Here is a 72,089-nt window from a genome sequence, read left to right on the forward strand (position 1 = left end):
TGATACAAGGATTGATAAAAAGCCGATATCACAAAAAGTGAATTTGTCTATATGTAATGGACAAGACATTATTGGTTGCTGTGGTTGGGTGTATTTTGAGAATTTGCTGTCTCCATACAGTCAGATGATTGCCTAATTAGAGCAAATATCAAAATCAATTAAATTAGAAGAAAGAATAAAAATGAAAAGATATTATATTACAACAAACTGAACTATTCAAACAAGCTACTAATGCCAAAAATAAGAAAAGAAAGAAATGAAAGGAAAAGCAGAGAAAAAGGAAATATATTAACCTTACCATCATTGTCTTGTAAAGTGTAATGGTATCAAGCAGTTTCTACAATAAGGCAAGAAAAAGGCAGGAATTTCCTTAGCCAGCAAATACTTGATTTCTCCTTGTGAAACAGAAAGATATAATTGCAAATGTCATCTTTGAATAATGTTTCATTAAACATCGTGGAGAAGAGCAGCAGAGTATAAATACTTAAACACTCACAAAAGTGAAAACAAGTGTGTGAAAATTTGGCATGAGAACCAAGGCACTTCATACAAAACAACCATAGATAAAAGACATATTAGCAATACAACAGTTACACATAAAGTGTAATAGATTTGTCAGCATTTCTATAAGAATCAGTTTTCATCATCAATGTCAACAAAACCAGTACATTTGAATGCTAACACTTCAGTCTAGAATATGCTAAACAAGAACATGGAAATTCATTTTTAAAAAATTAAATTGAGAAGACTATATGGATCATAACAAAGAGATAGTTAGAAAATGTGTGATGGAGACAAAATAACCCTGAAAGTATTGAAAAATTATTTCAAAAGTTGCCTCAGGGAGGGCTGGAGACAAAAAGAATCAAAAAACTTACAGGCTATATTAATCGAACAAAAAAGATAATCAAGAAAACGTTAAAATATGAGAAAAGAAGAGGGAGATTTTAATAAATAATTTTCTGCAACAAGCCACATTTTTCAAGCTCTACAGTTGAATGAAAGTTGTAAAAATAAAAGATCCCACTGTCTTTATCTGTGCTGATTAAGTTTAAAGGAAAAAAAAAAACAACAGCGTTTGACTCAGTAAAGGAAAATGTAGGCTTAGAGCCTCTCCTCCGTTAGGAGTTTCTCAGGTGTGTCAAAGATTTTTTATGAAGGGAATCAAAGCTAATGCTCTATTCAACTAATCTCTTATTAAGAACATTAGATGTGTGATAAAATAGAGGCTTAAGCAGGTCAGTATTAATGTTATACAAGATGCTTGCCACAAGATTCACTGGAGGTGGTTAGATTCTCAAGAAGTTCCTTTTTAGTATGTGTTTGTGCTTATTTGATTAATCTCAAAGTAACACTGATTTTACTGATCTTTTCGTATTAATATTTTTTAATTTTAAACTTAAATACAGAATGAGAAAAAGAAAAAAAAAACATTGCTAAGTAAACAGGAGACCATGAGAGGGTTCAGTATAATATGGTAATGATTCATTTCAAGAAAACCTATATATTAAATGCTTCATATTGTTTTCAAATCTACCCAGCTTTTCTTTGCTTCCTTGAGGGTTTTATTTTGTTCTCTGCCATGCACTTTTTTACTTTATTTTTTTCCACCCTCAACAAGGCTAAAATTAAACATATCTATCTATCTATCTATCTATCTATCTATCTATCTATCTATCATCTGTCTATCATTTTATCATTCTATCATTCTATTTATCCATCTTTCTATACATATATGTATACATATACATAGATATCTATAAACATACACATACGTACACATATACGCTCATACACTTATACGTAAGACTGTACTATGCTCATTTCCACCTGTCATAAGTTTCTCTGAAGGTTGATAGCATCTTCCTTCAGAGGTCAGAGCCTTTCCAAGGTTTCAAAATCAACCAGCTCATCATTTCCTACACAACAGCAGTACTCCAACCCAATCACATCTCATCCTACAGACTGTCAAGGAAATATTTTTCCCAATTTTCTGCATTCCTTTTAATCTTGGCTATGTAGTCTTTATTTATACAAGAAGAATTTAATTTAAAATCATCAAAATTTTCTTTTTTACACTTCAGTAATGTTCTCCCTTATCACATACTTTAAGGTCTGATACCAATGAATCTACTTCATTTAATTCTTTCTTCCTGGTTTCTTTGAAGTTCCTAATCTTTTCCTCTTCAAATGAGGTTTGCAATTATTGTTTTCCAACTCTGTAATATATGAGTCTATGTGTGTGTTTGTGTGTGTGTGTGTGTGTGTGTGTGTGTGTGTGTGTAATTTAGTTAGTATAACATTGAATAAGGAGGTTAGTTAGGTAAAACCATCTTTTTAAAAAAAATTATATTGGCTTTACTTACCCCTGAATAATAAATATTACTTCAGTTATTTAGACCTGAGTTTATTTGAACTGAAAAGTATATTATGTTTTCTTGAATTTTCTTAAACAAAGCATTCCATCTCTCAACTCCCGTACATTTCACTTCCTGTCCTCCACACCTGGAATGCTCTTTCTCCTTATTTCTTCTGCTTTGCTTCTCTGGCTTCCTTCAAGCCCCAGGTAAAATCCTACCTTTGAAAAGAAGTTATTTTTTCCAGTTATTCATTATGCTAATACTTCCTTTCTCTTGATTATTTCTAACTTATCATACATACAGTTATATAATGTTATATAATTACTTGTTTTCCCCCCATTAGACTTGAGCCCCTTGAATGTGAGAACTGTCTTTTGCTTTCCTTTGAATCTTCAGCTCTCAACACAGTGCCTGACTTTTAGTAGCTATTTGAGAAATGTTTAATCACTGACTGACACTGTTAAAACTATCATACCATGACATTCATATTTATTGAAAAGGGACAGAAAAAAATGGTCTACACATGAAGAACCAAATGAATGGGAAAAAAAAAAAGTATTTTGTCCAGATAGTGACTTTTCAGTTATAAGGTCAATCCATTATATTTCTTGTAGAGGTGCTATAGAAAGACATGGAATTAGGGTCAGTATTGAATCGAGGGAAGAGAATTGTCTGAGTTGAATCTGAGAAATTATGTAGAACTTTTAACGATCCCAAGAATCTCTCTGAAACAAGACCAGTTCTTCTAAGAAAACTGTTCTTTGAGTGACAAAGCATGTTTGAAAGTCTTTATACACCACAAACTCTAGAGAATTAAAATTCAGGCTAGCCAAAGGAAATTAGATAAACAAGGTTGGCACATATAGGACATCAACAATGAACTATATTTAAGGGGTTGAATAAAGAATATATTTTCAAAGCAATGTGTGACTGGAAAAAGAAATGGGCCAGTATAGTAAGAGCAATAAACACTGGATGACAAGATGGCCTGAGTGCTGTACTGATATCCATGGAAAGTAACATTTAAAAAAGACCACACACATACAGAATATTCATTGTGAAATACTTATGGGTGAACGTGATCAAGAATCACAGGTAGAGAGCACATGAATTTGTCACAATATTTACTAATGGATAGAATGCAATTAAACTACGTAAATGTGGGTGAATAAATAGATTGATTTGATCCTTTAACGATAAACTTCATTGGATGCAGGAACCTGTTCACCTTGTACTCAGGTACACAAGGAGATCTCAGCAACAGCAGAATCTTTTCTTTTGTTTGTTTATTTTTTTTTTGTTATTTTCACATCAGTCATGTTATATAGAAGAATTAGAATGAATGGGAGGAACCAGAAGAAAGAAAAACAAAACAAAACAAAAAAGAGAAAAAATTGTATGCTTTGATTTGCATTCAGACTCGATATTTCTTGCTCTGGATGTGGATAGCATTTTCCATCATGAGTCTTTTAGAGTTGTTTCAGATCTTTGCTTTGATCAGAAGACGTAAGCCTATCAAAGTAAGTCATTGCATAACGTGGCTATTACTTTGTTCTGTGTTCTCCTGGTTCTGCCCACTTCACTCAGCATCAGTTCATATAAGTCTTTTCAGGTTTTTTCTGAACTTCAGTTGTTCATCATTTCTTGTAGCACAATAGTATTCCATTATATTCATATACCACAGCTTGTTCCTCCATTCCCCAACTAATGGGCATGCCCTAAATTTCCAGTTCTTGGTCACCACAAAAAACAGCTGGTATAAGTATTTTGGTACATGTGCGTCTTCTTTGCCATTTTTGTTATTACTTTGGGATACAGCCCTAGAACCAACATTCCTGGGTCAAAAGGTATGCATATTTTTATATCCATTTAATTCCAAATTGCTCTCCAGAATGCTTGGATCAGTTTACAACTCCACCAAAAATGACTTAGGTGTTCCAATTTGCCCACATCATCTTAAGCATTTATAATTTTCCTGGTGTGTCATGTTAGCCAGTCTGATAGGTGTGATGTGGTACCTAAGAAATGTTTTTACTTTAATATAATTTATTTATTTCCAGTTTACAACATTCACTTCCAAAAGATTTTGAATTCCAAATTTTCTCCCCATCTCTCCCCACCCCACCCCAGGACAGTGTGCACTCCATCCACCCCTTCCCACAATCTGCCCTTCCTTCTATCACCCTTTATTCTCCCATCCCCCTCTCCTCCATTTTCCTGTAGAGTAAGATAGATTTCTATGCCCCATGGCCTGTACAACTTGTTTCACAGTTGCATGAAAAACAGTTTTTAACATTCATTTTTTAAACTTTGTGTTCCACATGCTCTCCCTTCCTCCCTTTGCACCCACTATCATTGAAAAAGCAAGCAATCTACATAGGTCATGCATGTGTAGCCATGCAAAGCACTTCCATAACAATTATGCTGCAAAAGACTAACCACAGTTACCTCCATCCTCTCCTGCCCCATATTTATTCCATTCTCTCCTTGATCTGTTCCCCCACAATAGTGTTTCCTTCTGATTACACTTTCACCAAAGCTGCTGCCCCTTCTATTATCCTCCCTCTACCATACTTTTCCCCCCTGCCTTCCTGAAAGGTAAGATAGATTTCTATAGCCAACTGAATATGTGTTGTTTCCCCTTTAAGCCAAATCCCATGAGAGTAAGGCTCACGTATTTCCTCTCACCTCCCCCTCTCTTTCTTTCCATTGTAAAAGCTATTTCTTGCCTCTTTTTCATGAGATGACTCACTACATTCTATATCTCCCTTTCTCTTTCTCCCAGCACATTCCTCTCAACACTTAATTTTATTTTTTAGGTATCCCCCCTTCATATTCAGCTCACTTTATGTCCTCTGTAAAGAGTTCAAATTTAATGAGTCCCTTATGTCATCTCTGTCTTGTTTACCTTTTCACGTTCCTCTTGATTCTTGTATTGGAAAGCCAAATTTTCTATTCAGCTTTTGTCTTTTCAGCAACAATGCTTGGAAGTCCTCTATTTCATTAAAATTCTATGTTTTTCCTTGAAATATTATGCTCGGTTTTGCTGGCTAGGTGATTCTTAGTTTAAATCTTAGCTTGTTAGACCTGTGGAATATCATATTTTGAGCCCTCTGATCCCTTACTGTAGAAGCTGCTATATTATGTGTTTTCTTCATTGTGTTTCCACAATACTTGAATTGTTTGTTTCTGGCTGCTTGTAATATTTTCTCCTTTACCTGGGAACTCTGGAATTTGGCTGCAGTATTTCAAAGAGTTTGTCTTTTGGAATCTCTTTCAGGAGGTGAATGGTGAATTCTTTCTATTTCTGTTTTACCCTCTGATTCGACAATATCGGGACAGTTTTCCTTGATATTTTCTTGAAAGATGATATCTAAGCTCTTTTTTTGATCATGTTCTTCAATAATTTTTAAATTATCTCTCTTAGATCTACTTTCCAGGTTAGTTGTTTTTCCAGTGAGATATTGCACATTGTCTTCTATTTTTCTCATTATTTTGGTTTTGTAATTTCTTGATTTTCATAATGTCATTAGCTTCCAATGTCTTCATTTTAATTTGGAAAGAATTATTATCTTCATTGAGGTTTTGAACTTTCTTTTCTATTTGGTCAATTCTGTTTTTAAGATATTCTTCTCCTCATTGACTTTTTGGACCTCTTTTTCCATTTGGGTTAGTCTGTTTTTAAAGGTGTTACTTTCTCCAGCATTTTTGGGGTCTCAGTTAACAAGCTGTTGACTCGCTTTTCACGATTTTCTTGTATCTCTCTTAGTTCTCTTCCCAATTTTTCCTCCACTTCTCTTACTTGATTTTCAAAATTATTACAAGGTCCTCCATGTCCTACAACCAATTGATACAGCTCTTGGTAGTTTTTGATATAGGAGCCTTGACCTTGCTGTCTTCCTTCAGATCTAGGCTTTGATCTTTCTCATCATAAGAAAATTCCTTTTTGCCAAGTAGGTAACCTTCTTTTTCTCATTTTTGGTCATTTTCCCAGCCATTTCCTTGGCTTTTGAGCTTCTTATTAAGGTGAGGGTGTACTGACCCTAGTTTCAAGGGTCTTGAGCAGCTGTTTTCAGAGATATCTTTAGGGTCCTGTAAATTCTTATTTCCTTCAAAGTAATCTGATCAAAGGAGAGCTGTTTATTCTTCTCCTGGACTGCTCTCTGGTCTGTAAGCAACCACAAGCACTCTTTTGTGCCCTGGAACTGTGAGTCAGATTCTCTCTTCACAGCCACCACCAGTTCTGCCACTCTCACATTCCTCCTCCCCTCAGGAATGTATCCCAGGAATGCAACAAAGATCAGTCACTCGATTCCCCCACCGTCTGTAGGCTGAGAGCTCCAGATGCAGACACTGCTGCACCACCCTGGAGGTTGCGCTAGGACTGGGAGGCACATCTTGCTCCTCCCTCATCCAGGTGAGAAAACTTTCCCACTGACTTTTGGGTTTAGACTCCTGGAAACCACCAGAGCTGCTAGTGATTTAGTGCCCAGAGGCCTGTCTGTGTTGGCATGGCCCATACTGGGCTGAGATCCACTCCAAGTTCAGTACAGTAGACCATTCCTGTCAGTTTTCTAGATTGTTTTGGGCTAGAAATGTGTTTCACTCTCTCATTTTGTGGCTTCTTCTGCTCTAGAATTTGTTTAGAATCATTTTTTACAGGTATTTTGAGGAGTTTGAGGAAAGAACTCAGGCAGGTCCTGCTTCTTATCAGATATCTTGGTTCTGGCCCTCCTAAGAGCTGTTTTGAATTGCATTTCTCTAATCAATAGTGATTCAGAACTGATTTTCATATGATCATAGAGAGTTTTAATTTATTCTCTGAATACTTCCTGTTCTTATCTTTTGATCATAAATCAGTTGGGGAATGACTGGTATTCTTATAAATTTGAGGCCTTTATCAGAGACACTTGTAATTTTTTTCCCCAAATTTTCTGCTTGCCTCCTAATATTGGTTGAATTGAATTTACTTGTGCAAAAATCTTTCCAATTTAATTTAAACAAAATTATCTATTTTGCATTTCACAATGTTCTCTAGTGCTTGTCTGATCATAGATTCCTCCATTCTCCATAAATAACAGCACAGAATTGGTTACTACACAATACAGTTATCAACTTTCCTTCCCAACCTAGTGGCTAAGAGCAAGAGATTAGTAGAGGTGACCATGAATTCTAAAATCTAAAACATTTTGTAACTAGAAATTGTTATAAAAATGCTAGTCATTGTAAATATTATAATTTCTCTATTATTCTGTGAAAATGACCACACCTCAAACTTTTACTGGCACTTAAAATAGTAGAGGTGTCTTGTTGTGCTCTTCCATGCAGTGTTGGTATTGTTCTCTCTCTCAGGTTTCTTGAGTCAATAATGTGTTTCCTAGGTTTTTCTCTCCTGTACTTCGTCCAGGCTTTATTGTTCTCACTCTTCATTTCACCTTTTATGTGTGTCTGAGGTCTTTGTAGGGCACCTCCATGTGAAGTTGGAAGTGGGTGGTATGTAATATTTCCTAAACTTATGAACATTGCTGAAAATAACTTCACAAGATGTACCGGCAAAGCACAATAATCAGAGAACAAACAAACTCTGCTCAATAGAACAAAAATTCTGCTATTACATAAAACATCTAAAAAGGGCACTGAAAAAGCTACAATAGAGCTACTCAGAAAAAAATGAAATGAAATAAAAAAAATATGGAAATGAGTCGCTCTTATAGGGAACTGAAACTAATGTAGAGACTGAAAAAAAAAATTCTTGTGTCTTGTGGTGTTATCTAATGAACAAGGGGATAAAATCACAGCATGTTATTTATGGAAGGAACTATATAAGTCACTTAGTCCCTGCCCCATTTACATCTTTCAGATGAGGAAACTTTGGAAGTCAAATGACTTTCCTGAGGCTACAGGTGTTTTAATAGTGGTCAAATATTTATTTTTGCTTGGTTTTCCTTATGATCAAAGGTGCATGTTTATATATGTCTTTCAGAATTAGAGGTAGGATTTGTGACCACAAATCAGAGATATTTTAACTGAAAACTTGTTTAGCATTTAGTTCAATTAGATTCAATCAAAATATTTATAGAATTATGTTCAAGGCACAGTTCTAAGTTCCCTGAGGGATATTAAGCAAAATAAAGCATAGTCACTTACCTAAAGGATCTTAACAGGGAAGGAAAATATAAATACACAGGTAACGGAGTGTGAGGAAGAATAGGAGAAATATTAAAAGAGAAATGCAAAGAGTTATAGAATTTCAGAGGAGAGAAAAATTCTGCTAATATGGAGGTGGGACTGTGTAGGAAGGCGAGAAGGTAAAGATCAGAATGACTTCATGAAAGGTATAGCATCTGAAAGTGTCCTTGAAATATGAATATAATGTCAATAGAAGGAGAATGTGAGGGGAAAGTGTTCCTGCTAGAGTGAACAAATAATCAGATTTAAGAAGGCACAGGAAATGTCAGAGAAAAAATAGTAGTCTAGTTTGGGTGGACTGATAAAAGAGTTCCCATTGGGGATAAGGCAAGGAGAACAGTTGGGAGTATCATTGCAATTGTCTTAGGAAGTGATCTCCAAAGTTGGGAGTAGGTGGGTGGAAGGCATGACTACAAATAGAATGACTGCATGGGATGTCTGATAAACCAGAGTGTGTAAAAAGGGTCATAGCTCACACTCACAAGTAATATCCAATGGCATGGCTTTTCTCCAAAACATATATCTGCCATTCACCTGTTGACAGCAAGACTTTTCCATTCAAGTACATTCCCACAGTCTCCCCTATTCTTAGACAGACATTGGAACATTAGAACAACTTAAAATTAATTCCAACCAAGGTACTCAAAGAAGTATCTATGCAGGTGTCATTGAAAGAAAAAAAAAACAAAAAAAAATCTGATATTTTTCTCTTTCTTTTCAATCAGCAAAGAAAAAGTACTTGTGAGATGAGTGATCAAAACAAAAAAAAAAAAAAGTTTGGAAACCACTGTTACCAGTGAGAAGAAATATATGTGAACACCTGTTGACACTATCAGCCTTGGGTTTTTGTTGTTTTGTTTGCTTCTTTTTCAGTATAAGATAAATCAATCGTATTGAGTCATTCCTACTCCATTTAGGATGTCATGCTTGTATAAGAATCATAGATATTTGGGTAACAGACGATCAATTTTGAAAACATACTAGGCAGTCAGTAAACATTCTCACATCTCTACATATATTATCTCTATAACTCATTAATAATATTGACCTAACTGAAAAATTTTTTTCCTACTTCAAATTACTTTCTTTCAAAAATCTACCTTTGCTCTATTCTTCGTTGGTTTTTCTGTTAATCTCATAGTCCGTGTTGAAAGTAGGGGATCACAGTGGTGAGTAAATAAGAAAGTGAAATTTCTCTCATTTCATCCCCTCTGGCTTTGTTTGGAAAGTCAGGTGGAAGTAAAATCAAATCAACTCATTAAATTTCTTTCATTATTCCATAGTAGGTTTGAATTTGAGTAAGACTATAACCATTACAAGAATGAAAGTAAATGCCAAGACTGAATCAATGAAGGTCCTTTCTCTCCTTGGAGAATACTATAGAAGAATTCCTACTTCAGGCATGAGCTGAAACTAGAAGACCACCTTGACTCCTTCCATCACAAAGATTCTATGACTATTTTTATTCAATTCAGCAACATTTGTCAAGTATCTATTATCTATGGAGCATAGTGCTAGAAAGAATATGTAAAGTATATGCTAGACAAAGTAATATTATATAATTTTATAGCATGATGAAGTAATTCCTATCCTGTGGTCTAAAGAATTACATGGCCATAGAATTTCAGATTTTTGAGACCCCAGTGGCTAGTCTTACCTGAAAAACTATCCATTCTATTAGATACTACCACCAGCTCATCACCAACAATTGGTTATCCAGCCTCTGTTTGAATACCTCCAAGGGGTGAAATATGCTATATATTAAAGCAGCTCGTTCCAATTTTGGATAACTCTGCTTTAGAAAGATTTGATTGATTTATGTTATTATCATAGTTATAATTTCTCTCTTTATATTTGCCTCTTGTGTATTGTCAGTAACATGAAAAAACACATGGTTTATATGGAGATTTTTTTATCCTGCTACTTTACTGAAGTTATTAATCATCTTATCTATAAATATGGGATCACTATGAATAGAAGGTTAATATTTATCTAATTATAAGATAGGATTTTTTTTTCTTTTCTACCCCACTTCAGAGGATGGAGGTCTTGAGGTTTGAGGAGACTCTACCACTCTGCTACATGGATGAAGGAGGTCTAATACAAAGACATACGTGTAAACATCTAGTCCTACCACCTTGTCCTAGGGTAGATCTTCAGAGACCCCAGGGCTGTGAGATTTCTAATCTAATCACAATATGCCTTTAGTAGATCTATTTCCACCCACTATTGTTATTTATCCAGTCTGGAAGAGGACCATGACATGAGGAAGGTGATGCCATGACATGCAAGTGAATTGGATTTAGGTGAGGGAGGGCTGTGCAAAGTCACCAGCCTCACTTTCACTTCCAGAGCCATCTGATAATGCTAGAGAGAGGACAGGACAAATGCAAATGGTCCAGGAAGCAGTGGAGCTCTTTAGCCTTTTCAAGCTAAGGTCCCTAACACATCTTTGATGGAGACAAAGTCTATTCAGCGATTAAGGCTTAATAAGAAATGAAGCAAAGAATGGTCTCTTTAAAAAAAAAAATAGATCTAGGAGGGGAAGACCCTCAGGGTTTCTGGCCGAAAGACAATGACTATTTATGTTAATCCTTGTAATACTTAATTACCCTTTGCTTAAACTACTCTCACCTCTAACTCTTACCTTTTCTCTCTAGTCCTCATCCTCTTCAAAGTCATCTGCGTCCTACTTTTCAATCTTTCTACCCCTCGAATTATACCCTCTAAATTCCTTTCATTTAAATCTCTTCCTCCAATGTTCTTTTCATCGTCTTGTGCTCATAAAGATCTCTTGTTTTCCCGCAGATGATACTGAATTCCTGACCATCTTTTCCAGGACATTTGTACCTTTTTTTGTATGTACATGATATTGGTCCTTCACAAAGACTCTAAAGGCTACCCATTCTCTTTTTTTGAAGTTGATGATATCAAATGTGTCAACCAATGCTGGTTATAGTTCAACCAAAAGACAATTTTTCTTCTTTCTCAAGGAATAAAACTCCTCTCCTTCCTAATTCCTGTTCATATAACAAGGGGCACCCTAATTTCCCTGGGTCTCAGTCTGCTCAAATCTGATAACCAGTAGTACTACATATATTATTAGTTTTAGACCCTAGATCTCTTCATCACACAAAATAAAGGATCCTTTCTTTATGATAACAACCACTAACAATTATGCCTTATCCTTCCTAATCTTATTATCTGTTCTCATTGCCACCTTTAAAATTTTCACCCATCAATACTTTCTCAGGCTGTTACCCCTGTTGTAAAATACTTTCCTCCTTTACAAAATACCAATGCTATAACAAATAAGTTCAATGTCAAGCTGTCCTTTACTCCCTTGCTTCATTCTTCTGTTATCCTTCATGAATAGGCAAGGCTTTAATTGAATTCCCATTAATTAGGAATCAGTCCTCGCCCTACATCTCCCTGGCTTCTACTCACATACTACAGAATCAACTGCAGGAAGTCATTCCACCATGCCAAACCTGTCCATTACAAATTTATATTTTTCAAACTCAAGTGAACTCTCACTGCAGTAAAATAATCCTTTTACTCCTCCATAATTGATTGCCTTGTCTACTCTCCACTGTGCCTATTCTAAAACCTTTCCATTTCAAATACTCACAGTTCTCCATTCCCCTATCCTCTTAATTGATGATCTTGTATCAATATAAAGGAAAAAAAAACTGTCAAGATTGTGAACTTTTCTAAATCTTCATATCTTGGCCTATGTTCAGAATTTGGTACTGCTGGCATCCCTCTTCCTCTGGATATCTTTTTCCCTGCCATTTCGCAACCCTAACCTCTCCTAGGTCTCTTTCTAGTCATCTGAACACAGCATCTCTGTAACCTCTGCTGGATTATCATCCATATTATACCCTAAATATGGATATATCTCATGGCTTTTCCTAGGCTTTCTCTTCTTTCTCTATAATATCATTAGGTGGCATTATCCGCTCACATGGGTTTATTATTTCAATATATATGTGATTCAGAGATCTGTCAGATCTCTCACATGGTCCAAATATATTTACTCTCCCAGTACTACCATACCAACTGCCTATTAGACAATTCAAATTGCATTTCAAGTGCATTTCAGCACTACATTTCAAACTCCGTGTGTCAAAAACTAAACTTAGCATCTTTCTCCACAAACCCAATCTTCTGCACTTCCCTATTTCTTTAGAAAGCATTACTATACTTACAGTCTTCTAGGTTCACAACTGGAACCATATCCTTCACTACTCATTTTCCCTTATCTTATATATTCACTTGGTTAGAAAATCTCATTTCTATTTCCATGATATCTCTCACATCCATACCCTTTCCATTACTCCCAATGCCTTAGTCTTAGTTCAAGTCCTCAGTACTTCTTCCTTAGAATATTCCAATAGTCTGCTTTTTACCCACTGTACTTTGTCTTAATTTGGGGAGAGAGGATTGAAAAAGGTTTTTTTCTTATTATTAGAAAATAAAAATTCAGAAGAATGAGTTATTTTCTGCCTTTGTTATACTTTCTACTTTTTTTGTTTTCATCACCCATGTTTTGGGGAAGCCTCTCAATGTTTTCTTCCTTCTCTCCTTTCTCATCGCAGTTCACCTCATTTACCTTTCTTTTTTTTTTGTTTCCCTCCTTTTACCTTTCCCTCCCTCCCCCCTGCTCTTCCTCTCACTCCTTTTCACTTTTAGGTAGGAGTTCCCACAGTATTCAAACCCCAGACAAATTCTCAATTCCAGACAGGTTAGTGTTGCTGACCTGGACTTCTTAATTCTTGACGTCAGCCCTGGGATTTTAAGTTTTAGAAATACCTAGTTCCCTCATTGGGGGTATATTATTATTGGTAGCAGGAGAAGTTTTCTACACTGTAGACTTTAACACCAGGAAGAGGAACACAAGCCCTCCTATAATGGGTCAGAATCCTTTGAAATTGCCTGATCCTATGGGAAGTTTTTATCTTATGGGTTATGGTGAACCAAACAGGGGCAGTGACACACTGGTCTGTGGCACTCAGCTCCTGCATAAGAAACCAGAGTGATACTTTTGTACAGAAGTATCCATAGCAGCAGTGACAAACACAGAAAGACAGTGCCAGCATAATAAGCCTGAAGCAATGCTCTGCAAATCAGGAGAGATTCCATCTGGGAAGAGGAAGGTGAAAAGAATGGAAAGCCTGACTTTCTTGTTGTTTTCTCATATTTAGCCATTTCTTTGGGTAGCTGTTAACATTTTTTTCTATTTCTGTTTTTCTCTTCCCCTTTTATTGCTGCCTTTATCAAGTTCCTTGAATGCCAGTAATCAAGGTTAAATAGTGACATTTAAAGTCATTTAAGCCGTAGGAGATTCTCTAGAAGTTCTTAAGGGCCTTTACAAGTGCCACTGTCATTTTTTTTTCCCTTTAAAGTTGTTGAGTATTGGTTGACTCAAGCTTTTGAAATTGCTTTGTGATTTCCTGAATATAAACCAATCATGTAAGAGCTGGTCCAGGTGCTCTTTCTTATGTTTGCCTGACTACAATGGATAGCTCAGGTAAGGGATCTTAGCTGAATGAACACTGTGTATCCTCATTGCCTATCCTTGTTGAATATCCTTCTGCTCATACAGTGGAGGTAATCCTAACTGTTGGATTACCTAAACTTAGTATTCTTGTAGTATTGAACATAAACTACCAGGGGACTCGACAATTGAATATGAACTACCAGGGGACCGACCTTTGTTAGTACCAACTCAGAATATAGAATCATTTAAACAGTTTTCATAAAATGTCTTCTTTTTCTGTTTTTTTTTGAGTATTGTGTTTAGAACTAGTTATTAATTCTTTAAATATTTGATGCATCTTGAAAATCCATCTGGACTCATTTTTCTTTCCTTCTTTTTAATTGCTTTATTTTTTTCATTCTGAGGTGAGATTTTCTATTTTTCACTCTTCTACTCTGACCTTTTTATACTTTTGTAAACATTTATCCATTTCATGTATATTTTCAGTTTTGTTATAATCTAATTGGAAATAGTCTCTGAAACACACACGTAAGCACATGCATACATATACAAATCTCTTCATAAAATTTCCTATTTATGTTCAAATCTGTCTTTACTTTTTTATTTTATGATTGTTTTCTTTTTTGAGATCAATCTACGTAAGAGTTAATTGTGGTGGTGATGGTGCGTGGGGAGAAGTGTCAACCTTGGGTAGGAGTTGGGTAGGATCAGTAACTGACATGTGGGAGATTCTTTTGTTGTTGGAAATGCTCTTTTTAGAAGTCAGAGGAATAATTGGTGAGTAACTTCTCTAAAAGTGGGAAAGAATTTAAAGTGTTAAAGTATTCAAGTTCTAGGAGTACAAAGAGAAGTCAAGGAAGATAGAATTCATCCAGAGCTGACAGATTTACACACCCATTAATAGCTCAGCATGTGACAGAGGAAATGAGGGAAACTGATGCAGAGAGGTCAAAGAGGTAGTATCTCAGGTCTAATTTGAACACAGATTTTTCTGAATTGAGACCTAGTACTTAATCACTCAATCATGTACTTCACATCTTTGCAAAGTTTTATATAATGCTAAGATTCCGAGCATGTTCCCTTTAAAAGTGTAGGTGTTCCATATAACTTTACTATAAGAGTAAAAGCTCTGCCCTCTCTAAATTTTGTGTCACCTTGAAAATTTAACGCAGTAAGCTGCTAATGGCAGATGATTAACTGGATTATTTGGGGCTACATCTATAAAAAAAGAATTTTTTTATTACTTCTTCTGAAATATAGCCAAACCTATTAAGGTCTGGGTAGCATACTTGTCCCAGGTTGAGTAATTCAGAGTTTTAGATTGGAGTAGTTAAGATGGAGAGAAAGATAAGCAGAATCAAGAGAGCATTATACACAGTAACAACAGTATTGTACAGTTATGAATTGGGATTAATTTAGCTATTCTCGGGAATGAAATGATCCAAGACAATTCCAAAGAATTCATGAAGAAAAAACTACTATCTACCTCCAGAAAAAACAAACAAACAAACAAACAACCTCATGGAGTCTGAATGCAGATTGAAACACACTCTTTTAACTTTCTTTTTATTGTGGGGAGGGGATCACAGGAGAGCAATCCATATTTTCTTTCATAACATAAATAATATGGAAATATGTTTTCCATGACTGCGCATGCATAACCTATAACAAATTGCTTTCATTCTCAATGGGGGGGGGGGAGAAGAGTAAAGGCATTTAGAACTCAAGTTTCTTTATAAAAAATGTTTTTAAATTGCATGTTGTTAGAAAAAATTTAAATACTTGAAAAATAAATAAATATTTGCTGAATTAAAAGAAATGGAGGTAATGGAGAGGAAAAATAAAGACCCAGTGTGGTGGAGAAGGCAAATGCCAATACCAGGACACCCTGAATTCTTTAACATAACTAGAAGAATTGGCTAACTCCAGCTCTAAGAACCATCATATACTTCATTGTAGCTCAGGGCAGGTAGGTATCCTCCAGTGGCTGGACCTCCAAGTGCTTCAGTGTTGCCCTGGGCTGGCAGGTGTCCTCCAGTGGCTGGACCTTCATGTACTTCAGCATAGACCCAGGACAGTAGGCATCTTCCAGCATGCAGACCTCCATGGGTTTCAGCGTAGGTCTGGGAAAATGCAGAAAAACCCTACCTGACTTAAGCACATGTCAGACACTGCCACTAGCACCATAGCTCATCACCAGGTAAGCTGTTAGAACTCTACAGCCTCCCACCACACTCCCTCCACACAGAACCAGACACTATGCTCCTGTAGGGGATTTAAGGCAACATCACTGCAGCACCAGATAAACAACCATGGCCTGCAGCCACTGTAAAAAGAAGCTTGAGAGAGAAGTCCTTCAACCCTGAGAGCAGAGACCAAATGTAAAAGTAAGGAAAAGGACAAAAAAAAAATGAGCAAAAAACAATAGGAAAAGAATTTGACCATAGAAAGTTATTATAGTTAAAGGAAACACCAAGACAGAAACTCAGAAGACAATAATGTCAAAACATCTATGGATAAAACTCCAAAGAAAAGTGGGAGGTGGTCTCAAACCCAGAAAGAACTCATGGCAAAGCTAAGAAAGGAGCTTAAAAATCATATAAGAGAAGGAGAAGAAAAATTGGAAAAAGAAATGAGACTGATGCAAGAGAATTATGAAAAAAAGAGTCAACAGTTTAGAAAACTGCTTAAAAAGTAGAATTAGTCAAACGTAATTGAGAATAAAAAAAATCAACTGAAGAAAATAATTCCTTAAAATTGGCTGATTGGAATTGGCCAAATGGAAAAGAACAAAAGGTAATTGTGTTGCCTATATCAAACTGAACTTGACCTCATTTTGTTTTTATTGTTTGTTTTGCTTTTCCTGAGAACATATGACAAAACATCAATGCTGATTTTAAAGTTTTCGTCCTTGGAGCTGAGAGTTTGGGAGATCTGAGTTTCTTAATCAAAGCTGACTTGCATCAGGAAGATTTTTTTTTTACCACTGTATGCCCTTCTCAAAGAAGATGATAACAACAATGACACTGAGTCCATTCCATGTACCAGCTGTACAGATTGTTGGCTACAGACACCAGTAGTGAGGTAAAGGCAAAATATCTAATCATCGTTAAGTATTAAGATTGTATTAGGAGACATGGATTACAGTTGCAGGCTTGTCACTGTTTGTTGTTTTATTTATTTTACCCATAAGCGTAAGTATTTGAATGTACATATACATGTATATGTGTGTATGTTCATACACATACACATATAAATATACATATATGTATGCATGCATAATGCATAGGAAATAAAATAACTGTCTTATACTTGACATGATTTGGATATTGAGTACTTTTTACTCCATTGGAGGAAGACGGAGAAGACTTAGGGAGTCAGATCTAAACTGTAAGTTATTTTCTCTCCACTCTCCCTCCTCTACTCTTTCCCTCTCTGTCTTTTATATTCTTCTCTGTCTCCCCTTCACATTCCAACTAGAGTGCAGAGTAAGATGCCTCTCGTTTTTCTCTTTCTATCCAGCTTTCCAATGATTCTCTCAGCTCTCCTCAGCTCCACATTTTATTCAGTTTCTCAGAAAAGATGAGGATGCATTTTTTAGATCTAATTGCTTGTCTCTTCTTTGTAGAGACGTGAAAAATTGACTGTTTTGACACATGGCCTAGTTGCATGGCATCCCCCACCCTTGACTTTCACATTTTCTTTCTTAATCCTCCCCTCCCCAATTAACTCTCCACTTTCTGCTACAAATGGCTTTAGGTAGATAGAATTCATTCTCATAAACTAAAATGATCAAAGGAAAAGGATCTCAACACTCAACAGAAATGTTTAAAATACCAAGGGAATTGTAAAACAATTTTAATGAAAATTTTAAAAATATAAATTAAATGAAAAACTAAAAATAATCTAAACATACATACTATATGATTAAAAATATAATTATGTGCCTGTATCATAAATTGTTAAACAAACAAAAGAAGATAGAGATAAGTATAAGCTGATCCAAAATGGTTTTAACTTCATTCTGAAGAGCACACAACTCAGCCACAATGCAGAGAGAAGCAAAATCTTGAAAATAATCCAAGAGCATTCAGGTATATCTAAATAACATGCAAAAAAATGCAGTAATTGAGGACTGATTGAAGTGAAAGAGATGTTTTGTTCTAAGCCAGGAACAGGATGAGATAAACAATGTAATCAATATGTCAGGAATGATGTATGAATGCTGGTAACTTGAAGGAACTGGATATATAATTAGAGCTGTGAAGTCTTTTTGGCAAGGATAAGAGAGAATTATGCACTTATATATGTGTCATTTTTTGTTAAGGATAGTGTACCTCTCCCTAGGCCATCAGGATATCCATTGCCAGAGATCAATACAATCACTGAGTGAAATTTGAATTTTCACTACTCACCTTCTGAGTGGTTTGGAGGGTGAGTTTGTGGAAGGGGGAAGAAGAATGATCATGGGAACTTAGCCAGTGCCAGCATTTGGGCCCTGAAGAGAAGTACTACTTAAGTATATTGAACATAATTGAGACATCCACAGACACAATTGTACTTCAATATTTTTCTGATGTCTTACTAATGGGACTACAGAATGTCCTAAATATTCCCATTAGTGACATATCTAACTTTTCCTCCACTGTAAAGCTTTTCATCATAAAAGTTTCCATTTTAGAAAATCATTGGGGTAAGGAGAAAGGAAAGAAGGAAGTGGGAAAGGCCCTGAATTAAGAAAAAAAATTATAGGGGAAAAAATCCATCAATTAAGGAATTAGAAGGAATGTTTTCCTGGCTTTTTATAATTAAAATCAGATTCACATTGCTCCATTCTAAGTGCATTGTATAGGAGGGGAACAGTGTTTGCTGCTTAGAATGTTGTGACTCAGTGATAAAGACCCGGCTTGGAAATGACCATGATAATTGAACCATATCTGTACATATGTCAAGATGTAAAGTGGAGTCTACAGTTGACACATAAAAGACATTTTTATGGTTCCCTAGCATGTCTTGATCTCATTTCAGGGCTGTCAACTGTAGAATTAAGAGATTTTTTTCTAACCATTGAAAAGACAAAGATTCTTTTAATGGAAGAGTTTTTAGAGGCCACTAACCCTACATCTTCACTTATTTCCATATAAAAATGAAGACTATTTTAAGAGTGAATACATTAACATTTACATTAAGATGATTTTTTTCAGAATTCTTTATAGACTCTTTTATTTAAAGAAAGCAGATCTTATGTGCTTTATACCTTTAGTTTTTCTTCTTAGTTTAAGGTATTTAAAGCTATTATGCTTATTCTAAGCAATGAAAGGGGAAAGAAAGAACGGTTATAAAATGAAATGAAACTTAGTCATAGACAGTGAGGATTAGTATACCACAATGAGAGATTTTCTTCTATCCATAAAGTCTATAAGAATGAAAAAAATAAGGAAGGAAGAAAGAAAGGAAGAAAGGAAGAAAGGAAGGAAAGAAGGAAGAAAGGAAGGAAGAAAGGAAGGAAGGAAGGAAGGAAGGAAGGAAGGAAGGAAGGAAGGAAGGAAGGAAGGAAGGAAGGAAGGAAGGAAGGAAGAAAGGACAAAGTATTTATTAAATGAAGATATTTCTCTCTTTGCTAGTCCACACCCCCCATCTTTGTCAGTTATGTCCTTATATTATTAGTATTCTACTGTGTAGAATTGTGTGTCTCTGTGTATGTTTTTATTATTGTCACTGAACCATGTCTCAGTCTTCATGATTCCATTCAGCAAGGGTGACTTAAAGGTTTGTCATTTCCTTCTCTAGCTAATTTTACAGATGAGGAAACTGAGGTAAACAGTATTAAATGACTTATCCAGGGTTACACAGCCAGTCACTGTCTGAAGACAGATTAAACTTCAGAAGGTGAGTCTTTCTCATTCCAGGACTGCCACTCTATCCATTGTGACATTTATCTGCTCTGTGTCTATGTATATACTTTGAATTGAGATATTTATTTCCTTCTTCCTCATACTTTAATATGTTTCTTAGCACTTTCTAAATCAGTCCTACAAGGGGCAACTTTTCTATCAGAGATTGCTGAAAGTTTTCATTAAATTAAGTAATCTCATGCAAGTGAAAAGGAAATAAAGCAGTAAGATACATATTCTTTTGGCTTCTAAATATGTTGTGTGGCATTTTCTTGGGTAATAGATATCCCTTAGTGTAAGAGGTGGGAAAGAACATCAGCATTTGTTGCCTTGAATATGTCAATATTAAATTTGAATCAGGGGTTTGTATAACACTGGAGGTCAGCAGGAGATATTGGTATAAAGTCTCTTGATCAGAGGTTGATAGAGTCAGGGAAAAAGGCATAGTTTATGTAATGAAATGAAGAAATCCCTGGTACAGCATTCTTAGAGCTATGGTACAACAAATTAGTGATGTACCACTTGCCAGAAAAGGAAGACTCCTAAGATTGTTGTCATTCCACTTGTTTCTTGAGACTGTATCAAATAACACAAATTTTGAATTTCTATCCTCCCTTTGGCAGAAAAAGTACCTATTTTTATGACAGACATGAGAAATGGATCTCCAAATGGGGATAACTGAATAATCTTCTGGAATGTGATATTCTCACAGGGAATTTATTACATGGAGGCCAAAAAAGCTGGTGCAGTCTTCAGCTACATCAATTAGCATAGTTTCTCGGCCTGAGGTGATTATATTAATCTACTCCTTCCTGATCAGAATATGGCTGGAGGACTGTGATTCATTCTGGGTGTCCTATGTTAAGAAAGATAATAGAAAGCTAAAACCATCCAGAGTAGGTGACCAGATTGACAAGGGAACATCATAAGCATGCTAAATGAGATTGTCATCTTTATGATTCGTATAGTCATTTTGTTTTTGATCTCATGCTAAAATATACTATTTATATCATGCCTTCTCCATTTTTGTATCACCTAAAAACAAATGAATATGCTCTATGTTCAACTTAGATTATATGCATTGTAAGCTTATCATGAAAAAAAAGAATTATAATCTACTGACCCTAGGAGACAAAACTAAGACTAAAGAACACAAGTGTCATATATACAGATACTATGCCCAATATGTGATTGTACATATGGTGTATATGTGTGTATACATGTGTGTATACAGGCATACACACACACACATACATATATCTCAAAAGTGAGGTTGGTGACCTTGCACAGCCCTCCCTCACTCAGATCAAAGTCAACAACAAGTCATATCATCATCTTGATATTATGGTCCTCTTCTAGAACAAAGGACAAACACAACAACAACAACAACAACAACAACATATATTTCTATCTTTCTATCTCCCTATCTAACATTTCTCTTCATCCTCAATTTTCCAAAAGTACCAATGACATTACAGGGTTAAGTGAATTGGATCTGAAGTGATGCAGAGTCACACAAAGCCATCAGCCTCACTCTGTCTTCCAGTCATCAAAGTCAAGTGGCAGGACAAAAGTCAAGATGCCTGGTAATGACCTGATAATCTTGGTGTCTTTGATATCTGATCAAGCTCTAGGTGCTCCACAGTGCCTGCTTTAGCCACTCATGCTCATTGGAACAATTTCCCCTCATCTGCCCATTCTGCTGAAGGAAGTCTTTACATGATTGACACCTTCCTAACTCACTGATGGGTTTCAGACTTATAGGTTACAATTAACCTGGCTTAGCTTGTCTATAAATATATATGTGTGATCTCTATGTATAAGTATGAGTGTGTGTGTAGAATGTATATGTAAACATATACAAATATGTAAATATATTCAGACATGTTTGAGGTGAGGAAAAGATTCCAAAGAAATAGAGTTATTGAAAAGCAGAGCAAGTCTTCCTCTGAATATTTCAGTTTCCATCTTGCTAAAGGCCTTTACATCATGACTAGATAAACATTTTTTAGGATTATCGTGTACAGGATCCTGGAAACTTGAGATACTTGCCTAAAGAAAAGAAGGTTTAATGGATTGGGAAATGATAGTTGCTCTCAAGTATTGGAAGAGTTTTCAAGTGGGTAAAACGAAATTCATTTTGACTTGAAAACAGAATTAGGAGCAGTCTGTGGAAGTTACAGAGAGGTAGAGTTTGAATTGATTCAAGAAAACACATCCTGAAGTAGAAAAGTCTGAAAGAGGTCCCCATACACTAGAACTCTTTAAGTCAAAGCCATGTAACAAAGTAGGTGCAGGATGTGTATTTGGGGAATTAATATTCCCTGAGATATATTCTAATTTTGAGATGTCTTGGTATATGACTGTAAGTAAAATAAACAAAAAAGAGAAGATTCCTCCTCACCATAGCTACCATAAGTCCTTCATTTGAATGCTCCTTTAATACTATATCATTGCATACAGATAATCCTTAGTTTTTAAGTATGTTCTGTGTCACATGTTACCAAGCATTAAAGATTTTTGTGGAGCTGGTGATGGGATGAACTTCTTCATTTGTGTCTGTTATTTGAAACATGTAGCTAAGTTTATCGAAGGCAGCCATGGGGTGATGAATTCTTTATAATAAATCTGAACACCACATACAAAATTATAATGATTTGCTATATCAGGAGATTATCTTACATAGAAATAACTGACATTCATATCATGATTTGAAGTTTGCAAAAAGTATTATGTAGGTGTGCCAAAAGTCGTATTATCAACAGGTGTTCTTAAAACTGCACCAAAACTTTTGGTATACCCCACACTCCATGTCATCTCATTTGAGCTTTACAACAATCCTGTAATGTAAGAACTATAGATATTGTTGACATCATATGCAGATGGATAAACTGAGACAGAAATAAACTGACATGTTCATCTTCTGCATCTATACTCCAGTATCTTTCCTTAATTTTTTGAATATATATATACATGTGTGTATACATGTATGTATGTATACATGCATATCTGAATACATATATGCGTATGTTTATTCATCCTTAGGAAATATATGCATATGGATGTGTTTTTATGCATTTTTAATATTTCTAATTGGTTTAGAGTTCCTTGTGTACCAATATCAATCTCTTTAATCTGCTTTCCTCCCTATCTCTTTTTTTCCCTTACTAGCATTGTTGGCTTTCATACGATCAAAATTTCATTGAGAACTCAACCTTTTGAGCATATTGTGAGGTTTTAAGTAATATAATCTTACTAATCTTTTATTTGAGTACTTGAAAATCTGAATTTCCTGAATACATAGTACTTGCCAGATTATACAGAATTTTGCCCTCCTAGGATGCAATGATTGCTGACGCTTTAGAATCCTATCATGTCTGCTTCAGTAAATAGTCTCCTTTTTTAATTAGAATCAAGTTCAGAAGTGTTCTTCCCAGAATTTCAGAGCTGGAACTTCTTGAGATTCTATCAAATTCAATCCATGAATGAATAAGAATTTATCCTCTCTAATATGCCTAGCAATAGGTCAACCTGCCTTCCTTGGAAAGTCTGAGTGAGGATGAAGCCACTAAAAGCCTCATCCTTAACCTCCTCACTCCAAGGGATTGCACTTTTAGATGGGTATAGTTACTAGGGAGATATCATGTGGCCTCAAAGCCAGAAAGACAATTTCAAATTCCACCTTTGACATATAATGACAACGGAAACTTAAGAAAATTGCTTTAGCCTCTAAGTGCTAAAAGCTCAGTCAGTCATTCAATAAACATTTCTGAAGTGTCTACTAAGTGTCAGACCAGGTGATAATATGCACTGAATATAAAAAAAGGAAGATAAAAGAGAGTGCCTGCTCTCAAGAAGCTTATACTTTAATGGGAGGGAAAATAATTAAGTCATTTTATAGAAAAACTATGTACAGGATGAATTGGAGGGTAATCACTGAAGGAAAAGCATAAGAATTAAAAGAGAACAGGAAAGGTTTCTTAGCAAATTTACTGATACGCTCCATAGAGAGAATTCCTTATTCAGGAGTTCCATAAACAAGTGAAATTATATCTCTAGTCTCTATTCTTAATTGTTACCTTTCTATCATCCAAAATAACTTTCTTCCTGTCTGTAATTTCCATCTATTACTTCCTTGTCCCATCAGGCGAAACACAACTCAACTAACACCACTTCTAAACAACAGTCCTTCACATATTTCAAAATAACTGCTATTGGTTACATTAATATTATGAACATTAAAGAAAGTTCCATTTTCTTCACATTTTCTAATCTTCTGTGGAAAATAATATTAGATTTTCTCAAAAATTTTTAGCATCTAGTTAGATAATCATAATCAAAAATACCAGATTGATATAATCTATTTATATAATAATATTAATATCAGTAATATTGACATAATTTTTAATGTTACTTATGTTGAAAAAACTCTGCATTACTGGTATAAATCAAACATCATATTGGTATATAGTATATCTAACAACTTACATTACATGTAATATAATATGTTTAAACATATTAAGTAATATTTTGTATTAAGTGTATCAGTGTCCATTAGAGATACAGTTGTCTTAGGGATAGACAGTTAAGTCAAGTATTTTTTTTATCTCTCCCTACTGTAGGTATCAAATTCAATTTTTTGTCATTAAAAATAAGATTGTAAAGTTACATTATTGTTTTAATTTTGCAAATAGTGTGGGTAGCATTAAAATTAATTCTTTAAATTTTTGATCCATTTTTAATCCATCTAAAAATGCAGTTTTGTATTTTTTAGTAATACATCCATTTATGGTTTTAAAATTTTGTTTCTAATATTGGGTTAAATATTCTATTGAAACAATTTTCAAACATTTTAAACTTTATACTCTTAAAAATTACTGATAGTTCCATGAAACTTTTGGTTAAATCTACTATGCTAAAAATAAAATGATGATTCAAAATATCTATTAATTAATTTTAAAATGGCAATACTAATTACATTATTTCTCAATGTAAACAACATATTTCATTAGAAATAACTAAATTTTCCAAAAGAAAAATAGTGAAAAGAATAATGTGTTGGTCTTTGCGTGTGTGTTTATGCTTTTAAATTGCAAATTGCTCTTATAATATCAGTGCAGATATCAATACTATATATGTACATTTATATATATATATATATATATCATCATCATCGTCGTTGGTTACAGCACAAGAGCCTGTTTCTTCCTCAAATAGTCTCATTTTACACATTGCAGGAATCAAGCAATATATGCATATATACAACTTCAAATGCTCTGCATTTTCTCTTCTTTCCTTTTTTATATCATACTGTCCTATAATCCAACCTTCTGACTTAAATGAACATTTTCTTCTGCCTTTTCATATTCTCTTTCTTCTTTGTTTCTCTCTTGGAGTACATTTGTCCACTCTTCCAATGAACTTGCTACCAGATTACATGAAAAGTAGAAATCCAAAAGCCAACTTTTATCTATTCTTTTCTAGCACCAGAAAAATTTGTACTTTGTGTATTCAATGGCACTATTTGTCACTACCAGAAACATACATTTAATAGGTTTTGTTTCTAAATTCTCCTTTTTCTTCATACTTGCTAGAAACCAGAGCACCGGAACTGTATCTTATGATCAACTTGTGTGGTAGACTGACCCAATCAAGTATCTCTTTACTACTTCCAATACTGCACCAGAGATTCAGCTGGTGAGTAAGTACTTCTCAACCATTTCTCACAGTGTAATGATAGTTTGTCCTTGTTTCGTTAGTGAAAGATTACTACCTAAGCTCCACTGCAAACAGAAGTTGTCTTCTAATGCTGTCTTAGAGGTCTTAAGTAGAAATCAATTAATCCCTGAACAATCATCTAAGTCTGTTTTATATTCCAGACCCTGAGCTACATGAAAACTAAGTGAATTGGATATAAAGATTGACTTAGCTTGGATAGTAAACAATTTCATAGCTCCTCAGTTATCTCTCTTCTTATTAGAGGGCTATAGAGTGAAGAGAGAAACTCCTTCCAAATCTTTCCTTTATAGACTGTTCAGAAATTTCCTTGTAACTTCTCCATTTTCCAACAACTGTTCTAATTTCAACTAGTCTAAGGGAAATTGCTCTAATTTCAATTCCACAAACATAACACCTTTATGCTAGATTCTCCTGGTGGCCGCTCCAATTGCCTTTCTCCACTTTCCAGTTTCCTTTTGTTTCCTCTCTTCCCCCAGTTTGTAAGCTCCTTGGGGAAAAGTAAGTTTTTTTTGTTTTTTTTGGTTGTTGTTATTTTTTTTTTTTTTGTATCAGAGCCCTTGCCACAGTGCTTAGCACAAAATAGGCAGTTAATAAATGTTTACCAATAAGTAAATACAATGAAATAATCTCTGATTTCTTTCAACTTACCTTTGGGAAAGAAAATATATAATAATAAATACATGAAACTTTGGGGAGAAAAAGCAGTTGCAGGCATCAGGAAAAACTGCATTTGGAAAATAGTATTTGAGAGGAATTACGAAGGACACATGGTATTGTAGAAATATAATATTCATCAAAATCCTCCTCATTCTTTTTTTGACACTCTGAACTCTGTCTTTCGAGAAATCTGCCAGGAAAGCTCCAAGCAATATACAAGGAGCCTTCCTTGGTTTATTTTATTATTTCTTCAAGAACTTGTCCACAGACTGGCCATCACATATATTTTGCTGTAAGTCTAGACCACCTTCCTTTTTAATCATAAAGGTTTTTGACGGTTTTAGGTAAATGCTTGCTAAGTTATCACCAGAGAGTAAACCTTCTTTGCTTTGTCTCCATTCATAGTGGTCAACAGGCACACAACAAATGTAGAACAGAAATGAAGAACTGACTGGATTTTCTGAGGTATGAATTAGCAAGCCACACTTATCAGTACATATTTTTATTTCATGTAGTGCTTGACAAACTGAAATAAAATCTTTTTCAAGTTTTTATTTTTGTGTTTCATCCATGTCATCAACAAATAAAGCATATATCATTTTAGGTCCACTTTAGTCTATTAAAAAGAATGTTAATCTTATTCTGAAAAAAAATAGATTGAAAGCCTAATAATTCAATGTATTGTGACAATACAAGGCATGGAAGTTAATACAATTAACTAAAATCATTACATAGAATGACTTATTCATCTCTGCATCATTAAAAAAAACAAAGAAATCATATCAACAAAGTTGTATAGATGGTGACTTTTTAATTTGTTTATTTTTGGTATTCAAATTGATTTCAAAAATGAGAAGAAGGGAGTACAAATGCTTTAATAAAATATTGAGGGCCTTTTCCCTTCCACAAGTGGAAAAGATATCCATCAATATGTACTATTTCTCTTTGAAGGTAATGGAGGCTGGATATGTACAAATAGAGAATTCGGCTACTTGTGCTTCTCTCTGCGATTTCGCATGGGTATTTGATAGCTGTGCACTGATTATGAACCAAAAAAGTGCATTCTTTACATTAATGTTTTTTAATTGTGTTCTGAGTTCATATAAACATATATATTATTTCCCAATGATATATAATTTACAGTAACTGAAAATATATAGCAGGTCATATGACTGAAATCATCAGTGGCTAAATATCTAGTTCTGTTTAAACAGATTGGTTATATAGTTGGCTTTGGAGGCCCTTTAAGTATAAAGATGTTCATCATTGTTGTTGTCATTGTGAATATGAACTATAAAAAATCATCAACTGGGAAATGACTGAATGAATTATGGCATATAAATATAAAGGAATATCATTCTATAAGCACTGATGAAGCTTAAAGATTGAGAGAAAACTAAGAAGAAGTGTGTAAATTGATGCAGGACAAGGTAAGCAGAATGAGGAAAAGGACTTACACATAACAATAGCATTATAAAGAAAAATACATTTGAAAGATTTAAAATTTTTGACCAACACAATAACGAACCGTGATTTTAAATGACCCATGAAAAAACATTCTGTCCTACTAAAAAAGAGATGGTGGACTCAGACTCCAGGTTGAGATTGCATTGGGAGGAGAGGGAAGGGAAATATGAACAATAAAAGAATTAGTTTTGCTTGGCCATGCATATTTGTTACTTGTGTTTTTTTTTTGTTTGTTTGTTTTGTTTTCTTTTGTTTTCCTACCTACCCCTATTTCCATGGGGAAATTTTAAAAGAAAAAATAGATTTTTGTTAACTGACCAAAATGTACTAAATAGCATTTGTTTTAGACAAGAAGATATGAGAGTTCCAAGTGGGATTGAAAGATCAATATGATGCAGCTTTCTGATAGGGAAACTAAGAAAGCAAGTGTAAACTTAGGCTGTGCTAAGAGAGTCATAGATAGCATCCTAAGAGAGTCTTCCTGCACTCTACTCCATTCAGATAATATTTGCAGTTAGAAGTCCTACATTTTAGGAAGGATATTTATAACCTGGAGAGTGTCCAGAAAAGGATAGTGAGAATGGTGGATGCCTTTAAATTCATTCTGTAAGTCCATGACACTAATGGTTATTTCCCTAAAGTACATCGAGGAGAAATAGGAACTATCATGATTCATACTGACTTAAAATATGCGTCCATGAGCCATTATTAACTCCTTTCTTCAGTGAACCTTTTTATGTAAATTCTTGCATCTCTGAATTCTAATGCAAACACTTAATAACTACCAGAAACTGTAGCAAAGAAATGTGCAATATACATACTATTCAGCACTTTGTTATATGAATATGCACATGTGTACACATATATAAAAGTGTGTATATATATGTGTGTGTGTATGTATATGTATATACACAGACATAGAAATATGCATATATGCATAAGTAGTTAGAGGTAAACATTGCTTAAAAACACACTTCTTAGAATCCTTCAAATTTAACAACGAGAAATTTAGTCCAAATTTGGGGAAATAAAAGAAAAGCTATAATTGGAACTAGATTCTTGCCTAGTAATATCAGAGATTGAGAATATACACTCTGGGCTACATGCTACTGACTTAAACAGGCAAGCTTGATATAAACTGATATAAATAAATCAGACTCCTGACAGCGGGTCTGATAATTTAGAGTTCTTATAACCATAACAAATAAAGCCATTCAAGGACATCAAACGTGAACTTTCCTAAGTATGAAAACTGATTGTGTTTATTTTTATTGTAGTATATTCCAAAGAAGAGTATGAATAGAGATCCTGAAAGTCAGTGAACATTTAACATATGAAGAGCAATATTAAATTTAATAGTCTCCACTTTTTGATATTGAAATGAGATTTCCTTTGGCATTTCAAATAAATGTAATTGCACTAGACTACCAATTCCAATAGATTGAATTCTACGTTAAATCTTAAATTTTTTTTTTCTCAAAGAAGGACCATAAATTCAGTTATAAACTAAAAATCAAGAGTACAAACAGAAATAAAACTTAAATTGATTTTTAATTCCCTATAAACTCATATCTAAAGGCAGCTCTACTCATCTGAGCAAAATGGGACATAGAATTATCAGATGAATTTTAGCTGGGAAGGCAGCCAATCCAGATATTTCACACCATGTACAATTTGGACTGAATTATGTGCTTTGCTTTGACTGGGAAGGAATGACATTTTTTGGCAATGGAAACTGATTAATCTTTGCCTGTTCAGTCCTTACTCTGACTTCCATAAATACCAAGATGGTATTGGGAGAAAGTATGATGATTCATCAAGGGATTTCAGGATTAAAACCAACTCACTTGAGGGAATTAATCAAAACAGGAGCTAACAGTTTTTAAAGTTGGAACAGATTTGAATGGAGATAGCCTAGCATGATTTCATCAGCAAATCTTTTGGCAAGAGGAATATTTGAGTTAGTTTGAGGTTTTTTTTTAATTTATGAGATAATCATACAGTTTGGACCTGTGGAAGAATCCAAAGGGCTTGCCTTAGTTCTTGCATAATATTCCAACATATTGTCTGCCTCCTCCTTTTCTCTAAATAGAGAGATGGGGTTACTTAACTACTAAATAAAAATAAGACATGAATAACAATTTCACCAGCTGTTATATCTCCTTCAAAATATTTTATTCCAGACATATTCTCTTTCTTTCATTTGAAAGATTAAGTTGGCTTAATATTTTGTTGTATATTATTCATCAATGTTTTGTTTGATATGAGTTTTAATTTTCTACTTCAGGTGCACAAATCCCAAAGTGAATGCAAGCTTATTAGTCAGAGAAGTTCTTTCATCTTCTCCATCAAATCCCTTTTTGAAAGGGCAGACCATGAATCAGACAGGCATGCCTGCATCACAAAGATTTTTTAAAAAATGTTCCCTTGTCAAGAGGATAACTGAAAAGCTGGTCATATTCTGTTGTTGCCTTCATAGAAATCTGGCTTACTGAAAAATGTGGACCTTGACATTTTTGGCATGTATCTGATTAATGATGCGGCTTCATCAGGCTATTTGCCATAAGGCTGCTGCCAGTTTCACAATGTGAGTACAAAGATTGATAGCACTGTCATACCTCATGGCTTTATCAGAATACAAACACATAATGCAATTCTTTTTGCAGAGAACTTTCAGATGACTACAAGGACTGCATTAACTTTTAATTAAAGAATTCCTGTCAAACTCCTATACAAACACAGAAACACACACCAACACACATACAGATAGTTGATAATTGTTATGCTTGAGTTACTTTATGTATTAGGAGAAATTTCCAAAATAAATGCAATGAAAATGTGTTAAAATGCTTTGCTATTAGGTATGGGTTTCTGGAGGGGAGAAAGAGAATGATATAGTTGAAAATCTAGGCTATATAAAAACAAGTGTTCAATAAAATCTATTTTTAAATGAAATCAATGCAATGCAAGTTGCTTTTCAAAACCTTAGAAAAATCAGGAAGGCTTTATTAAAAATTTTAAAATTGAGCTGCATGCCAAATATATGAAATTAATATTTTCTATAAGCTTGATGGATATAAAATAAATCAGACTTTTTAATGGTTGAAGTTATATGATCTAGTTATACCTAATAATTTCTAAGAGGCAAAAAAAAGGGGAGTAAAATGTCTTGTACACCGTCTCCTAGAAGCTTTGTGTCAGGTCGGTTTTATACCTTGATTCTCTCACTTATAGATATTTACTTGACAATAAGCTACTATAAGACTAATTTTTAATCTTTTTCATCAATCAACAAGTATTTATTAGATGCCTACCAGTGTCAAACACTGCCCTTTGTTCTTTATGTAAATTCTCCATATTGCCTCTTATCCTTCAATATTGTCTTCCTTTTTTTTTTTAAATTAATACAAGCCAGTCAATATAATTGTGTGTGTGTCTGTGTATGCATTTCCTTTCAGGATTAAAATTGTGTTGTTAGACACTTCAAGGGTCATTTGAAGTATCTTCCTATGCTAAAAATTATACAGACATGACTGAGGAATTGATATAATTAGAAGAAAATTCTGGTGCCACATGTGAATGAAAAAGAATTAGTTCTTTAACCTAATAAAGCTTTAAATATGACATTTAAAATTTGTAAGGCCAACATAAAAAGGTATCTGAATAGATTTGAAAAGAATGGAAAGACAAAAGGCAATGAAAAATGAGGTCTATGTTTTAATTAGGCTACTTCAAGTGTTTAAAACACTGAAATGTAAAAGGTGATAAGTCTGTAAATATTTTTGTGATACCCTGATTTTTCAATGAATCCATGGTTGTCCTGACAAAACCATTTTTTCTAATTTAATTCGATTCATGGGATCATAGATCTGGACCTCAAAGGACTTTGATATTACAGTTAAGGAAACTGAAGCACAAGTAACTTGACCATAGTCTGATAGTCATGTATAGAGGTAGAATTTGAAGCCAGATCCTTTCATTCCAGAATCATCACACTTTCCATTTTTCACTACCTGAAGTTAAAATTGTGGTTATAGAAAGTTAAAGCTGAACCCTTTTGCTGTTGTTCAGTGTAGTGCCAATATAATATTCACAGCACTATGGTGGTCATGAATATCCCAGCAGAATTCTGCCTAAATAAAAGAGACTCTCCACATGAAAGACAGAACCAAAACATTTATTCAGACACCAGAAAGCCAAATCCATCTCAGCAACAAAATTCTACATGCAATAACAATGCAGAGGACAACACAATCCCCAAACCTTCACCCTTCTAGTCTTCCCACAAACTAGCTCTATTACACAAATTACAAGCAGGATCCCTTAAACAAAATTACGCATGAGCTCTTTCACTCACACTGACCAGCATCCTTCTTGCCTGCATCCTTCTTAGCTGTGACTAGACTCTGACCAATTTTTTCTCAGCTGTGCTCTAACTCTACCTCTTCCTGTTCCACTCTGCCTGTTCTACCCTTTCAGTAAACTCCTCCCAGTATGGGCTCCGTGTGATTCAGACTCATGTGACTCACTTCCATGTGACTCAGGCAGGTCACATGGGCCTATTAATGAATGGAAAAGTTATTCTCATTTAAATTCCCATCACATTCAGTCATGTCTGACTCTTTGAGACCCTATTTTGAGTTTTCTTGACAAAAATACTAGAGTGATTTGCCATATGATTTTCTAACTTATTTTACAGATGAAGAAACTGAGGTAAACAGAGTTAAGTGACTTGTCCAGGGTTACACAGCTAGTAAGTGTTTGAAGTCACTTTACCCAAAAACCTTAGAGATCAACTAAATTCAGGACCCGCCTTTTACAAATAAAGGTGATGAGGACAAGAGACATTAAATAAATCATCCAAGATTTCATACATCCAAAATGAGAAAGGTGATTTCAAACATGGGTCCTCTAAATTCAATCCAAAGCTATAAATATTTATTAACCACCTACAATACGCTAGACACTATACTAAGCACTGAAGATATAATTATTAAAAGAAAGAGGCCTTGCCCTTAGTGTGTTTAAAATCTAAAGTTTGGGACAATGCACAAAAAGAATTAGGTAAAAGGGTGGGGAAGAGGACACCGAGGATACCTTGCACAAGAGTTAAAACCAGGAAAAGCAACAGATGCAAAGTTCAGTCCTCTGAATCCAGCTTCTGTTCTCTTTAAAAGAAAAAAAAAAAAACATTGGGAGGAGTTTGGTACTCTGCCCTCCAAAGAGAAGGGAGGAAGGCATAAATAATTAAGGTATAAATAATTAAGACTTGAGTTAGCAGCAGATTGATAAGTTTAGCTGTGAAGCTTATTCTGGGAGGGACAATTTATTCCATAGAGTTGAAATCACTCAGGGCAGCAGATGCAAAATGGAGTGCAAAATCTGTAACTCTTGCTATGTGCCATAAGAACTTTCAACTCATTTCAACAATCAGTTGGATTAGGCACCCATTTTGTATAAGAAACTAAATTAGGAATCAGAGATACTAAGACAAAATGAATTAGTCCCTGCTCTCAAAGGGCACATCTTCTACTAGGGAGAAAGACACAGCATTTAAAGAGTGAGATGCCAGCCTCCCTAAACCTCCCATAGATTACATGTTCTGACCATTTATTTCCATAAATCTTTCAGAGAATTCCTATTATTATGGACAGATTTTTTTTCCGAATTATTTCTTTACATATTCATGGTTATTGGTGCAGAACCTGGGTTGTGCATCTATTATTGCTAACCCTTACCACACAGTACCATGGTATCATCATTGATTTAGAATTGTAATAGATCTTAGGGGTAGTCAGGTACAGTAAGCCTCATTTTACATCTGAGGAAACTGAGACAATGAGAATTAGTATCCTTGTATAATTATTTTCATGTGCCTGAGGTGGGGTTAGAACTCATGCCTTCCTGACTCCAAGTACATCATTCTATCCATTGCTCCACCTATTAAAAATATCTCTGATTCCATGTCTTTTACTAAATGACGGAAAGAGACACAGAGAGAGATAGAGAGAATGAGAGGTCAGTAGCTGTAAAAGTACTGACAACTGCTACAAATGGGGCTATTATGTCACGTCTGAGATTTGACCAACAATGCACAACATCTTTTGTGGAATGATGAACTTTTAGATCAGGAAGAAAAATGCACTTGAGTTTAGATCAAAATGATAATTTCCAATTGGAGCAGAGCTCAGAGTACTGTACAATAGTCTTTTTCTGATCTGTACTTGACAGCAATTTAAGAGATGATTAAATAGCACCTCACATAGTGAGGCTGAGACTGAGAAAATCAGGATAAGGAATCAGTAATTTAGTGGGCAGACAGCACAAATACCCATCACTGCTCTCACTTTAAAGTGACAAAGCTACTGGGAAAGTCTCTGAATGTATTTCAGTTTAGGGCTCACATTTCTTGGTTGTTTTTCCATAACTGCTGTCTAAACATGAAATATGAAGGTATAGATATGTCACAGTTATCCTTTTCCTCTACAACAGTAGGGTTGTACATAAAAGAGTCTTCCTAGACAACCCAGGGACAGCCAGCCTATTTATTCAAGTTTCAGACTTTAGACATGGCAGTTTTATGGCTAAAAACTCTTCCCTTGTGTAATAATTATAAAAGTTTGAGAGACATAGTTTCTGGGTAATTTAATCATTTTATTGATAAAGCCAGCAGTTTATTAACAAAAGGATGGTCATTTGGTCATCTCTGTTAGACCAAAGACAATCATGGTGGTAGGGCTCACAGTTTATATGCTCTTCAAAGCAATAAGGTGTTGCTGGTGGCATCATGTCACTCTTGGAAAGAGAAAAGATCTCTACTCAGATCACCCTGGCAACATTAAGCTATCTAGATAAAATCATTTCTCACACTTGAATGATTTCTACTTATTTAATTCTGTTTGTACTCTGATCAATGGGCTACTTTCAAGAAACTTAACTTTCAAATTTAAAGTCAGTGAGATAAAAATTACATTTTCAAACAATGTTGTACCTGGTCTCTTGAGTCATTTTACCTGAACCTGTATATTGCCTATGTACTATATTTGAGAAACCTTCCTATCTTTTTAAAAAATATTTTGCTTTTCAGAGTGGTATAGTAAAAGCAGGGACTTCCCTGAGTTTTCCCACAAAGCCCTCCAAATACCTGTAAAAATAACTCTAAACAAATTCTAGAGCTAAAGAACCCACAAAATGACAGAGTGAAACAAATCCCCAGGCCAAAGCAACCTGGAAAGTTGACAGGAAGGGTTCTTTGCATTGAACAGGGAGCAAAAACAGTCTGGCATGTGCCTCAATGGCACAGACATACTGGAGCAGGCCTCTGGGGACTGAATCATTGGCACTTGTGGAGCTTTCCAGACTTCTCAATCCACAAAAAACCAGAAAGGTCAGTGGGAAAACTCTGTGGGACCTGGATGAAAAAGGAGCAGTTGGTCTGGTTGGGTCCTGCCCCATGCCCAGGGCAGTGGTGGTGGAGGCAGTGGCAGCAGCAGTGGCATCAAAAGCAGCAGAGGCAGAGGCTACTTCCAGAGTTCTGGGCCACTGAAGGTCGAGGATAGAGTGACTGATACAAAATCCCTGAAGCCTAGGCCAGTACATCAGTGCCAGTCCCCAGACCAACTAGAAGCATGGTCCTACCTTGACAAAAAGTTAGTAAGTCAAGTCTTTGACTGGGAAAATGAGCAAACATCTTAAAACAAATTGAACCATAAAATCTTACTGCAGTGACAAGGACAGTCAGGCATACACCCAGAGAAGGACAGCAGAGTCAAAATTCATACATCAAAAGCCTCCAAGAAGAATATGAATTGATTTCAGGCCATGGAGGAGGTCAAAAAGGATTTTCAAAGTCGTGTAAGAGAAATAGAGTAAAGATTGGGAAGAAAAATAAGAATGATGCAAGAAAATTATGAAAAACAAGGCAACAGTTGTCTAAGGGAGACCCAAAAAATACTGAAGAAAATAACACCTTAAAAAAAAGACTAACTCAAGTGTCAAAAGAAATCCAAAAAAATCAATGAATAGAGGAATATCTTAAAAAGCAGAATTGACCAAATGAAAAGGAGGTCCAAAAGCTCACTGAAGAAAATAATTATTTCAAAATTAGAATGGAGAAAATGGAAGCTAATGACATAATGAGAAATCAAGAAATTATCAAACACAATAAAAAGAATGAAAAAATGAAGACAATACGAAATATCTTTTTGAAAAAACCACTGACCTTTTAATCAGATTGAGGAGTGACAATTTAAAAATTATATGACTACCTGAAAACCATGATAAAAAAAGTCTATATATCATTTTTCAAGAAATTATGAAAGAAAACTGCCTTGATATTCTAGAACCAGAGGGTAAAATAGAAATTGAAACAATTCCCCAATCACGTCTAGAAAGAGATCCTAAAAAGAAATACCCTAGGAATAATGCTGCCGATTTCCAGAGTTCTCAGGTCAAGGAGAAAATATTGCAAGCAGCCAGAAGGGCACAATTTGAGTATTGTGGAAATACAATCAGAATAAAACAAAATCTTCTACATTAAAGGATAGAAGGACTTGGACTATAATATTTCAGAGATCAGAGGAGCTAGGATTAAAACCTAGAATCACTTACCCAGCAAAACTTAGCATAATCCTTCAGGGAAAAAAATAGATATTCATTGAAATAGAGGACTTTCAAGAATTCTTGATGAAAAGACAAGAGCTAAGTAGAAAATTTGACTTTCAAACACAAGAATCAAAAGAAGTATGAAAAGGTAAATAGGAAAGAGAAGTTATAGGGTCATTAAAATTTATCTGTTTGCATTCCTACATGGAAAGATGATATTTATAATTCATGAGACCTTTCTCAGTGTTAGGGAAGTTGGAAGAGATAGATAGACAGACAGACAGACGGACGGACAGACAGACAGACAGACAGACAGACAGACAAATAGATAGATAAATAGATAGATAGATAGATAGATAGATAGATAGATAGATAGACAGACAGACAGACAGACAGACAGACAGACAGACAGACAGACAGACAGATAGATAGATAGATAGATAGATAGATAGATAGATAGATAGATAGATAGATAGATAGATAGATAGATAGAAGGCATAGGGTGAGTTGAATATGAAGGGATGATAACTAAAAATGAAGGGGTGAGAGAAGAATTTTTTGGGAGGAGAAAGGGAGAGATAGAATGGAGTAAATTATCTCACATAAAAGAGGCAAGAAAAGGCTTTTACAATGGAGGAGAAGAGGCAGGAGATGAGAGTGAATGAGTGAACCTTACTCTCATTGTATTTGGCTTATGCAGAGAATAACATACATAGTCAATTGGGTAACTTACCCTACAGAAAAATAATGGGGGAAGAGGATACAGGGAGAAATGAGGAATGAGAGAAGGGAGGGCAGATGGAGGGAGTAGTCAGAAGCAAACCCTTTAGAAAAAGGACAGGGTCAAGGAGAAAATAGAATAATTGGGGGACAGAATAGGATTGAGGGAAATATAGATAGTCTTTCACAATATGACTATTATGGACGTAATTTGAATAACTACACATGCATTATCTATATTGAGTTGCTTGCCTGCTCAATGGAGGTGGGTGGGGAGGGAAGAAGGGAGAGAATTTAGAACTCAAAATTTTAAAAACAAATGTTAAAAAATTGTTTTTACCCATAACTGAGAAGTAACATGTACGGGCAATGGGGTATATAGCATTTTATCTTGATTTTCAAAAAAATAAAAGGGAAAGGGAAAAGAGAGGAGGTGATAAAAAGGAGGGCAGACTGTGGGAAGTGGTAATCAGATGTATGCTATTTCAGAGTACAGGGGAGAGGAAAGATGGGTAAACAATTTGGAACTAAAAATCTTGTGGTGATTAATGTTGAAAACCGAAAATAAATAAATTTAAATCTTTAAAAAAGTATTTTATTTTTCCCAAATACGTGTAAAAACCATTTTAACTGTAATTAATTTTTAATTTTGACTTCCAAATTCTTTCCCACCATCCCTTCCCCTCTCCCTTCATTGAGACCCCCTATCTTATAAATCACATAGAAACGTGATTCATCCAGTGACACTTTGTAAATTTTTGCCATGATTAGATGAGACAATACATAGAAATTTTAACTGAGTCATTTTCATATGTTTTTTTAATTTTTAATTTATATGTGTATGTTGTGGGAATGAGGGTCTAGATCTGTAATATCTTGCACAGAAGGAACTCTTCTTTCTCTCTCCCAGCTAGACTACAAGTTACTTGGAAGCACAGACTGTTTTTGCTTTTTTCATTATATCTCTAACACCCAGTACAATATCTGGTACGTAGTAAGCATTTAACAAATGATAGCTCACTGATTCAATGCATATCAATAACCCAGATTCTTAGAAAGCCATTTGGGCCCTGGATGTTCAATGGATGATCCATGATCACTCAGTAGCTATGCAATTCAGGCAGAAACTCTATCTCATGTCTTCCTGATGCTAAGGGCAAAATCTTATTCGTTGTAATCCTGATAAATCTCTTGAATAGTAGATTCATTATATTCAGGAGAAAGAACTATTTCCACCAACTGAAGTATCCAGTATCTGTGACTCAGCATATCTAAATTCTGGGAATTTTCCTGAGTCATATACAGGTTAAGTGACTTACTGAGCATTAAGTAGCTAGTGAATGTCAAAACTAGTAAGCATTAGAAGTGGGATTTTAATCTGTTTATAGTCATCATTATTAGCCAGGTAATTGACAGAGTGAAAAAATACAAGAATAGGAGTCACAAAGACTTAAGATTAAGTGCTATCTCAGAACTTACTACTTGTATAACCGTGGTTAAGTCACTTAACCCCTATGTACTTCAGTGTCTTCATCTATAAAAGGCGATGTGGCAGCCTTTAAGGTCCCTTTCAGCTCTCAATCTATGATCCTATATTGTTAGAGTTATTGTTGCTGTTCAGTAGTTTTTTACTCATGTCTGACTTTTCATGACCCCATATGGAGTTTTCATGGTAAAAATAGTGGAGTGGTTTGTCCTTTCCTTCTTCAGTTCATTTTACCGATGAGAAAACTGAGGCAAACAGGGTTAAGTGACTTGCTCAGAGCTCCTATGTGTCTGAGGCTGGATTTGAACGCATAAAGATGAGTCTTCCTGATGCCAAGCCTGGCACTCTATCCTCTGTGCCACCGAGCTTCCCAATGTTCCTATGACTGACTAGAAAACTACCACTTTAATCTCTTTATATGAGATGGTGGTAATAAATATGATGATAGGTTATCATACAGACATGGGTCACAGAATTTTCAACTACAATAATTCTAAAAAATCTAAGAAAGGAAGAAGTGGTAAAAGGACTAACATCTGCATTGGTAGAAGGATCACACACACTGATAAATTATTAATCCTTGAAACTTTAAATGATTATTAAACCCCTTCAGAACACACACATTAGTGGATATGTAGCACTTAAATGTTTGTTGATCAGTTATCCAGAGTCCTTAGCACTACTAGAATCTATTATACCTTAAATAACATTAATTGGACACATCAATTTTCTTTCTTTTTATATTTAAGGAGTCTATAGATAATATATTTTAATGACCAAATATAGAGCATGTTTTTTTAATCATACTTCAATTTTTTCACTCCACTTCAACATCTGTGTACCCACCCATTCCAACTTTTTTTAATATATTTATTCCCCTTCCTTTCCCTTCAATTCTATTCCTTTCCATATTCTTTCCTCCCCTCTTATTTCTTCTCTATTCCTTCCATCTCCCTTCTTCTTTGCCTTCACTTTTTATCCTCAACCTGTGCATTCTAACCTCTCTATTTTTAAGTTCTTTCCCTCTTTTTCTTTTCCTTATTCCATTTAAAATTCAATGTGGATAGAGGTAGTAAGACTAATCTTCCCACTTTCAAATGAGAGCATAAAGAGAAAGGTTCTCAAATTACATGCACTACATACGTTTGAAGACATAAAGCACTAGCCACTCTGAAGAAATGCACGTATATTTTGTGGTCATTCATAAGAAGAGAATATTTGAGCTTTTCTCTAGTCTAGACCACCATCCCACTCTGTCAGTCTACCTCAAAGAGGAAAAACATCAGTTTTAAAAAAAATGGTTTGCCTAGTTTTTGTTTCTTTCATTTCAAATCAATTGTTTTCTTTAAAACTATGGACTGTTGGTGTCAGTGAATAAAAACATCTAGTCAATAAAAATTAAGACATACACGCAGAAATTTTTATCATTTGATAAGTAAAACTACTTGTTTCCCATCAGTCAGATATCATTTATTAGGCACCTACTGTGTGCTTGGCATTGTGCACAGCACAGTATGCTTTTTTTTAATTCTTTCCAACTTCTAACCTGTTTAAAAATTCACCTCTCTAATTTTACATTATCAAGGGTATACATTAATGTGAAAAAGAAAATTTGCAATTCCTTCCAAGTAAGTAACAGCTTTATTAAGTGAGCACACAGAGATGTTCAATGTCATACCCTCAGGCAATACTGGAAAAGAACAGAAATGTTTTTTGTGAAAGAAAACTCTTACACTGCTGAAGGTTTCTTTTTCACAGAATCCCACAGTGAAAAGGGAAGAACAAATCCCCAAGAACTCAAAAATGTTAAATTCCTTTAACAATTCATGTGTTACCTTGGAGAGAAGCAGGATGGTATAGGTATGAAGGTTGTGGAGGAAATGGAAGGACAGACTAAGGGTTTTATTTCATATTATTGGGCCTCAATATTCTCATTTGTAAAATGTGTGGGTGGTATTTAATAATCTCTAAGATTCAAGAACTAAAAAAAAAAAACATTTTTTTTTATATCTCTGGGGTAAAAACAAGGTCGTTGACATAGTTTTCAGATATCAGATTTCTCCAGACAGTAGAATAGCAAGTAAATCTAGTTGTTTGAATTTGTAACAACCTGAGTCATTTGAGAGGTTTTTTTCCCCTTCTGTTGCCATGGAATTCTGTGAACAGTGTCATGTAACAGTGCTTCTCTATAAAATACTGCATGTGTATATATTATTATTCTGAACATGTTTTTGAGTTTAGTACCATGTGAAATGTTATAGAACATGGATAAAACATGATTCCAACCTTTAGCACTTATTAATTAGACTTATGATCAACCTTCCATATTCCCCAATAAGTCTCTTCAAAACATCACTTATTCTTTCACTCCTTGAAGACTATACAACCTGATCACTAAAAGCTATTATGAGAATGTGGATCCTGAAAAATTGATTTTGGTTTCTGCCATTGTCCTTAGGTGCATAACTCCATATTCTGTGAAACTTATAAATCATACACAGTGGCAATGTCAGCCCTGGATCAACCATCCACAACCACATCCTCTAGAATGTACCATTAGTGACAGTCAAATGCTAAATTGTCAAGAACAGATGATAGGTCTTATCAATTAAATGTACAAAAATATGATTCAACTTTCTTTTTGGTGTCATTTTTTAGTGGAAAGTTAGTTTGATGATGATAACATATGTATGTATATGTAGATATATATCTACATATATATATCTACATATACATATATAGAGAGATGTATATATCTTTAATTTTGCTAAACACTCTATGTACTTTATGTCATTTGAACTTCACATTATCCAGATAAGAAAACTGAGACGCAGAGAGATTAAGGGACCCATCCATGTATACACAGCTACTAAAGGTTAGAGGCAAAATTCAAACCATATCCACCTGTCAAAAGTTCCAGGGTAATTTCCATTCTGTCATACTACTTGACACATTTGGGTTTCATTTAATTAAATTTATGCACCAGCAAATCTTTGCCTTGCACAGCATTAATACTAAGATTTTGTTCTGATGGTTTCTATTTGCATGTTATAAGACAGCTAGCTGCTAAATTCTTCTCCAATATGTATGATGCACATATGTGAAGGGAGAATGCTGAATCAAAGGTGGGGATTGCACTGAGAGGGGATAAAATAATAGTACTTCCTTTTTTAAAAAGAGATTATTAGTAGGCCAATAAAAGGAAGCAAGAATGAATGGGCAAACAGCACCAGAGTCTGTAATGTCTGAGCATTGAGTGGATAAGCTTTCTAAAGATATAAATAACTTTTCTGGGGGGTGGGGAGAGAGTGAAAGATGTATACAAAAACAAAAAAACCCTAAACAAAAAACTAAACTAAACTAAAAGGGCTAGAAGGGAGACCCAGATTAACTGAATTGAGAGAGAAAAATCACAAGGCTGTCACTTTCAGCCAAGGGAGCAAAATGATATTTTAGTGTGAGATGGGTGGAGGGGAGAAATGTATTATAGCAATAACAGAGAGTCAGTATGTGTCAGTACTATTCCTTCATATAACATGGAATAGACATTATCACCCCAAATTAAATCATATATCACTTAGAAGAGGACTATTTGGAGATCTCAATTGCCTTTAAGCAATGAATTTCCAGCCTTTAAAGGGAGCATTTGCTGAAAGAGAGCTATCACAAAACAGAACAAGAGCCCAACATGATTCAGACATTCACTAATATGTCAGTATCCTGCCCCTACAAGGGAATACTTTTCATGTTGTAGGAAGTTGTTATGGGAATGAACAGAAGTAAGGTTGAAGATCAAACGTGGTTTACAAGGGGAAAATGAGAAGTGAGAATTATTACACTAACCCAACTTGTAAAAAATAATTGTATCAAAGAAATAAATTCCAAAAAGGATCTCTGTTAAACACAACAATGCTTTTGGTATGCATCCATCTTCTCTTTTAAATACTCAATTTGATGAGACACAAGCTTTCATGGTTCCCTACCATGGAAAATTACTTCTTTCTAAAATTACTTGTTTCATCGTCATTAAATTAAATATTATTTTGGGCCAGCTGTGTGGCAAAAAATGGGTAGAGTCCTGGACCTGGGGACAGGAAAGGCTGAGTTGAAATTCGTCCTCAGAAAGTTACTAGGGATGTGAGCCTGGGCAATTCTTTCATCTCCTGTTTTCCTCAGTTTTCTCATCTGCAAAATAGGGATACTAATCGCACATACCTCCCAGAGTTGCTGTGAGAATCAAATGAAATAATATTGTAATTATAAAGTACTTAATGTAATATCTATGATAGTAATTAGCATATAAATATTAGCTCTTAGTTATTATGTGAAGTGCTGTTACAAGGCAGGCTTTTCTAAGAAAGGAAATAGGTTACATGTGTTGGTTTGATTGTTTTTAAATTGTTATCATGAAGTAACACCTTCAGAATAATATTTATATGGTGGGTGTCCATCAAATATTGAATTAGAGTGATAGATGTCTTCTTGTGTACATGTGTGTGTATGTATGCATGAAAATTAGAAATAACCATGCAATAAGCATAATAACAAAAGGTTAAAGTCAATGTTACATTTAAGATGGTTTGTACATGGTTGTCATCATGAAATAATTTATCACCTGGTGGCCAGAATGCTTTTATGTACCTCACTGTCTTGGACCTCATATAGCATATACAATCTCTTTTTGGAACTGTCATCAAAGTATTTACAAAATGTTAAAACTTGTTGAAACTTATGTTCTGCTAATATAGCCTTCAGGAAACTAGGATCATTTTCAGGTAAGGATGTGACTGTTTTCATGAAGAGTACTTTGCGAAGATGACACTTTGTTTAAGACCTAGAAATTAATATAAGAATGAATAATAATGATTATTAGAGGGCTATATGCTAAAGGAAAAAAAATCTAACAAATAATAAATAAATAATAGTTGAGAAAGGGAAAATTTAGCTTTTACCAATATTGGTGAGAAACACACACATATATATATATGTATATATATATGTGTATATATATATATATATACATATTATATATATATACACACACACATATATATGTCTGTGTGTAGGTACATTTATAGTTTGCATATTATGCTGACAAAATATTATCATTTAGAATTGGAAAGTGCCTACTAAGTGCGGAAAAGGACTATGCTAAAGTATGTGAATAAGAGTGAGACTTGTTTTATATTACCTATCAGTTTGTACTCCAGTTGGGGAGAAATTCTTTAGGATGAACTTGCAGATATACCCAGAGGTTATTAAAAGTAAGAAGGAAGGGAGGGAAGAAGGAATAAAAGAAGGAAGGAAGGAAGGGAGGAAGGGAGGGAGGGAGGGAGGGGAAGGGAAGGAGGGAGGAAGGAAAGAAAAAATGTATTAAGTATCTACTATATGTCAGACACTTTGCTAAGGGCTTTTCAAATAGTCATTTAATCTTCACAACAATCCTGGGAGAGAGGTGTTAGCATTATTCTCCATTTTACATTTGAAGAAACTGAGGCAGATAGCGATAAAATGACTTATCTAGGGTCAATCACCTGTTGATATACTCACCCAGCCACTATGATTCACAAGCCCAAGAATAAACTTAATTACCTGGCATATAGAAAAGAATGACAGTCTAGCAGTCTTGTGGAGGAGATATTACCCCAATAGGTTCTGGCAACAAAATTCATTTACAAGTCTCTGCCTTTAAGAAGATGGAAGAATTATTAACCATTCTTGTCCAAATAAATTGGGATCTTGTTATGTAGATGCAATGATAATTTAGATGGAAAGATCTTTGCATTCATTAATAGGCCCATGTGACCTGCTTAAGTGACCTGGAAGCCTGAGTCACATGAGTCTGAATTACATCAAACCTGTGATGGGAGGAGTTTGCTGAAGGTGTGGAGCAGGAAGTATGAAACAAGAAGAGGTGGAGCTAAAGCAGAGTTGAAAGAAAGTTAGTCATGAGAACAGTCACAGTTAGGGAGGAAATTAGCTGCAAGCGGGCAGCTGACTAGTGTGATTTTGTTTAAGGGAGCTGGTTTGTGGGAAGTCTAGCAGGTGGAAGGCTTGGGGCTGATGTTGTCCTCTGCATTGTTATTATGTATAGATTTTTGTTGCTATGATTGATTTGGCTTTCTGGTGTCGGGATTTGACTTTCTGGTGTCTGAATAAGTGTTTTGATTCTGTCTTCCATGTGGAGGGCCTGTATTTCGCAATTCAGAATTACACAGGGATATTCATGGCTGTTGTTGGTGCTGTGAATATTGCATTGGCACTAGAGTAGACTGAATTGCTCTGGTGAATCAGAGGATTTAGTTTCATGCTCTCTACAATATGAAACTCTAATACACCACAGAGGTCAATTTGGGGGAGGGGAGGTTTCTTTTACTATGGACATAGTGACCACCAATAGGCCCAAAGATACTTAAATGGGGTGCCCTCTTTGGTTTATATTCTCTCATGACAGATATAGAAGATTGGCTGAGTCTTTTCATTTATTGTAGTTGAACACATAATCATTGCAGATTTTGTGCCAATTTTTGCTGATGAAACCATTATGTGAAGGTTTTTAAAAAAAATTACACCAGTATTACTTGTGTTTTAGTTTCTGTGACTCTCACACCAACTTTTCACCCTCTGAAAACTGTTTTTCCACAATTGTTTCCACTCTGTTCAGTGAACACAATCACTTTCAGCTTGAAGACCACAAAATAGGTTTTATGTAATGTGCTTTCCACATTAATGTGTAGCAGGGAAACAAATTGTACAGTTTAAGTAGAGTTAGAAGATGCAAGATGACTTACTCATGGTAGCTTTGCCTGCCTGCCTACTTCCCTTGTGCCTGTGGCTATTTTATCTATTAGATAGAGTGACAATGCTGTTAATAATGCAGCACTCCAAACAAACCATTAAAGTCAGGTTTCAGAAATATACTGACAATGATTATGTGTTAAGAATTCTAGGTTTGCAGCTTGCAGTGTATGAGAGAGAGATACATATCCATAAGATACTGGTAAATACATTGCTTTTCTGTTTACAATTTAAGAGGCCTGATGAAGAGAATCATACCATGTGACAATTATGTGATGAAAAATTACAAACCAATTTTTACACTGAAAAAAACTGCAATGGCAATGTGGTAGTGACAAATATGTGATAAAATATGATAAATAGATTTTATGAGGAAACTTTAAATATTTATTATCTCTATAAATACTCATGCTGTGTTTCAGATTACCTCTAATGGCTAGATCTTGCTTTGTGGCATTTAGTAACACACCAGTTATTTCCTTTTCCGCTATAGCACTTTTATTTCTATTGTCCCTCATGCTGCTGCCTGCCCATAACCTCTCAAGGGTGTTCCTTTCACATCTCTTTTATTCTACAGATTCAGCATTAATCTTTTTGCTGATATTGCTACTATTTTGCCACTGATAGCTTCCTCTTGGTGCCCCCTCCCTACTCCCTTCAGTCAGGTTTCTCAAACATCTTTTATCAGTGTTACCTGACAAGAAATGAAAATGAGTTTCTAGATCCAAGTGGGAATGTAGTAAGTTTTTTAAATAAAATTTTTCATGATAAAAATAGGATAGGGAACAACTCATTGTAATACCTTATATTAGAGATCCTCTTTATAAATGTCAACGTGTCACTTATATAATATATTATTCATTTTCCTATTTATAAGAGAAGTCATTATTAATGTGGTTTTTACATAAGAAGAAATTGAGCTACTAATATCTTTTGATCATTAACATTGCTATTAATAGTTAGTATTTATGCAGCTACATAGTCCTAAGTTATGATCCAAATGAGAAAACAAAAACAATTTATGGGATCATCACTGAGAACTGTAATGAACTTTAAAGCCCATCTAGTCCTGCCTTCTCATTTGAAAATGAGGAAACTGTGGCCCACAGCATTTGAATCATTTGTCTAATAACTAATAAATGGCAAAGGTGGGATGCAGTCCAGGTTATCTGATTTCAAATCCAGTGCTTTTTCTTGTAGTTAAAGCTTGGTACTGATGGCATGGTATAGCACAATGTTGTTTAGCAAAAAGAAGGCCATGATAGGGACAGGAGTGGGTCAGTAGGCCTCAAATCACAAAGCAGGTCCTACAATAATTCTGCATCATCTGCTGTGGTTTCAAAGTGTTTCTCCTCTTTGGTGCCCAAGGAAATGATGATGATAGCATTAGAGTCTTTTCTCCCTGATAGAACCGGTTCTCATCTCACACTCTTGTCTCCAAAACCAGCATAGGAACTTTGGTCACCATAAGCTAAGATTGGATAGTACTATGAATCCTAAGGACTACCTTGTTCCCCACATAGGACACTTAGAATCCCATTAAGATCATGATGGACCACTGCTTCTATTCCAGGCACCTTAACAAAGTGAAGAATGTCAAGTAATGTATCAAGATATATATATATATATATATATATATTTCCATTAGGGGAGTCTTTCCAGAGCATCTTGAATACAATTATATGCCTCTTATGTCATTACTACTCTGTGTGCATATAAAATGAGTAGAGGATCCCCTGAGGTCCTGCCAGAAGGTTAGGGAATGAAGGATGAGGTACCATCACCTAGACTCAGAGTTTCCAGTATTTTGAAACTATTATAGTGGTTTGAAATTCATTAGTGAGAATTCTTTTAAAAGAGATATACTAACATTCTGACCCCTTTTATTAGAGAGCCACTGTGACTCAGCTGTTCAGATATCAGACCTGGAGTCAGAAAGATCTATATTCAAATCTTACCTCAATAAGTTACTATGTTACCCTAGAAAGTCACTTAATCTCTATGAGCCTCAGTTTACTAATTTGTAAAATGGGAATCATAAAATGAACAATTTCCAGATAAGGCCTTTGTGAGAATCTAATTACATCATACATAGAAAGTACTTTGTAAAAACCTAAAACAGTACACAGATTTCAGTTGCTATTTCCTTCTGACATGTGGAGTCAGTAGTGGGAGTATTAGCATCAAGAATGCAAAGTCTTATTCTCAAAACAGTATGGGAAAGGAGGACCTAGGTTCAGCTACATTGTAGACAAGTCTTTCAAGTAGAGTAGGAGAACTAATAAAATAGCTTGCCACTGACTAATAAATAGTGAGGAGGGGTATTATCTGCTGATGTCTCTTAAGTCTAAAGCTACTCTCAACACCAATAGGGACCCAGAATAATGACTGGTAGTCTGATTTCCTTCTTTGATCTGAACATCAAAGGTCAAAAATTCCCTATCTTACAATTAAAAATACAAACAAAAGAGTGTGCCAGTGGTAAGTAAAGTGTCACTCTGGATGAATTCATTATTAATCATTTATAACATATAAAATCAAGAAATATTAAAGATGTTTAAGAAGATTATTTTCACCTACAAGTATTGGTTAAATATATAGTTCTAACTACAACAGGAAAGTATCGATACATCATCAAAATACTTAAACGTTGAGTTTATATTATCAATACAAATAACAATATAGTTAATTCACAACATATATACCAATAACGCAATAAAAGGCAAATTGTAATTTCCAAAACTAATCATAGTTTGCCCATATGTAGTAACCATATGCCTTTCTGTGTTGCATTTACTCACTGCATTCTAATAACCTCAAGAAAATCGACTCACTTAATGGGAATATAAAAGAATTATCTGCTACTGCAACAGTTTTAATGTATGCGTCTCTTCTGACTTTAGTTTCTCTAGGGTTTACTTAAAGGTATTTGTCAAACATAAAAATGTCCTCCATACATCTTCAGAGGATGGGGAATAAATGAGAATTTCTTGATTGATTAGCCAATTACTATAATATATTGAACCTTATACACCTGCATGTTAAAGAGTCTGCTATTAGGACATGGTAAAAGTCAAATGGCTACTGGAAAACAAATAAGACGAGGGGAAAAAATATGTTTTAGAAAGTGTCAGTTATACTGGGACTTAGGAAAGCTCAGTGGAGCATGAGGAGACGGTGTCTAATCCTGCCTATGTCATTAACTTTCTGTGTGACTTTAGATATATCACTTTTCTAGACCTTGGTTCTCTCTTCTGAAAAATGAGGGGTCTGAAATATATTATACTATGGCAAAGATTTGCTGATTATTATTTTGATCACTCTAGTATTTATGAGTAGCCTAGCTGGCATCATTTTATTTTACCGTATCTTTTTTTTTTTTATTTTGCTGTATCTTTAACTTTCTTTTTCCTCCTTTTTTCTTAGTGTTGCGTTAACATCTCAAAAATCCTCCTTCATAGCAATGCTACCATCCTCAGGTTCTTTATTCTTTTGTCTTCTAACATAAGGTGTTTCAACAACATAAAACCTTTTTGGTCTTCTCTTTTCCTATTTTTACTAAGTCACTTCTTTTCTTTCAATGCAAGGTAACAGGGTGTTGATCATATTAAATATTTCCCCCCAAAGAAATCAGAATTGAACAACAAAAAGAAATACTGCTTATTATGTTCACCAAATAGAGAAAAATGAAATGAAAATCCACCTGTCTTTGAACTACAGTCCCTTTTCTTGAGGGAGTTTAGAATAATACATCCACTTAAAATTTCATAATTAACTACACAAGCTATAAAAAAAGAAAGTAGAAACACCAAAACAAAACAAAATCACATAAAAACTCTACTCAGCAATGAAACTGTAGGCTCTATTTTGCTATAAAATGCTCATTTTTACAAAGCTTCCCTGTGTTAACTTATATGTAGTTCCAACAGCCTCCAGAAAGTAATCCTAGATTCTAGGTACTCTGTAAGTCTGAAGCTTCTCAAATTATATTTCATAAGCTCCCACCGAAGTAGATACTTTTACTACTCAAAGAACCAAATATTCAAAGCAGAGAAATTTAATGAAATGATATGTCCATACAAATATTAATTATACAACTCCCAAACCCTGAGTTCACTTTCCTACAAATACTTACTACCTTCAGGAGAAATAGTGTATATGCACAAGGATACATGTATGAAGAAATGGTGTGTATGCACAGGGATAGAGGTAATCAGCATATTAATATGAAGGGATACATGCATGAATAACATACATATACCAAGGTATAAAGAGAGACAAAGTATACCTCTGATCTTACTGAATCTTTATTATATTCCCCACACAAAGAAATCATAACTTTTTCTTTCAATTCTACTTATGTATATACATTTTTGTTGAAATAATTGAACAATTTTCTGTCATATTTAGGTAAAAGAATGTAACTTTGGGTCAAAGTTGTTTGTGCTACAATTATTTTTTCCTATCTACATTTGTCAGCATCTGTGCATTATGGAGGAAAGGGTATGGGATATGAAATTTGAGAACCTGGATCTCTCTTTTACAAAGTTAAAAGTACAGAATGATTCTGACACTTGTTAAATTAGTAACATTGAACAAGCCACATCACTTCTCTGAACTTCAATTTCCGTAAAATTGAGGTAATTAACTATATAACCCAGCTTTTGAGCTTGGAGCATTCTGAAAGCTATTAGTTATATATGACTCCTATTTTAGTGAAGATAATACTGATGTGATTGCTGCTATCTTCAGAAAGGAACAGGTTGGTCACAGAGCTTAAGGAAGAAGAGACATTTTTGTGCTTTCAAAGGAATCTCAGGTGGAGCCAAATTTTCATCAGGATATGTTGGGGGAGAGAAAGAGACGGGGAGAGAGAGAGACAGAAAGAGAGAGAGACAAACAGAGAAAAACAGACAGATCACCTCCAACTCCAGACATGTGGAGAGAGAGTCAGAGACAGACAGACAGACAGTCATACAGAGAAAGTCAGAGACAGAGAAAAGAAAGAGAATTAGGCAGAGATAAACAAAGACAGAAAAACAGAAAGAGATAGAGACTTTCAAAGCTGTAGGTATGTAGGAGATACCAGCTCCTTCAAATGCCCCTGATTTTCCAGCTTACCTGTTGAGAGATTTCAGTGAATTTATCTTTGGGTGAAATTAGAACCTCTCTCTTGAGTGAGCTGAAATTTCGTCTTGCTCATTTGTAAAGATCACATCCCTCCTTGTATTTTTTGATACTGTAAATGTATAACTTTTTAAATTTTTATTTGTTACTTGCTTAAATAAATGGATTTACTGACAACTGACTATTTCTGACAGCCTTGGTATAACCAATGTGTGAGAAATAATTTATGTGTATCCCTACTCTCTTCCAATCAGTATTATTCAGTTTGCTGTGATTCCATAGTAATAGTGATTGAATTCTGCATATTAGGCCCAGAGTTATGAGCTTCAGATTTAAGTTCACTTGTTTAATCATAGGAAGCTAACTAGAGCCCATCCACCCTTGTTTTTCCTTGTCATGGTGACCAACTTCAGCATGGCACAGGTAACTCAATGACATGGACAGTCCTTTGAATTATTTTTTACCTCTTGACCATTCTCTTGTTCAGCATGAGCAGATAATCATTTTATGACCATTTTATGACCAATCAGTGGAGATCCCCCCTGCTTCACCCAAACAAGATTCCCTTGCTAACATACCATTTCTAGCTGATACATCACTTTTTGGCCTGTAAAGCCACATCTATCAACCAATGGGATTCTGTATTTCATATAGCCCCTTTAGAATATTCAGGTATCAAATATGGTATCAAGACTTATAATAAAGTCCTACAATAAGAGGGTCTCTCAGATCATAAGAAAGATCTGAGATCTTCTTCATTAGAGGGGACCATGAACCCGTTAACGAAGTGCCATTAACTCAGAGCTCTGCCTCAGTTTTTTTCATTGTAGGTTGGGCAGTTTTAATCCCCACAAACATTTGGTGTGAGAATTCAAATTGGTGAGTGAAACCTTGCAACATTAAGTGACAATGGTCAAAGAAGTGATATTATTCTAAATTTATGTACATCTATTCCAACAATATTGGTCAGGTAGGATTCATAGATATTTTGGTCTGGTACTCTTCTCAGGAACTGAAAGAGAGAACACCCAGTCTGGTGGTGCTCTCTGTGATTACTCTTTTATCCCAAAAATCTATCATGCTGATTCTCCTCTCACCAGAGCCAGTCCTAGACTTCAGATCAGATTGATTTATCCTTTCCCATAAGTCTTATATCTATACATCTATACAACCTTGATGGAGATACGTATCTTATGTTTCCATGTATATACTTTACAATTGCAAGATATCTAAGGTTACTTCCAGGTCTATGTTTCTAGAGACTTACTGATACATTTGAATTTAGTACAGTTTAGTTTTGTTTTTGTTTGTTTCTCTATGTAGAAATTAAACTTTTGAAGAAATATTATTCAAGTAATAACCCTCCCTTCATACTATATGATGTGTGTTTTCCCCCTACAAATGCGATGGTTAGGCAATGTAGACCCTATTATTCCCTGGCACTCTTTTTTTGTATTTCTTCATCCTGCTGCAAATTCCTTATATCCTCTTAGATACTATATTGTATCTAATACAATTATTAGGTCAGTGTATATATATATATATATATATATATATATATAGAGAGAGAGAGAGAGAGAGAGAGAGAGAGAGAGAGAGAGAGAGAGAGAGAGAGAGAGATGGAGAGAGAGAGAGAGAGAGATAGATGGAGAGAGAGAGAGAGAGAGAGAGAGAGAGAGAGAGAGAGAGAGAGAGAGAGAGAGAGAGAGAGTTTAATTGGATTAGTATAAAGATAAAGTATGGGAAAAGTTAATATTTACACACATGCATCATAGAATACTAAATTCCACTCTTTTCCTGGATCTTTCAGGTTTTTATTATTTTCACGTTTCAGTCTCTGAGATACAATCTAGAAGGTTAGTCACTTAAAATAAAACTCTCTCACTAAAACAGCGTAAGTCACTAGCAGGTAACTCTCACAAGGTTTCCCAACTGGGATTGAGGAGCACTATTGAAGTTTTCAGTAATTCCTTTGTTCCCAACTTCATGGTGAACTATACTGAATGGTTTTCAATTCCATAGTCCTAACATTTCCATATTGAGGAAATATTAGTTCATTTTTCTGGATCATAAATATAAAACCCAAGCACTACAACGTGATGCTGGTCAAATGCACTCCTGTCCCCCACTCCAAATCTTATAATCATTTGTCTCTTTCTTATTCCTTACTCTTATTTTAATAAACCTGATGTAGAAAGACATGACTATATTATATTCTCAAGTATTGTTTATTTAACCTTCCTTTCTCCTTTAACCTATTCCTTGCCCCTGTCTCTTGTGTCATATCTACAGATAAATCTTATCCAGGACCATGTTGCAACTGAAACTAACCTCCAAATGTAACCGAACTGCCAGTCCCAGTGGAAAAACTACATCTCCATAGATCCATTCCTTTTACATGAATATAAATTTTATGAAAAGTCCTTCTCCCTCAGACTTGAATATAAGGTGGATAAAATGTTCACATCATTACATTTCACACATGTAATGCTAGCAACTTTGAGTTTCATAGTGCACGTTTTTATTTTATCTAAAAGTCTTAGTAGTTTAGGAAAACCATTGTGACAGTCTAATATCTGCAGTCTAGCAACAATGCTTGAACTAGCAAAGTAACTGACAGTAAAGATAAACACCAATTGGGCTTTATGCTCTGTATCTCTCTCACTCAGCTCTACTATTGCTTTTCTCAGGCATTTAAAGAGATGTTTTCAGGGCTCATGAAGACTTGTTAAGCAGCTCTATTAGAGCCTTTTAAACAAGCTCTTGTATTGAAGATTCTAATAAAAAAATAGAACACAAATCTGTTCAAGATAATCTAATGGGGGAAAATAAAATGTTACAATGAAAAAGAAGGGCAAAATCTTTGGAAATGAAATTCCTACTTCAAAGCCTCACTATTTCTTCAGGATAGCAGCCTTCTCCTATGTGGCATTGAAGTGCATATGTCAACTTTTGTTTTTCAAAATCTCTTGGAAAGTTCCAATATAAGCAGGAGACTCTGTCTTAAATTGCAACATGAGTTTTTATGCTAAGCACTTTCATCTACCACATTTCTTAAACCAGTTTCCTGATTGTAAAAAGACTTGAAAATACTGTCTCCTTAACAATTATTATTTTTCCTCTTAGAATTACAATAAAGTATTTCCTTAAGAAGCACGGAAGTTATCGTGATGATATTTTGGAAGGTGCAATAATAAGTTCCAAGAGGGTAAGACAGAGGTCAAAGAGTTGTCCAGTTGTGAAGACTGGTCAGACTTTTCTTCATCCAGATATCTGTCATCCTCTTATTCTGCTGTATACCCTGAAGATTAGAATGCATTTAAGATGCAAATCTTTGACACTATTTAAAAAGAAAAATTCACCTGGTCAAAAAAAACAACAACATGTTTAAGGGCCTATTATTTTCCAGACATTTTGTTAATGATTAGAGATCCAAAAAAGAAAAAAAATAATTAAAAACTACCTTCAAGTAGTTCACACTATAGTGGGGGAGATAACATGAAAACAACTATGTATGAACAATTTATACACAAGATAATTCAATATAATAAATAGAGGGAAAACACTAGCATTAAGATGGATAAAGAAAGGCTTCTTATAGAACATGGGATGTTATGTGGGACTTGAAGGAAGTCAGGGACATTAGGAAATTGAGATGAGTAAGGAGCGCATACTAGAAATGCCAATAAAAATACACAGATTCAGGAAAAGAAGTATCTCGTGTAAGAAACACCAAGGAGACCATTGTAATCGGATCTCAGAGAAGTGTCTATACTATTAATACCAATTTTTCATTAAAGTTAAAGTATATTATATCAAACAGGAAAAAAATTCATAGCTTATTATTTTTATTTTTGTCTCCTTTCATGCATTGCCCTTTATGCATCTATTTGTTCTTTTTTTATCTAAGGGGAAGAAGCCAGACCTCAAATAAGGAAAAGTCCATCTGCAATGAATTTCAGAACTGTGCATGCAGCTGCATAGTATGTGACAAGTCAAAATCTGAGAGGGTCAATGAAAATGGTTTCCTGGGAAGAGGAATGGGACCAGAAGTTGCATTTAAGTGGATGGATGGAGAGAAATTTCCACCAATGAATTTGAAATATAATTAAATTTATTCCAATTTGATTTCTGTTCATCTATTTGTTATGATTCCCCCAAATGTTTTGAGCAGAACTCGATTGATACTATCATATCTTTCCTGGGGATGTTTGATCACAAAGGAAGATTTGGACCCCAGGGGTGCTTCTTCTTTTTGAGAGAAAAATACATATTTTCCCCTGTAGGGGCTTAGATCAATAGGGATAAAAGATCTTGGATTCTTTCCCTTGTAATATTTTAGATACTGTTTCCCTCCCTTTAACAAAAAATTCTAGGAGAAAATTGGATGGACATTTATAGCTTGCAGCATAGACAACTGTTTCCATAAATCTCATTTAGCTGGCTGCCTGAGGGATCAGTACTGTCCTAGTGTGGCTGAATAGTATTTGTTTCAAGTGATTCTACCAGTAGTACAGAGTTGACAGAACTTACTTTTTTGTTAAATAAAAACAAATAATACAGACATCAGTAAAAGCCCTTGTAGTAAAAGAATGTCTGTTCTAAAGTAGGGCTTGTCCCAGGAAGCATCATGAATTAGTTAAAGTGTCTTCTCTACCTCCTCCATCCCTCCTCTTTCTTGCTTTCTTTTCAACTTTATTTCATTATTCCTTACATTCTTTTCCCTCAAGTTCCATGAAAATCTTTCAGATGAGTAATATGGTGATGAAAATTTAACAATAGTTAAAAATATTACCCTTACAAGGAGTATTTGAATTGTGATAATCTCAACAAAATCTATAGGTAATGGCAGAAACTGCATGATCATTGTGTTGTGGTGGGAGAATTGTTTGGGTCCCTGAGGTAGTGCAGGTCTCTGAACTCAGACTAACTGGGAAGGTTGCTTGGTCTTCTGACGACTAAGGCCCCATACTATACCAAAGAAAAAGGAGTAGTCGAAAAAGGAGAAGGAGGAGGAAGAGAAGTAAAGATGCTATTTTTAATAAAGCTAGCATTTATGTATATTCTAGGATATATCTCTATATAGACATATACAAATATAATACATATATATATTTAAATATAAATTATATATTTAAATATATATTTAAATATTTACATAGTTATGTTGGCAAAGCACTTTGCAAACTTTAATTTGCTATATAAATACTAGTTGTTATTATCATAGTAATCAGCATCAAATCTGATGAGAACCTCACAAATTCGTGTAGGATAAATGCAAGCATTGTCATTCTTATTTTTCACATGAATAATGTTCATAAAGTTTCAATATGTGTCAGAGAGGAAAGAGCCCTGATTTTGGAATTAGAAATCTGGTATTCAAACCTATTTATAATCTGTATGCTGCTAGGCAAGTAACTTAATGTTTTTAAGCATCATTTTCCTCAACTGTATCTTTGTCTCTGTCTCTTACATACATACACATACACATACACATACACACACACATTTATATACACACACACACACACACACACATATATATATGTATATGTGTATATATATATATATATATATATACACATATACATATATATCTCTTTGCTTTCTATTTAAGTACTGCTCTGATGTCCCATTTTGCTGCGGAGTTAAGTCTCACTTCTACAAGTCTCTGCTATTAGAAAAAAAAAAAAAGTTCTGCGATATCCAATTAAGCTATTAAGGTGAATCCAAGAATACGACCTACCATTTTGTGTCAGTAGCTTCAAAAACAAAATATTAAAAATTAAGAGAAAAATCAGACACAAATAAAATACCAAGCAAATAATTTAATCCATTTCTTTCCCTTTTATTAAAAGACATTGTCCACTTTGGTTATTTAGCAATTTATAAAATGAAATGTGTTATCTTACCCTCTCCACATATTGATGGCTTCATCATTCACTATGGACACAACCTATACATTTTACTGACTTTCTTTTCATTCTGTTTCTTCTTAAACACAGATTAATAGGAATTTTTCTCTATCTATGATTATTGTTTATCTATTTGGAAATGTAGCAATAGTAATAAATAAAACCATTGGATATTTTGAAGCATTTATTGTATAGTGTGCTTGTGAGATTTTCCAGTGTGTGTTAAATAATGCTAGACATACTGGTGGGCAATCCTTAATTCTTACTAAAATTGGTTGCAGATATGATATTTTGATTTTTCATTGTCTAAAAGCCATTCGTTCTCATGTGTGTTAAAGGACCAGAGGAGGTAGTATTTTTGAAGCTTATTTTTTTTTTCTCTCTATGAACTTGACTCTCTTTCCATCACAGTTAATTGCCCTTGTGAAAGGTTAATGTTATTACTCCCTACTAACCATTTTAGTCTTTCTTTTTAATCTACATGTTTTAGAATGTTTCTAAATTATACATATTATCATACCTCATGTAAATTTGTCTTCTGTATCTCTTTTGGATCTGTGGGAATCATACTTATGATGCACAACTTGTGCTTCATTGTGAAAAAAAAGATGAGAAATTAGATATAAAGTATATCTATTTTTTTCCCCAAGAAATCAGTACATATTGGTAGTAAGGGTTTTTGTCAGTAAATCTTAGGTTTCTTATTCTGATTTCATAAAATGAGATAGTTTCACCTTGCAAATGCAAGGGCTATAGTTGAGAATCGCATTTTGCAAATTCAGTAGAGACAATGAGTTTCAGGTGATTCAAATTCCACAAATAAAGACCTCTTAAAATATATCTTATATATTGAATTACTCTGATGGACTGTAAAACGGCTTTTTTATTTTACTTGTTAATCTAGGATAATTTTCATCATTCTGCAATGAACAGCATCAACAAAGAGGTGCAATAAAAAATTCAGCTACCAGAATGTTTATTTATTGCCTCTATGTCTAATCCAGTTTAGCCCTAATCTTAATTGTAAAAACTCACTGTGCTTTATAAGTTTGGGTGCTTCACTCTACCTGGAAAAAATAAGTACAATAAAAATATCCAAGTTATGAAACAGATGGGTATCTCATAAGCCCCACGTGTATTTGAGTGAGCCAGAGCCAGAGACGGGGAGACAAAGGCAGATAACAAAGTATAGTAATGCTAGAATAGTGTGGTAATGCTACAAAGTAAACAATGAACAAGGCTGAACGAGGAGATAATAGAGGTTTAAGTCACAAAAGAATAATGAAAGGGATATCCACAAACCAACACATAAACAAAACTTTAGAGAGAAATGAATAAAAAGGGGGAGGGAAGGAAAAAGATGTTAGGACTTGATGATGTAGGTGATGTACTTGGAGAAAAGGGTGAGAAGTGGTATCATACAGTTCAAGGAATAGATAACTAATACTGATTGCACTTCCTTTTTTTCCATTTCTTCTTCATATTCAGGAGGAGAGTTATAATGAGAAAAAACTTAAAAATAGTATGTGAGGAAAGGAAAAAATGATAGTAATCATAACAATTTCCATGAATATGAATGATGAAATAGAGCAGTCCGTTAGTTTGTCTTTTTGTAAGAAACATACTTAAAGTACTCTATATTATATATGGCATTTTTACAAACTCAAGAACAAAAATTATTTGCAGTAGTTATGTGTTTAAGGGTTTACTTTACAAAAGAAACATGGAAAATTTTATGAAGAAATAAATTCAATGCTGGCCATATTGTAAGTGCTTAATACATCCTTGTTGACTGAGCAACTATAAATCAAATAGCAAACTGCCAACAACCATATGTAAGATAGTGTAAATCATTACTAATAATAGAAATGTAAATTAAAACAACACAGAGGTTCTATAGCATACCAAATTTGGATATGAAAATACTGTTTTTATAGACATGATCTACCAATTAGAAAAAACATGCATCTTGTGTCAAACAACCACAGATCAGTTTCATATAATCAAATCTTCATCTTTTTGTAACTGTGTCTCACCCATTCATTTATTTTATGGTTGCTTCTTTCATGCAGAAAAAAAAAATATTTGCTTTTTTGATTGCTTCCAAAATATGTTAGAATCATTCAGGAAACCTGAAGAAACATTTTCTTTCCCCTAACCACTTTGTAGTATAAGTTTGGCTAAGTGTTTGAAGAGTATGTATCTCCTTTAACAGATGTGCATGAATACTAATTCTAGCATTACTGAGTGCCTTAAGAAGTGATCTAGTGATATGTTTTTAAATTACATTTAGAAATGTTGAGGTGTCTTTGGCCATTAGAAAAGATGAATTCACCAGGTGTTATTGTCCTTTCAGCTTTCATGGGTACATAATAAGCCTTAATAAATTCATGTTGACTAATTTTTTGAATTAACCTTTCTAAAGGCTATGTTTACACACTCAGTTGAAGTGACATTTCTGAGCTGTTCCTACAACACATATGGATTCAATAAGGATTTTTGTTACCAGGCAGAATTCTCCATAAAATAATTTATTCCACTAACTTGAAGAGCACACTGCAACCCCTTTATGGCATGATAAACAAATTCTATGGAGTTGCCTCCAACTCTATGTAACTTCAAGAATCCCAAAAAGGTTAATTAACTTTTCAATAGTTGAAAAGTTAGCATCAGAGTAATAGTTTAAGTCAAGGTCTTCTTGACATCAACTTCAAGACTCTGTCCAGTAGACCAAATTGCCTCTGGTCCAATAATATCTTTCATTAATATCAATGACTAGCAACTCATCCACATGGTAATGTGATTAAAAGAAAAACATATCTAACAGAACAAAAATGATCCGAGCTATACCATACATTCAAAGATGGAATTAAATGATCCCTGAACAAATAGATTTGAGAGTTTCTTATGAAAACCATAAAATTATTCTCTCACATGAATCTCTACAGTACTTTTTCTTGTTTTGTTTTTCCTAATGAACAGGCATGATGTTATAAATCTTACAAAGAAAATACGTGTAGAATTTAGGTTCTTTATTTCCTAAATAAAATATAAACTTTAAAAAAAAACACCTAGGAAGACATTAAGACTCAGTAGCTCATAATTTGAAGAAACAGCCAAATTACTTTTACAAGTTGTTGAAGAGAGTAAAGACTTTCATCTTTAGTTCTTGTATGCTAATGATTTCAAGATGTGAGAATAACTGACTACTAGAACATCTGTAACATGTATGTGTGAAATAATCTAATCAATATGTGATGGCTTTAATCTGAGAAGTCAATAACAACATATATCACATAGTACATGTGAGATTGGATATAAAACTAAAAAAAAAGATATACACTTTCTGACATATAGGTTCCTTAAAGGTAAAGACCTAGATCCTGTGACTTTGACATTTTTATTCTGTGTATTGCTTTATGTTTTGTAAATATTTCATCTAACCTCAGTATTATTAATATGTGTATGGTGATGTAATCACAGGTAGGAAATAAGTAATTGTCGGATGCAACTTCAATGTAAGAAAGGAATCCATGATTGTAGTTACTGCCCCTCTTTCAGCTTTTACATGCTCTTTCTTTTTCCCCTCAATTCTGACCACTAGATGTCCAGAGATCTGGAATTCTTTCAATGACCTGGCATGGCCAACACACCCAAACTTTAAGACAGTACAGAGTGTTTTATTTGGAAGGACTATCATTCAACAAAAGAGAAAATTCAGGTGATTTATTTTTCATGTCTTTAAATATCTGAAAAACTGTCAGGTTGTGAAGGAATTAGATTTATTTGGTCACAGGGAATGGAATAGAGAAAAATTAGTATAATACAGAGAAGCAAATCTAGGATTCTTATGGGGGGTGGAAGTCGAATTCAAAACAATAACTGTAAGTTACCTCAAAAGGTGCTAAAATGGCCTTCTTTAGAGTTCTTCAATCACAGCCCTGATGACCACTTGCCAGTAAGTTTTAGAGAGGATTTTTCTGTGTAAGGATTAATTCAGCTGTCTGCTGAAGTCCCTTCAAACTCTTAGATTCTGTAATTCTGTAATTTTCATTTCACAACATGCCTGACAAGTGTTTATTCATACTAATAAAATTGCAGATTACTACAATTGTTCCTAAAAATTTCTAGCCTATCTAGAATATCATACTTCAAATTTCATCTGAATATGACAGTAGAAAGTTAAACTATATGCTCCCATATTCTAGAAAGTATATTTCTTTGAAAGGCAGGTTAAAGATGGTGGGTACATTAGGAGGTCTATGTAATAATACTTTTGATAAACTTTGAGCTTGCAGTCTAATAAAGGCCCAAGTTATTCTTTCTGAGGTTCTGTCGATTTCATTCCTCTCCTCTTATGCTTATAAATTGTTTCCTAATATATTTATCTTCAATAAATATCATCCTATGAGATTCAAGGGTATAGGTAGAGTAAGGGAAGAATCATGGTGTAATGGATAGTGCAGAAGGCCTAGAGGCAGAAAGATCTATTTTCAGATTGTACTTCTGTAACTGTAAGCACCTGATACATGCAAAGGGGGGCTTGCTATCACAGGTTCTTAGATCTGCATTCATAAAAGGAAAGTGACTTTCAAGGGGTTAACAATCACTCTAATCAAACATATGTATCGTTCCTTTAAATAAGTTCATATATCATTTAGTTAATTCAGGGAGTCAGCATGCTGAATTTCAAAGATAACACAGAGAAATTAAAAGATCTACAGACATGGCTTCCTCTGCCTGAATTCAACAGACAATAGGACCCTAACTGTCTGATCACTGTTACCAGAGTGCGAAGCCTGACATTTGGGTTCTCAAAGCTGGAGTGGGGAGGGGGGCCCTTAGTGACTTCCCAGTGTCCTCACCTGGCACTCAAATCTTCTTATCAAAAGGTAAGCACTGAAGTAAAACATCATGATCACAGTGTTTATACTTTTTTTAAGAGCCAGAGGGCATTCCAACCCTTGAGAATCAGTGCCTCATTAACAAAAGCTATAGGTGTTCCTATAAATCTTCCCTAATCAAACTCCTTTAATGGTCAGGCCCATTAATGAGTAGGGAAGTGCTTACATCACATTGAGATAATTAACAATACAACTACATACACTGTTTCTAGTTAAAGAAGCTCTTGTTTCTGTACTTTGTTTCTTGTAAAAACTCTGGATTGATGAAATCAGGATTCAATCACATGCCCTTGATCATACTAAAACAAAAACGGCAAAAGATCCTATTTTGATTGTCATCACTTCAGATATTGATAAGCTGTGATCAGAGACAAGCTTTTTAGCATCTGTGTATTTTGGTTTCTTCATCTGAAAAATGATAACCTTGAAATTGATTTACTAAGGTCCCTTCCTGTTCTACGTCTGGCTAGCTTTAGTTAGGATTAAGGATATTTCTTGTTCTTTGACTAGAGTAAAAGGTGAGAGGGAGATCATGAAGTTACGGAGAAATTTTTTGAAATGAAGCTAGAAAGTTGAGTTCACATGAGATTACCCCAATTTCCTCATAATGTATTATAATTGTAGCGTATAGTTGAGATGTAAGAGGAAGGAAGGAAACATTTTCAATTGCCACCATAGATACTAAGATTAGCGTGCAATAAGAACAGAGACAGAGCTTAGTACAGCATCAGGAACTATACTGCCCACCCACACACAATCACAGGCATATATATATATATATATATATATATATATATATATATATATATATATATATATATATATATATATATATATATATATATGCACATGTATACATATAAGAGTGTTTGTGTGTGTGTGTGTGTGTGTAAGCATAATAACAGATGATATCAGTGTCACTGCCCGGTTTTTCTCCAGTGACAACTTGGAGCAAGAAAAGAGAAATCAGACAGATGGATAAATGCATGAATGAATGAATAAATGAAAAGCATTTAAGGATCTACTATATACTGATCTGTGAGCTCACAATATTATCCATTACCCTCAATGGTAGTGTCTAATACACAAGGGGAAAAAATATAGACATAGACACATATATATATATATATATATATATATATATATATATATATATATACACACACATGTATATATACATATACATACATATACACATATAAGTATAAATGTATATGTATACATGACTGCATGTCTGTATGCATATGTACACATATACATCTTTTTACATATATGCACACATATATGTGTATTTATATATGGAAATGTTAGCCAGAGAAGGAGTTCTGGTCTGGTAAGTCACAGAGAAAGTGAATGGAAACATAAGACCTTCCCAAAAGTCATGTATTTTTTGTATGGTTCTGATTACTGTTCCCAGAACAAAAGAAAGAAAGCAGGTGAAGGGGAGGAGTAATGATACACTCCAGGCAGAAGGGCAAATACCAAGAGGCTTAAAGTATGTACGTAGATATAATATAATATGAAGAATAATTAGAGGTTTGCTAAATTAGGCTGGATTTTCTGCAGTCATTATCTCAGCTGTCAGGTTAGCCTCAGGGTAAAGTTTCAAAGCTGAGTGGAACAAGTTCCTCAGGGTAGGGCAGCATGGTCTTTGCAGGACTGGTTTAGAATTTAGAAACTTCACATAACAAATCCCTTTAACAACAGAATTTGTTCTTTAAAACTTGATCTCATTGGAAAGGCTACACCCAAGGGCCTAAAAGGTCATATATGGCCTCCAGATCACAGGTTCCCCACCCCTGGTCTCTACAAATAGAATTATTTCAGATAAGTAGTAGGGTGAGGAAGGGGAAGGAAAGATGTACAGCTACCTATAAGATGGCCAGATGTTCTGGGTTAGCCAAGTATCATTTGTTGGTTATAATATAGACATGGCCAACTTTATGGAAGAAGTTGTATTATGTGAACTATTTAAAGTTCCTAAATCTATGAATGTGAGCTATTTGAGGCAACCAATTTTAAAAGCAGACATATCAGCATTGCATAATGTGTTGATTTTTATTTTACTTTTAACTTCATATAAATGGCCATCAACAACAGCAATCATGGACTATTTTGGGTTGGTATCTAATATTTTGATCTGTTCTAATTTTTAGAATTACAATAGGATAATGTAATAAAAGGAAATGAGAAAAAATATAAAGTATTTCGGGAAAGAATGTGTGTGTGACTGTGTGTGTGTGTGTGTGTGTGTGTGTGTATGTGTGTGAATGTATATATGTGTCTCAAGCCATTGTGTCAGGAATTGGGGATATATATTAAAATGAAACAGATACTATTTACAAGAAAAATATTGTCTTACACATGTAGTATTGTTATATGCATACATACATACATATATATATCCACATATACCTACTTATATATATGTATATGTGTATAGATACTTTTTTCTCCAGCTGATATAGTTGATTTTCATATTACTCCTTAAAAGGAAAAATGTGATTGTCAGTATTTTTGTGAGGAGACAGCATAACCAAGCCTTATGTTAGACATCAACACAGGTGTTTGGTAGGTTTACATACCATGTGAATACGTTTGATCAAATTTGCAGACAGTAAGCTCTTTGATCACATTTTTCATTTATCTGTTCATCTGTCTATGTATCTACCTATCTATTAATCTATCTTCTATCTAACAGTTTGTCTCTCTGTCTATCCATCTATCTGTCTATCTATCTATGTATCTATCTATCTATTTGTTTATTTTTAAATTAATTTTAAATTAATAAAGCTATATCAGGATCCATTTTTAACAGAAACCAAGAGACAATAATACAGTTTTCTGAATGCATCTACCAATGTTGCAACCATCATTTAGGATTAATCAATTAAGTGCTAAAAGATAAAAAAAAAATATTTAAACAAAGATTAAAGTGAGAATGTGACTAAATAACAGGGGAAAAAAGCTTCAGAATTAGATAAGGGGAAAGGATTAAAGATGTTTTTGAATCTGATAGAAAGTAAGAGAAGAGCTTTTCGCAGTAGCTTAAAAATCAAAGGACAGAGAAAAAAAAGAGAATAACACAGACTGATGAGTGGAGAAAAGGGATGAAGTGATTCACTGGGACCCTTTAAACCATAAGGACAACACGAAAGTAATGCAGCAGATTCTGAAACAAAATAAAATAACTAAAAAGCAGGTGATAAGGTACCCTATTTTAGGATATCAAAAAGCCATCAATAGCAGGGTCTGGACTACATTATGATAAGGATAACAACAAAGCTTAGAATTTCACTAGTTATGATAAATACTGTATGTTAGAATAGTGGCAGTGTAGCAACAGTGCTTTTCTGTGATGGCTGGTATTTATATGAGAAACCAATTTTTTTAAAAAATCCCCTTAAATTTCTGCATAACATTTGAGTGAATTTTAAGCATTTTGTAAACTATATGTAGCAGTCCAAAATATGTTTAACCCCAGCAAGACAAAATCTATTTTTAGAAAAGGTTTTTAAGATGCAGCTAAATGCAACATGGTAGCAAGTGTTTTAACTATCTGTATAATTTAATTAATATCTTCTTTTACTTGTCTTTGTCCATGAGCAATACTCAGTTTAAATGGGAAATGTGGAAATAAAGTGTCTTAAGAGGCATATTTAATATTTTTCTAGGTGCTACAAGAAGCATTTTCTTGTCTATACTCTGGACTTTCCCTCCAATACTCTTTTTTTTTCCATCCTAGAAGTTCACACCAGACCTGGAATTCATACATTAAAAGTGTCCTCTACCTCTGTGGGATCTTCTTCTGATTGGATGATTAGTGTAAAAATCTGAACTGAGATTCTGGCAGTATCAGATATACCTGCTATCTCTCATCTTTTCCAGGATTTCCCCTAAAGTTTCTCTGCCATATATTCCCTGGGCCAGAGACCTTAATCTCTCTGATCCCTTCTGTTGCCTTTTCTGTATTGTCTTCTTGCTTCATAACGTAAGTTCTAAGAGGGCTGGGACTGTCCATTACACTTCTATTTATATTTCCACTGCTTAGCACCAAGTCTGGAACCCTGGGAGTGTTCAATAAATTGTTTTTTGAATGACTGAGCAAAACTAAGCCTAGTGTGCTGACTCCATTACACCTAACTTGCTGAGGTTGGAGAGAATAATTGACTAGGGACTATCATGTCAAAACATGGATCTCTGCTGCTGACATGTTGGCTTAGAAAATTTCAAATGAACATTTTCAGTGTTGTATTGTATTTTTATTTATTTTGTTGCAATTTCCTAATCACATTTTAAACCCTTTAGGCAGTATCACAGAGTGTTTCCATGATGGTGGACAGAGTTTGGCACTTCTGCTTTTGATGATCTCCTACTATCCAAAGAGAGCAGAACAAGAAAAGCAGAAGGAAGGAAGACACAAAGCAAGTTTATGTAGAACCCCTAGCTACTTTCCTAATTAAAAGATCAAATTATCCTAAGAAGAATAATAATAACAACAACAAAACCAGATGTTACCATCTGTGTGTAATTGGTTGCATTAGGTGAGTGGAGGGAAGAATTTCAAAGTAACTTGAAAAGGGGAAAGGAAAGGCTGAAAATAATACCCACAAAAAGGAAAGTGGGTATCCCAATCTCGAATCGCCCTATCCCTGATCCTCAACCCCCTTCATCACTGATCATTCCTAACTTTTTTACTTCATAAAAATAGAAAGTGGATGGGTTAAGCCAAGATGGTTGAATAAAAGTAGGGATACCTTTAAGTTTTCTCACAAAGCCCACCAAATAAAAGCAAAAAATGACTCAAAACAAATTTCAGAACTACTGAACCCACAAAATTACAGAGCGAAACAAATCCCCAGCCCAACACAACCCAGAAAGTTGAAAGAAAAGGTCTATCACATCATGTGGGGAATGGAACAAAGTCCAATATGGGCTGTACCATAACAGATGAGTTGGAGCAGAGCTCAGAGGACTGAATCATTGGCAGCTGTAGCAGTTTCCATACTTCTCAAACCACAAATCATAAAAAGGTCAATGGGAAAACTTTGTGGTACCTGGGTGAAAGAAGAGTGTATATTCTGGCCAGGTGCTACCCCAAGGCCATTTCAGTGGATGTGGTGGTGGCAGGAGGGCAGCAGTAGCAGAAGCAACAACAATGGCAGAGGCTGCTTCCAGTGGGCCCAGAGAATATGGGAAACCTAGCTGCTTGTACAAAATCCCTGAAGCCTGGTACAGTACACCAACACCAACCCCCATCACCACTGGAAGCAAAATTCTACCTTGACAAAGAGTTAGAAAGTGAAGAGTTTGTCTGGGAAGATGAATAAAGATGTTAAAAGAACTCAGACTAGAATTTTACTTTGGTTACAAGGATGATCAGGACATACAACCAGAAGAGGACAGTAATGTCAATGTCCTTACATCAAAAGCCTCCAAGAATGATATGAATTGGTCTCAGGCAATGGAAGAGTTCAAAAAGGATTTTGAAAATCAAATAAGAGAGGTACAGGAAAAATGGGAAGAGAAATGAGAGTGATGCAAGAAAAACATGAAAATGAGCCAAAATCTGGCTGAAGGAGTCCCCCAAAAAATGCTGAAAAAAACATCACCTTTCCCTCTCAGGAGACAGCAGCAGACTGGGGCTCCCCAAGCATGCAGGAGCTCGGATCCATTGTTGAAAGTCTCTGCATAAACCCCCTGAGGGAACTGAGCCCATGAGCCAGCCCTGCCCCGACCTGAGCACCTGAACTTAATCTCACACTGAATAGCAGCCCTGCCCCCACCCAAAGCCCTGAGGCTGGGAAGCAGCATTTGAATCTCAGACACCAAGAGCTGGCTGGGCGGATCTGGAGGCAAAGTGTGTGTGAAGAGAATATTCAGAAGTCAAGTCACTGGCTGGGAAAATACCCAGAAAAGGGCAAAAAAAATAAGACTTTAGAAGGTTACTTTCTTGGTGAACAGGTATTTCCTCCCTTCCTTTCTGATGAGGAAGAACAATGCTTACCATCAGGCAAAGACACAGAAGTCAAGGCTTCTGTATCCCAGCCCACTCAATGGGCTCAGGCCATGGAAGAGCTCAAAAAGATTTTTGAAAATCAAGTTAGAGACATGGAGGAAAAACTGGGAAGACAAATGAGAGACATGCAAGCAAAGCATGAAAAACAAGTAACCACCCTGCTAAAGGAGACCCAAAAAAATGTTGAAGAAAATAACACCTAGAAAAATAGGCTAACTCAATTGGCAAAAGAGGTTCAAAAAGCCAGTGAGGAGAAGAATGCTTTCAAAAGGAGAATTAGCCAAATGGAAAAGAAGGTTCAAAAGCTCACTGAAGAAAATAGTTCCTTCAAAATTAGAATGGAACAGATGGAGGCTAATGACTTTATGAGAAACCAAGGAATCACAAAACAAAACCAAAAGAATGAGAAAATGGAAGATAATGTGACATATCTCACTGGAAAAAAAACTGACCTGGAAAATAGATACACGAGAGACAATTTAAAAATTATGGGGCTACCTGAAATCCATGATCAAAAAAAGAGCCTAGACATCATCTTTCATGAAATTATCAAGGAAAACTGCCCTGAGATTCTAGAACCAGAGGGCAAAATAAGTATTCAAGGAATCCACCAATCACTGCCTGAAAGAGACCCAAAAAGAGAAACTCCTAGGAACATTGTGGCCAAATTCCAGAGTTCCCTGGTCAAGGAGAAAATATTGCAAGCAGCTAGAGAGAAACAATTCAAGTATTGTGGAAATACAATCAGAATAACACAAGATCTAGCAGCTTCTACATTAAGGGATTGAAGAGCATGGAATAGGATATTCCAGAAGTCAAAGGAACTAGGACTAAAACCAAGAATCACCTACCCAGCAAAACTGAGTATAATACTTCAGGAGAAAAATTTGTCTTTCAATGAAATAGAGGACTTTCAAGCATTCTTGATGAAAAGACCAGAGCTGAAAAGAAAATTTGACTTTCAAACACAAGAATGAAGAGAAGCATGAAAAGGTAAATAGGAAAGAGAAGTCATAAAGGACTTAGTAAAGTTGAACTGTTTACATTCCTACGTGGAAAGACAATATTTCTAACTCTTGAAACTTCTCAGTATCTGGGTACTGGGTGGGATTACACACACACACATGCACACACACACGCACATAGAGACAGAGTGCACAGAGTGAATTGAAGAGGATAGGATCATATCTTGAAAAAATGAAATCAAGCAGTGAGAGAGAAATATATTGGGAGGAGAAAGGGAGAAATGGAATGGGGCAAATTATCTCTCATAAAAGAGACAAGCAAAAGACTTTTTAGTGGAGGGAAAAAGAGGGGAGGTGAGAGAAAAACATGAAGTTTACTCTCATCACATTCCACTAAAGGAAGTAATAAAATGCACACTCATTTTGGTATGAATATCTATCTTACAATACAGGAAAATGGGGGTAAGGGGATAAGCAGGGTGGGGGGGACGATGGAAGGGAGGGCATGGCGAGGAGGGAGCAATCTGAGGTTGACACTCATGGGGAGGGACAGGATCAAAAGAGAGAATAGAAGTAATGGGGGACAGAATAGGATGGAGGGAAATATAGTTAGTCTTATACAACACGACTATTATGGAAGTCATTTGAAAAACTACACAGATTTGGCCTATATTGAATTGCTTGCCTTCCAAAGGGAAGGGGTGGGGAAGGAGGGAGGAAGAGAAGTTGGAACTCAAAAGTTTTAGGAACAACTGTTGAGTACTGTTCCTGCCACTAGGAAATAAGAAATACAAGTAAAGGGGTATAGAAAGTTATTTGGGCCCCACAGGACAAAAGAGAAGATGGAGACAAGGGCAGAGAGGGATGATAGAAGAGACAGCAGACTGGTGATAGGGGCAATTAGAATGCTCGGTGTTTTGGGGTGGGGGGAGGGGACAAAAGGGGAGAAAATTTGGAACCCAAAATTTTGTGAAAATGAATGTTAAAAGTTAAATAAAGAAATAAAAAAAAAGAGAGAGAGAGAGAGAAAAAGAAAACATCACCTTTTAACATAGACCAACCAAAATGGCAAAAAAGGTTCAAAAACACAATGACGAGAAGAATGCCTTAAAAAGCATAGCTGGGCAAATGGAAAAGGAGGTCTAAAGTTCACTGAAGAAAACCATTCTTTGAAAGTTAGAATGGAACAAATGGAAGCTAAAGGCATTATGAGAAATCAAGAAATTACAAAACAGAACCCAAAGAATTAAGAAAGTAGATGACAATGAGAACTATATCCTTGGGAAAGTATCCCACTGGACTAGAAAAAAGACCCAGGTGAGAGAATGAAAAAAATTATTTTTCTATCTGAAAAGCATGCTGAAGAAAGAGTCTAGACATCATCTTTCAAGCAATTATTAAGGACAACTGCCCTAATATTCTAGAACCAGAGGGTAAAATAGAATATGAAAGTATTCACCAATCACATCCTAAGAGGAAAACTTGTAAGAATATTGTAGCTAAATTTCAAAGTTCCCAGGTCAATGAGAAAATCTTACAAGCAGCCTGAAAGAAGCAATTCAAGTATTGTGAAAACACAATCAGGATGACACAACATCTGGCAGCTTCTATATTAAGGGATCAAAGGGCTTAGAATATGATATTTCAGAGGTCAAAGGAGCTGGGATTAAAAGTAAGAATCTCTTACCCAACAAAACTGAGTATAATTCTTCAGGGGAAAAAATTTCATTCAAGAAAGTAGAGGACTTTCAAGAACCCTTGATGAAAAGACCAGAGCTGAATAGAAAATCTGACTTTCAAACACAAGAATCAAAAGATATATAAAAAGGTAAACTGGAAAGAAAAATTATAAGGGACTGATCAAAGTTGAGCTGTTTACATTCCTACATGGAAAGATAATATTTTTAATCCTTGAGACTTTTCTCAGTTTTAGGGTAGTTGGAGGAATTATGTATGTATGAACAGAGGACACAGGGTGACTTGAATAGGGAGAGATGATATCTAAAAAAACAAACAAACAAAATTTAGGGGATAAGAGAGGAATGTATTAGGGGAAGGAGAAAGGGAGAAACAGAATGGGGTAAATTATCTCTCACATAAAAGAAAGAAGGAAAATCTTTCTGAACGGAGGGGAAGAAGGGAAGTTGAGTTAGAAATCGTGAACCTTACTCTCTTTGCATTTGGTTTAAGGAGGGAATAACATGCACACTAAATTTGGTAGGAAAATTTATCTTACACTATAGGAAAGTAGAATCAGTGGGATGGGCGATAGACGGGAAGGCAAATGGGAAGTGGGGGTAATTAGAAGTAAACACTTTTGAGGAGGGATAGGGTCAAAACAGAGAACAGAATAAATGAAGGGCAGGATAGGATGGAAGGAAATATAGTCTTTCACCACATGATTGTTATGGAAGTGTTTCACAAAACTACCCATGTATAACTTGTATCAAATTCATGGCCTTCTCAGTGTGGGGAGGGAACAAGGGAGAGAAGTTGGAACTCAAAGTTTTAAAAACAAATGTTAAAAATTGTTTTAGCATGCAACGGGGAAATAGGACATACAGGCAATGGGATATGGAAATCTTATCTTTTTCTGTAAGAAAATAGAGGGAATGGGGATAAGAGAAGGAATGGGTGTAGAAGTGAGGGCAGATTGGGGAGAGGTATACTCAGAATGCACACTGTCTTGAGTTGAGTGGAGGGTAGAGATGGGGAGAAAATTTGGAACTAAAAATCTTGTGGAAATGAATGTTCAAAACTCAAAATAATTAAATTAATTAAAAATCTTTAAAAAAGAAAATAAAAGGGAAGGAAATAATGGGGGGGATGATAAGAAGGGAGGGCAGTCTGGGGAAAGGGTAATGGTAATGCATGCTATCTCAAGATTGGAAGAGGGGAAAGACAAGGAGAAAATTTGAAACTATAATCTTGTGGAAATTAATGTTGAAACCTAAAAATAAATAAATAAATTTAAATCTTTAAAAAAATGTTATTATAAAAGGGTGAGGTGGGTCTCCCTTCCAGAAAAAGCCAGAGACCATCTTTCATTCCATTATATGAGAAGTTGTCCTAGTCAAGCTGTGGAACCCCCTGACGTCAGAATATGATTATCCATTACAACTCACATGTGACCTACATTTAGCACCCCTTCTTATAAAGGATACCTAGGAACAAGTCTGTTACTCTTTCCTCTAATATTATCCTCCACATATCTTTTATTGCTCATATTTGATATAGTTTAAGGTATTTTCTGAATCCAAGGAAAAAAAAGAAAAACAAAGGACTACTAGCAATTACAATTATTGCTATTTCAATGACCTCCAAGAAGAGTCTCAAGACGTATTTAATCTGTTTAAGGCATTAGTGGATTCTCAAATTTACTTGAAGTAAAACCTGGCCAAAGTGACTTGAGGAACTTTCTTAGGAAATGCATGTTCAGAAAAATATTTTTTCTTTTACCTAAAATAGAAGTTAACCTTTTATTTTTTTAAATGAACCTTTTGATTTGTTTTACAGAGATGACATTCATCAGTAAAACAAATTAAAATTAGGTGAGTTGACATCATTTTATTTTGGGCTGCAGGTTGAAGTGGATCTTCACTCATACAGAAAGATTTTACTCTCAAAATGTGAAGGTTAAAAGAGAACCAATTTTGAGTTCTTATAATCCAATACCATTTTAGAGAGAAGTAAACTGAAATCTATGAAAGTTCAGTTAGTCAAACAGCTTTTTAATGTCAAA

At 34.8% G+C, this 72,089-nt stretch overlaps 1 long non-coding RNA gene across 2 annotated transcripts; it reads left to right on the forward strand.

Moving 5' to 3' along the window:
* Positions 1-6,673: 6,673 nt before the first annotated feature.
* On the forward strand, positions 6,674-54,672 carry LOC140500997 (uncharacterized). 2 transcript variants are annotated; one of them, XR_011966009.1, is made up of 6 exons: positions 14,540-17,136; positions 19,843-19,941; positions 25,541-25,643; positions 26,748-26,807; positions 30,289-30,396; positions 54,455-54,672. It is a non-coding gene; the product is annotated as an uncharacterized lncRNA (long non-coding RNA). The 2 variants fall into 2 exon arrangements; XR_011966008.1 differs by lacking the exons at positions 14,540-17,136; positions 19,843-19,941 and adding an exon at positions 6,674-6,777.
* The last annotated feature ends 17,417 nt before the right edge of the window (positions 54,673-72,089 follow it).

The sequence above is a fragment of the Notamacropus eugenii genome, chromosome 4, assembly GCF_028372415.1.
Source record: "Notamacropus eugenii isolate mMacEug1 chromosome 4, mMacEug1.pri_v2, whole genome shotgun sequence".
In the NCBI taxonomy this organism is placed as follows: Eukaryota; Metazoa; Chordata; class Mammalia; order Diprotodontia; family Macropodidae; genus Notamacropus; species Notamacropus eugenii.